We start from the raw sequence: 72,089 nt of genomic DNA, 5'->3' as shown, positions 1-72,089 counted from the left end.
TGTTGCATATTCATATATCTTATACATGATGCAAACATTCCTTTCAAACTAGGGATTTTTCTGTTTACTGTCAACTTCTCCCCTTCATTTTGTAAATCAGTCATCTTGGTTCCTCGGAGTCTGGGCCTTTGTGATAAGGAGGCAGTAATTATTTTCTTGGAATCCTGTTATATCTCCATCCAGAGAGGATAATGAGAAGAATTTCTTGGTTACCTTTTCCATTTCTTGTGTCAGTTACAAAAAAGTATCTTATATCACATAGTTTCTATTTTAATATTATGCTATAGCCTAAAAAACTATATTTACCACACTACTTAAAAGAGAGTATTACAACATAATTTTCCAACATATAGTATTCATTTTAATATTTGTGAAGAGCCAAACATATAATATGCATTTTTTACAATGTATATAGGTTAAAAAAAGTTTTATAGATTTATAGTTATGTTTTACGCCTTTGCATTGTCATCAAGGGACAGCTTGATGACAATGCAAAGGGGGAGGGTTGGCTTGTCACTATAGCAACAACTGACCTCCAATCAGGATTCGAGGAAGCAAACTCCATCACTGGACAGTGAAGAAGGAGTCGATGGACAGAACTTTGGGAGGGGCAAAGGGGTTAAAAGGTGAAACCTCCATTGTATGGGCTATACATGGTGGGAAAAGTCCTTTTGCTCCTTGTGCCATAATATTTTCTCTATTCAGTCCTCTGTTGTATTTTTGATAAGTTTTAACAAACCTTTTTAAATTTATGAAATGTGAGTAGCTATTTCTCACACCTAGAAAAGTTGACGAAGGATTGCTGCTGCAGCTTCTCTGAGGTCAAGAAGGTCAAGAAGGAAAGAAAAACTTCTTGTCTGTCATAAAAAAAATAAATTAAAAAGCTTTTTTAATTTATTTTTTATTTGTCACAACAAATAAAAAATAAATTAAAAAACTCAACCCAGACTGCACCAAACCCCCACCCAGACGTCTGGTGAGTGAGGCTTTGAAAAATCCCGCCAACAAGCCTCCTCTCTCCCCCAGGAACCATCTTAAATATATAGCAACTATTTTTGGGCATAAAGCAGAGGGCCAGGGAATACACTATCATAAATCATGCCAAGACAAGAAGTCAGAGGGTGCCAGAATCTTCTTAAGATTGGGAGTACTTAGGCAGAAGCTCTATTGCCTTTCTCTTTCAGTCTTGTGGGGAAGCTGGGATGGTGCAAGGCAGAAGTCTTTTTTGTCTCTCTCTGGGCTCCTGAAAAGGTTGCTTCAGGCAAATCTGCAAGTAGCAACCAGGCCACTGTTCTTTGATGCCTGACAGTTCTGCTTCTCTGCCCTCTTCCCCTTTGGAACAGCAACCCGTGACAGCAGCACCAACGCTGGCTGAGTGCAGCAGGGGCTGGAGGAGACAGTAAGAAACTGCACTGACCACACACATAGACACACAATGCCACAGTCACCCTAAGGAAGCTGGGGAGCTGACACTATGGGGTTGGAGGCCCCAGGCAATGCCAGAGCTGCTTCATAAGCTCCTACCTTCCCAGTTTTTTTCCAGGGAAAAGTTGACCTGAGCAGGGATTGTCCACCATCTTTGTCTCTCAGACTGCATGGTTGTCTGTACAGGGCACCATTCTGTGGGGTGCCATTTCTGCCCTTGTCTCTCAGACCACAAGGTTGTTATTGGAGGGCACCATCTTGAGGGAGAGGCTTCTCCACCATTTTGTTTCTCTTTGTTTCTGGGTAGTCCATGAGATTCAGCAACTTTGTATCTAGTGACTATCACTGTTATTTTTGCCTGCTGCTGTTTCATTTTTTAGTAAACTTATTTTTTTCACTTATATCTTCTTACATTAATCTCTTCTATTGTTGAAAAGGGAAGTAGTTAAAACTAAAAAGGGAGGCACCTTACTTTGGAGTGTATGCTCTTTAAATTGTCTTCAAATAAGACAGCCAGAGACATGGTAGGAGCTACATCTTTGAAGTTGTGACACCAGGCCAACAAGACAATGTTGCCCTACCACCCTCCCTGGTTCTCCCCCACCTCCTTTCCTTCCTTCAAAAGTCTAGGCAAGAAGATAATGCTTGAACTCTGCAAAAAGCTGTAGCTCTTCTGAAAGAAGTAGTTACTTTGTAACAGGGTATGTGAACGAAAGAACCTTTTAGGAATCAGCAAATTTACCAAAACAAGCTAACTGCAAAAGGTTAAGCACTAGCTATTTGAGCAGATAATCTTACAGAGCATGCACAGAAACAAAGGTGAAAAGCTCAAGCCCAAGGAAGACTTCTGAGCCTTCATCCAAAATAACCACCAGGAGGCTGATGACCTCCTCGTGCAGAAACAGCTCATGTAATAATGTAATTAGAAAATATGTTGCAATATGAAGGTTAGGAAAGCATAATGAACACATTAAGTAAAAAAGTGTAAGAGATTTTACTTTGTGAAGAATGGACAAGTGTTACCCCGTTCTCAGGGGTTCCAAGATGAGGGAAGAGACAAGAAAGTTGACTCCATGTATCAGAAGGCTTTATTTATTATTATATGATATATAATATATAAAAACTATACTAAAAGAATAGAGAGAAGAATTTCACTACAAAGCTATGCTAAGAATAGAAAAGAATCTGTAAACGAAAAGCCTTCTCAGACCGAGACGGCCGGACAGGTGTTCTGTGATAGGCTCTTAATTGCAAACAGTTTGACGGGGCCAATCACAGATTTCCTCTGTTGCATTCCACAGCGGCAGATAAGAATTGCTTACAGTTTGTTCCTGAGGCCTCGCAGCTCTCAGGAAGGGAAAAATCCTAAGTAAAGGATTTTTCATAAAACATGTCAGTGACATTTCACCCTTTTTATAATAAAAAGCAATTAAAAAGAAAAATGTTTGCAATTTCATCTGCTGGACCAAGCAGAGGAAAGAACAAACATCTGAGAGGCATTTTTTGTTATTTGTTGCCAATCAAAATATCAGTCAAATGCTGGTGTGGAACCATCAGGGAAATTCTTCACCTGCAGAACACCAAATTCCCATCACATCACCAAAACAATCTTAAAAAAGAAGAAAATGTAAAAACAGTCCAAGGAAAGTTCATTGCTTCAAGTCCAAACAGCTGAGTTTCAGGAAAAAGTCCAAACTGAAGATGTTCCTCTTTGACATTGCTGAAAGTCCCTTTTGGTCCTGAAACAGGCTTGCAAAAATTTTTGAGCTCGTAGCTCTTTCAACCCTTTTTATTTAATTTTTTTTTTTTTTTTTTTTTTTTTTTTTGAAAGAGCAGCAGCAGCAGAGAGGGGCACTGAGACCCCAAACAGGCTGGTCCACCAGCCACCGTTTGCGGGGGCGCTGGCCCCCGTGGAAGGAATAGGGACCCCAGACCTGGCTCACAGAACGGTGGTCCAGGTCCCGGGAACTGAGCCAAATGGCCCAGACCCGGCCCGCGGAGCGGGCTCTGTGTTCTCTCAACCCGGCACTCTGCTGCCGATATCTGGCCAGCATGAGTGACCGAACGCTTTCCCTGCTGAACCGGTGCAGACCAGCAGCTGGGGAAGAAAAGCTTTCCAAGGGATCAACACCCCAGATCTGGGGGTGCTTTGTCCCCACAGCAGATGAGCGATGCTCACATCCCACTGTGACTCCTGCCCCTGCAACGCAAATGCAAAAGATGTTCCCTCTTTCTGCCCCTCGGTACCACCCCCTGCGGGCTGGGGACCAGAGGCAGAAGGCTCAGGAGCCACCTCCCCCACGCCACTGGGGCGCACGGGGGGAGTCAGGCATTCCAACCCCCAGCGGAAAACCCCGAACCAGACCCGGGTCAGCCCGTGAAAAACACCGAGTTTGAAAGCAAGCAGACGGGCTGAGCCTGCAAGCAGCTGTCGAGCCGCAGCCCCCCCATGGAGGGGTAAGCTGGAATCCCCTTCCCCTATCCCAGCTCCCCCCACAGGGGCAGCCTCGGGACAGCCCGAAAAGGTTGGGGAGGAGTCCAGGCTGATCGCAGGCGACGCGCTGGCCGCCGCGGTCGGGTCCGATGATGGTTCCGCTTGGGGACTCTCAATTTCCGCTCCCTCCCCTGGCGCGCCAGCCGGAGGCCATGCCGCCGCAGGGGTCGGTGGGGGCTGCAAAGCCGAGGGGAGCGCGTTCCCCACAGGGCTGGGGACAACCGCCGCGTCTTCTCTGGGTACCGGAAGCTGCAGCGCAGGAGCAGACAGCGGCGCCGGCGAAGCCGACACGGAAGACGGCGGCCCAGCCGCGGGAGGCGGCAAGGGCGCGGTCGCGAGCTCTTGGTGATCGCTGTCCAGTGCGTTGCCTAGCAACTCGGGCGAAGCCGCGGGAGGCGGTGCTTTTGCCACGGAAACGCCGACAAACTGTGCTGGAGGCGATGGGTCCACCCCGGGCAGTGGCAGGCCCGCGGGAGGGGCTGCAAGGACCGGCCCCTCCTCCGGGGCAGGCAAGGGCGGGGCCCTTGGCCCCGGTTCAGGTGACAGAGCCAACCCACCTCCCCCCTGAGAGCAGCGAGGGGGGGAAGGCAGTTCTGTCGGAGCACGCTCCAAAGTCGCAGAAAAAAACATTTCTTCTGCCGCGGGCAAAGCTTCGCCCCCCCACCCCGATTCGGGGGGGCTGGAGACTTCCAGGCAGCAGATTCGGACAGGCCCGCCTTTTTCCAGCTCCAGTGAGAAGGGAGACATGCCCCACACATTCGCAATCCACTGATATGCTAATGCCTTCTGTCTCAAGACCAGGAAGAGAGTTCTGAAACACGGATAAATCTGAGGAAAACCAAGTCCCCGGTAAAAAAGATCTCAGATAATGAATTCCATGCATTCCCAAACATATGAATCAAAGGCATACAGCACATCAGAGAAAAAGCCATGGTGTTTTGCCCACCGGAAAAACTCATAGAAATGTGTCGTTAGCATAGGAATGCTGTCCTCCCGACCCCATTTCCTCCAGAGGCCGATAAGTTTCTCCTCTGAGGGAGAGAATGGAACCTCTGCCTCCGTAGGCACTCTTGTCCACAACCGAATCTGCCTCACACGAAGGGCAGCATTTTCAGGAAGGGAACTGTAAACAGTACCTTGTGACAGTGTCCTCTGGGCATCAGCAGACCGCATTGTGCTGCAGAGACTCCCGGACGTCTTGTCTCAGAGACTTTTCAAAGGTTCTCTCTGTGGCCAGCCTTGGCTGTGAACTCTGCCCAATATCAGGATCTCTGGTTCTTCAGCTTCTGGCTAGAAGCCACTTCCGTGGTCACTTGTGTAGGTGACCATCAATGCTAAACACTCGGGGTTTTACCCAAATGCAGCAATGCTCCTCTGGGCTTACCAAACGAAGAATTCTTCTTCACTCAAGGTCCAATTGTGGTGATTTCTTCACTCGAGGCACCATCTGGCAGTTCTGTCCTCGGTGTTCACCTTTCGTGGTGGTGCTCCTTTTGTCACTCGGAGGTCACCATTTGTTACCCCGTTCTCAGGGGTTCCAAGATGAGGGAAGAGACAAGAAAGTTGACTCCATGTATCAGAAGGCTTTATTTATTATTATATGATATATAATATATAAAAACTATACTAAAAGAATAGAGAGAAGAATTTCACTACAAAGCTATGCTAAGAATAGAAAAGAATCTGTAAACGAAAAGTCTTCTCAGACTGAGACGGCCGGACAGGTGTTCTGTGATAGGCTCTTAATTGCAAACAGTTTGACGGGGCCAATCACAGATTTCCTCTGTTGCATTCCACAGCGGCAGATAAGAATTGCTTACAGTTTGTTCCTGAGGCCTCGCAGCTCTCAGGAAGGGAAAAATCCTAAGTAAAGGATTTTTCATAAAACATGTCGGCGACAGAGAAGTGAGTTTGTGGTGGAGCTATCCCCTTCACTCCTGGCATCAAATAAACAAATACCTGCTCATAGGCCCTACACTATGGAATACTGTTTTCTTGCCTAGTTTTTGGGCATCAGATGTAAAAAAAACCCACCTGGACAGGACCTTGTGCAACATTATCTACATTGTAGTTAAATTCACTTTGATCAGGTTGGACTATGGACTTTCAGGGGTCCCTTGAAAGCTTTTTTTTCCCTATGGTGCAGTAATATTTAAAGTAGGAAAATTATAATATGCTTGTCTGCTAATGTCTAAATAAAACTGCTTCATGTCTGTCTTAAAAGAATTGCTTCTTTGCCATTATTTCATCCCAGAATTCTATGGATAGGAAGCAAGAAAAACTGACACTTGTAATTCCATCCTGATGTGCTCTCTTTTTAGCAAAAAGACTGGGATTCTACACTAGAGCTGTAAAGTATTTCAGAGATCATGTACATTAGACTGCCATTAGAGAACTGACAAGAATCTGAAACAGGCAAGAGCTGCTAAAACAAGAGATTCCACTGAAATACTGCAGAGAAGTTTTGCACAGGAAGTCACTCTGCATATGATTACAGCTGAGATAGGTGAATGCCTTCACTATACCTGAATTACATCTTCATGAAGTAATATCAAAATAATAGAATCGTAGAATCATTAGGTTAAAAAAGACTGTTAGGATTGTACAGAGAACCACTCTATGACACAGTGTCCATAAAGGAGACAGAGGAGTCCAGCAACTTTATTCAGATAAAGGGAGAGAGTCCACTAGGGCCCACACCTCTGGGGTTTTTTCTCGTGAGGTTCAGAGGGCACAGCCTCCTTCTATCCTAAACTTCTCTCTGCCTGTTGCCCTCTTTCTTTCCGCACTGGCTGAGGTACTAGGAAGGTACAGCCTTCCCAAAGTGCCTACCACATATTACCCCCTTGAACCTGTTCAGAAACTCAGGCTCGTGCAGATTCATCTGTCTCTTTCAGGAGACAAGCTGTCAGAGCTCTGTAACAAACCTGCTGCCCAGAGTCAGTAGAGACATTAAGACCCATTTCAAAGACATTCAAACCCATACCTTCACCTATCAAATTATTTATAAATACATTAGTACACATTTCCCTCTCAGGGTAGTCACGTTCAGCTTTTAGCTTAGCACCAAGTTCTACCACTAAACTGTATCTGTAAGTGGCAGATCTACAAGGCCTTTAAATACCTCCAGGCATAGTGACTCAAGCACTTCCCTGGGCATCTTGTTCCAATGCTTCACAACCCTTTTTCAGTGAACTAATACCTAATCTAACCATGCTAGATTTCTTCCATACTTGCTATAGTAAATAAAGTTTTCTGATATGAAGCTGAGAGTGCCAGAGACCATGATTTTGTCATGTTGACAAGCTGTGAAGATGGTTAAGCATCTTCATTTCCTCTTCAGTCTCTCTAATTTCACCTATTACCAATATTGCCTTCAGTTATTGGTGGGGAAATGATGACACTTTTGAATGCGATAAATGACCACCCAAGGCTTTTTTTGTGCAGAAATACTTTGGGAAAATCAACACCTTTCTGTTCACCGTTCATGAAAACTAGGACAGACATTTTATCTTGTCCCTATAAGGAACAGTAAAGAAATCATATTTATGTGCTGCTGGGTATTTCAGTTCTGATAAATAAATACAATAGTCCTGCAGGCATAATTTCATTCTTTTTAAATGGTCTCATTCAGTAATGAGGAGATTCACAGCTAAAGAAGAGGCTAATTTTCTGTTTTATCACCAACAAAAGAGACTAAAGTCTCTATGACTTGGACTTCATGGCACACATGTCTTAGCCCTGAATAAGCTGAGCTCACAAGAGTTTTTAAATTCCAGATTTATAACCCTCCTCTTTTAGATCATGTTTGCCCTTTCCCATGCATCCTCATGCATCTTCTCTGAACTCTGAGGTGCTCATCACTTGAGATATAAAGAAGCAGAATTTGGAATTCCATACCCTACAATCTCCTTCTTGGCCTAATCAAGTATAATTTTTGCAAAAACATATAATTTGCATTATTATTTCATACTCTGTTAAAATTTTTAAAAAATTAGATTTTTGAAGGAAATGGTTTTAGTAACTAGTTTTTGTGCAGTGTGTTAAAACAGTTTTAAAACATTTTGTTGTTGTCAAGGAATGGGAATGTGACATAAAGAAGAGGAAATACAAAATATTCATAAATTTACTTGCCTAATTCTGCCTTGTATTCGGAGTCTGAAGCATTAAAACTTAAGACCTTTTTAAGAATACGTGTAGATTAGGGAGTGTATCAACTGTAAAGAGCACAAAGATAATGATGACTAGGCTAAATGCATATGGGTAAGAGTCAGGGGGAAGGCAGACATCTGGATGGAAGTCTGTAACAGACTACCCAACCAGGATGAAGAAGCAGATGAAGTGCTCTATAAAAGGCGTACTGGTGATTCATGATCCCTAGACCTTGTTCATGGAAAATGTCGTGGTTGTAGCCTGTCTTGGACACAGTGAGAACAAAAATGAGATGAGTTTTAAATTCTTGGTGAAGTAATGAAGGGAGTAAGCAAAACCTGTACCTTGGAATTCCACTGGGCAGACTTTGGCCTGTTCAGGACACTGGTTCAGAGAGCCACCTAGAAAACAATCATTAACAACAAAAGAGCCTTGGGAGGCTGGACACATTTTAAGAAGGAAATCTTATAGGAGCAGGAGCATGCTGTCCCTATATGCCAAAAAAAGAGCTGGTGGGGGAACAAAGACCTGGCTGAACAGAATTGTCACAGGAACTGAGGGAAAAAAAGTTTATGACTTTTGGAAGAAAGGACAGGCAACTCAGAAAGAGTACAAGGATATCATTAGATGTAGAGAGGAAATTAGAAAGCAGAAAGCTCAGCTAGAATTCAGTATAGCCCCTGCTGTGAAAGATAATAAAAAGTGTTTTTTACAAATACATCAAAAACAAAAGGAGAGCCAAGGAAGATCTCCATCCTTTATTGAACATGGGGGCAAACATTGTAATCAAGAATGAGATAAAGGCTGAAGTATTTAAGGCCTTCTTTGCTTCAGTCTTTAACAGTAAGACCAGTTATCCTAAAGGCAACCAGCTCTCTGAGCTGGTAGACAGGAATGGGGAGCAGAACAGTATTGCATAAAGGTAAAACCTTATAAAAGAAAGGCCTTATAAAATCAGGCCTTGCTTAGCTGAATTAACATCTAGCCTGTTAATTTCCCATGAGAAAGAATTGTAAGAATGAAAATCACTTTGCATAAATTTATAGATGGATAATGAGATGACTGGCTCTTGCAATAAAGGGATGAATATTTTGTGAATATTAAGAGAAGCTTTAGTATAGTTATGTTATTGTAGTTTAGATGTCCTCTGTTCTCCCCATAGTTCCCTTCCCCCCAGCCTCTGTATTGTTGAGATCAGGCAGCCTGGGTTGTCTAGGACAGGTAAAAGAGAAGGCGCGCACATATGCCCCTTACATGGGGCAGTTGGGAATGGAAATGCATGTTGCTAAGGGGGCGTGGCATGACAACACCAGACCCTCCAACCAAATTACAAGAAAGCAGTTTCCACCGATAAACAGCAAAGAAGAGCTGACTGACAGACTTTGGGAAGGGCCAGGGTTGGATGATGCAACCCCTGGGGTATAAAAGACTGAGCATCCATCTTGAAGATGAACTGGCCAGTGGTAGGCAGCCACAAAGGCAGTTCCCAGCACTGTAATTTTTCCTTATTTAGTGCTTTTGCTGTATTTTTGTTAAGGTTTAACAAACCTTTTAAAATTTTTAAAGTGAGCATTTGTGTCACACATAACAATCTATTCTTGTTTTCTTGAGAAAAATATGTTATACCTATGAAAAATAAAGGGTCTATCCCATGAGAATCCTCAAAGAAAATTGTAAACACCTGTGTAAAGAGAGAATCAGCACATATATACACAAGCACCTTCTAACCAATGAATGCAGTGGCAAGAAAGTTACTAATCAATTAGAATGAAACACAATGACTTGTAAAGCTGGATAAAAATAGGCTGTAACATTAAAGGGGGCTTTTTACTGCTGAAACTTGGAAGTGTCATGCCCATCATTATTTGCCAGTATTGTTATAGAATAGCCCCAGTAAAATCCAGAAGGAAGCAATTAGTGACCAGCTGAACAATTTACACACTCATAAGTCTATGAGTTCAGATGGACTGCATGAGAGGGTATTGAGGGAGCTGGCAGAAAAGCTTGCCAAGCTGCACTCTATCATTTGTAATCACATCTGATTAACCAGGGATGTCCCAGATGACTGGAGGCTGGCCAATGGCCCATACACAAGAAGTGTTGGGAGGAAGATCCAAGGAACTACAGGCCTGACTTTGGTGTCCAGGAAGGTTATGAAACAAATCATCTTCAGTGCAATCATGCGGCATGTACAGGACTGTTGGGACATTAGAGGACACAAGACAGATGATGGACTTTGGACCTGGATAACATAAGAGATTTGATAACAGGATGCCTTGGTAAAAGCAAACAGAACTTTGAAAATTAGACCTAAGATTGCAAGAAGATTAAATCAGACAGGTTTACCAGAAAAAGAAAATCCCATTAAACTCTGCAATCAAGAGATGTTGTTATATACATAAGTTTGTGTATGTGATTGTAACCTAATCATTGTAGTACACATTACTAGTCTCCCTAAATAATATCTAAGCAAATAAAGTATCTCACAAATAAATCAGATTCTGATCACTGAATCAGTGTTCCCCCTCTCTCTCCATTGCCATCACAGGACAACCAAGGGCTCAGGCCCAGCCAGCATGGGTTTCGGAAAGGCAGGTCTTGCTTGACCAAATTAATCTTTTATGACCAGACAGTCCACTGAGCGGATGGGGGAAAGGCTGTGGATGTGCCTGCCTGGAATTCAGCAAAGCCTTTGATACCGTTTCCCAACAAATTCTCCTGGAGAAGCTGGCAGCCCACAACTGGGACATGTGCAGTCTTTGCTGGGTTAAGAACTGGCTGGATGGCTGGGCCAAGAGAGATGTGGTGAGTGGTGCTACATCCATTTGGTGGGTGGTCACTAGAGGGGTTCCCTGAGGCTCAGGATTTGGCCCAGCCCTGTTTAATATCTTTATTGATGATCTAGACGAGGGAATCCAGTGCACTCTCAATTGTCCACTCATGGACAACACTAAGTTGTTGGGCGGGAGTGTATGATCTGCAGGACAGTGGAAAGGCTTTGCAGAGGGATTTGGACAGGCTGGATTAATGGGCCAATGCCAACTGTATGACGTTCCAGAAGGCAAAGTATCAGGTCCAGCATTTGGGTCACAGCAACCCCATGGAACTCTACAGGCTGGGGGAAGAATGGCTGGAAAGCTGCCTAGGGGAAAAGGATGTGGGGGTGTAAGTCAACAGCTGGCTGTAAATGCATTTATCAATGTGACCAGATGGCCAAGAAGGCCAATGGTATCCTGACCTGTATTAGCAATAATGTGACCAGCAGGACTAGGGAAGTGATTGCCATCCTGTACTTGGAACTGTTGAGGCTGTACCTTGTGCACTGTGTCCAGTTCTGAGCACCTCAATTCAAGAAAGACATTGAGGTGCTGGAGTGTGTCAGAGAAGAGCAACAAAGATGGTAAAGAGTTTAGAGCATGAGTCCATGGAGGAGCAGCTGAGGGAGCTGGGTTGTTTAGTGTGAAGAAAAGGCTTAGGGGGACCTTTATGGTGCTCTACAACTGCCTGAAAGGAGGTTGTAGCAAGGTGGGGTCAGCCTTTTTTCTCCCAGGCAACTAGCAACAGGACAAGAGGACATAGTCTTGAGCTGTGCCAGGGGAGGATTAGATTTGACATAAGAGGAATTTGTTCATGGAAATGGTTGTTAAGGATTGGAATAGGCTGCACAACGAGGCAGTAGTATCGCCAATCCTTGGAGGTGTTCAAGAAAATATTGGATGTGGCACTTAATGCCATGGCCTAGTTGACAAGGAGATTGGTAAAACTGGACTTGATGATCTTGGAGGTCTTTTCTGACTTAAATGGTTCTGTGAAGCCTAAACAACTAGAAATTTTGGACATCTTTAATGTTAAACCAAAATTTTGGTAACATTTTCACTTTAAGCATGAATAGTTACAAGAAACATTGAATTCTTCTGAAAACATCTTATCTATTAATTTCTTTCAGATATAGCGTTGTTTCTTTCTGCAGAACCCTGTCCTTAAGAAACTCACCTAATAAAGTGCCTTGTTGCCTGACCTGACTAGAGCCCCAAATTCTCAAATCTAAAATGAGTAGTACTCGGCTCCATTCCCTTGGAAGGGCACTTCACACGGGAAACTTACTCAGACCAGAGGATAAATTAATTCCAGTGACACTGACATACAAACTCTATTGTTATTCTAAAGGGTATTTTATTATACTGTTGTAAGGCCCTCGAAGTAGAAAGAGAAAGCCTGAAACACTATGCATCATCAGAGCACTTATACAGGAGTCACACATTTCAATGTCTTCATAAAGGTCCAGGTAACTGTGCAACTGTATACATTATTGTTCATCAGAAGGAAGATTTAACATGGTCTTCAGAACTAGAACTGAATATTGATTCCACTAAGGAATATGTATAAACTACCAGGAAGACAATAGTAAAAAAGCAACTGGATAAATTGTAAGCTAGAGGAAGTCTCAGATAGACTAGAAGTGTAAGCAGCAGCATGCAGTGAATAAAGTGCAACACCATAAGCTGAATAGAGAAAAATCACAAACTAATGTCGTTACAGAGCCCCACTTGGCGCAAAGCACCAGGACTCCATCAGAAGGCTGTATAGATCTATTTATTAAAGCATCATATTGCCTTTATAGTTTTACAAGATATTTACATTTGCTTAACAAACATATACACTGCCCATTGGTTATAAAAAGGAAACAAAAGTCTCAATAGATGAAAAGGAGCCACATCACACTGTGATCCAACCAAAGTCCATATCTTTTTATTTCCTCTCTTTCTTCACATTGTCATGGTGATAGCCTTGGTATCTTCCTTAACAGAGATAGGAGGCTTTCCTTATCTTCAGGAAGCCTTCACTGGCTCACAAGAACAGAAATGTCTTTCCTTCAATTTAATTTGCATTTTGTGCAACCATCTGTCCTGTCTGCTAAATACTGAGTGATTTCTATGTACCTCAAACACTAACACAGGGTGGCACAATACAGTGTGAAAAGTACATATTACATGATTGGCTCTTTGCAGATATTAAAAGGAATACTATATGTGTTTATGTTGTATTAATTAGTAGTGCTGTATTTTTTTAAGTAGCGCAGTAAATATAGTTTTAGGTTATAACATGATGTTAAAATAGAAACTATGTGATGTAAGATACTTTTTTAACTAGCTCAATAAAGGCATGAGATAATCAAGAGATTCTTTGCACAGAGATAACAGCAACAAGACACCTAAATCCCCAAGAGAAAAATTATTCCCTCCTTATCAGAAAAGACCAAAAAAAGCAACTTTCTTCCACCTCTTTCCTGACTCTGAGGAGCCAACAGGATTAAGGGGGAGAAGTTGACAATAACTAGAGAACACCCTTTGTTTGAAAAGAATTTATGCATCATGTATGAGATATATGAATATGTAACAGGCTATTGCTTTTAAGGGTGAATCCTTTGTTAGCATGTGAGCTTTCAGGGCTTAATTGCCCAGGAGGCACCCAGACTGTCCATATGTCTTTGTTTTTATTGTACTTTATTGTCCTAACTCTGATTGTCCAAATTCTTATTACTCTAATTTTTATTACTATTTTATAACTATTTTATTACTATCAAAAGTTTAGATTTTAAAAGTGATTAGCGTTTTTCACAACAGTAAGCAGTTACTACTTTAACTTGAAAGCATGGCCTGAAACACATAAGCAACCTGGTCGAGCAGCATGCGTCCCTGCCCATGGCAGGGGCCTTTTCCAAGCTTACTCGCTATAGAAAGATGTAGTGTAAGTGGTAAATGCAGGCAGTCATGACAAGCAATACAAAATATTAAAAGTGTTTACAAATGCTTGGAAGAAATAAAAAGCTTGATCTCTTCCCATGAGTATTATGTTCCCACAAGATGCTGTCTGAGTGAGCTGAACTGGTATGCTCCCGTTTGAAAAACTAGGAGGGGTGTGTGTGTCAGGGAACGGCATCAGCTTAGCATGCCCTTGTCAAGGAGGCATCTCTAGCTTGGCAGCACGGGAGCAAAGAGAAGACCGCAAAGAGGGTGATTAGCTTCTGAGAGATAGCACAGAGAATATAAATTTTCAGTTCTCCTTAAGTTCCTAGATAGAGTTTAAAAACTAACTAGCAAAAAAACAAACCCAAAAAGAATGTAAAAGTTGCACAAGGTGATAAACGTGGCTGGAACCAGTGGATAAATAGATAATGAGGAATATATTGGGTTTTCGGGCAAAGTTATGTAACAAGAAGCAACAACGCAGGCGCAAAAAAAAAAATGTTCAAGGGAAGGGCATCTGTAGTATTGGGACACTCAGTGAATACAAGCATCAGAGACCCCTTTAGATGACCGTCTAGCACTATAAAAGGACTTCCAACAAGAGGCGGACGCATGCAAATTAGTTCTACGATAGTGATGTTTATGTATTAGCTAGGAAATAAGTTGTAATGAATATGTATGATCATGATAGAATTAATGCCCTGTTGTAGTTTCAAAACACACATCCGATTAGAGGAGCTATCCCCCCCAAAATGTCCAAAGCTATAATAAAGAATGCCGGCTTTCAAATATTTCAAACTGTGTTGGTTTATTTTCCGGCCGATTTGGGTATCACCTCAGGCTCATCGCGGATCACCGAGACCAATGTTCGGTGATTCCGGCTGCAGGGGAGCTCGGCTTTGCCCAAGCTGGCCTCGTGGCCGCACTGTCACTGAGCAGCTGCACCCGTGCGCGCAGCCCCACCTTTCCCCCTCACGCGCCGCTCCAGCGGCGGCTCCATCCCTCCTCTCGCGCCAGGTGAAAGAAGCTGCCCTATTCCGCACCTGCGCCAGGCCTACAGTAGTTCCCTTATCAGAAGTGCCCGCACCTAAAAGAAGATAAAATAATAGTAGTGGTAGAAGGGCGTGGCTGAGGCGGTGCCTTTCAGTGGGCTAAGTCGCTTTCCACCAGTTGCTTTCAACGCTCAGTCTCTGCAGAGACTACTTTTTGCTGTCTTTTCTGCTGCTAATAGTCAGGCAGCAGTAGACAGCATTCTCGAGGAGACGAAGGCGAGCTGGGTCCTTGCTAAACCGGTGGCGCAGTGTGTGACGCAATGGAGCGGCGCACACGCACCGCTCTCGGGTCCGGATGAAGGCGTGGGCACTATGATGCCCGGAGAGACGCCGCCACCGCCGGCCGGATCTGCGGCCGCCGGCAGGGCCTGCGCCAACTGCGGTGTTCTCCAGCAGGTAGGCATGCACCGCCGTCCCTGTGGCGCTGAACTGGGGTTTTTGCTCACGGACGAAGTAGTGGATCAGCGCCGAGCCGCTGGCGGGAAGTGTCGGGTACCACAGTCACCACTCCCTGCGCCGTCGGGAACGCGGATGGCGTGCGTGGTAAACTAGCTTTAAAAGTAGCAGCAGTATCGAGCTTTAGCTAGGCGAAGTGTGGAAAAGTAGCTCGTGTCTCTGCGACGTGCTCAGTGGGATCTGTCGGGGAATTTCTAGTTGTGTTCTTTTGACTTTGATTCGGTGCAATGTAAGGATTTAGAATTTACTTCCTTGAGGGCTCTTAAGCGAGTGTGTATTTTTATACCCGAGTGTATTTTTTACGCTTTGGGTGATTTTTGTTCTTCCTTTAATTGAAGAGAAGGTCCTGTAGAGAGGTCTCCTGAAGAGAGTTCATAGGACACACTTAGAATGAGTATGGATGAGAAACTGGAAAATCTGTAGACTCAAGTGAGCTGATGTTTATTGCTGATATTTTGCCAAAGGTCAATTGGATTTTGATGGAAAAAGTTATAGGAATTTAGTATAGAATCTACTACAAAGGCGAAGTTTGAAGAGCTTTTGTAGCAAGGCCTCACTTAAGATGCATACTTACTTGTGGAACCTGCATTCTCTGCGTGAATGAAGAGAGTTTATTGTATTTTCTGTAAAATTAACCATTTAATTAGGCTTTATTTACACTACTGATTTTTGGGGTGCAAGTTCTTTACTGACTTGAGACTCTTCCTTACAGAATATGAATGAATATGTAGCTGCATTAATTGCATTGAAGCAAAAAATAATTGATGGAGAGTAAGTACAATTGCATGCATTTTTGTTTGTTTGTTTGGGTTTTATTCTTAAGTACTTACAGCAATGCAGGAGATATTATTTTTGGAATGTGAATATTCGTTTATGCACTACACTAAATGCTTTTCAAAATGAAAGTTCTGCACAAACATGTCCTAAATCTAGACTGTAAGACTAATTTGTTCTGTAAAACATCTGTGTATAATGACAGTAAACATTGCTATTTTGTGTACCTGTAATATTAGAAGTACAGGCAGAAGTGACTCTTTGAAGAGATTTATTTATTTAAGGCAGAAGCAGATCATTGATGATATTTATTTATATTTACTTTGTTCGTTTAATTGTGCTCGCTTATTTCATTTTTCTGTGGTGAAGAATGTGGGAACTAAAAGTTGAGTACAGATAAGAACTTTTCCAGCAGAATTTAGTCTGATCATTAAGTTCTGAAATTCTGTTGGGATTAAATATCAGAATGTGAAAAGTTAAGCTGAACGTTGTTCGGAATGTATGATTATAAAATCCTTCTTACAGTTTGCTTTCTTTTCTGTGCTTGCTTCCAATTCTTCTCAAAACCCATCAACATATTGTATAGAATAATATCAAGATATGTTATGTATACCTCCATACTATGGCCTAATATCCATGCAATGTCTCCTAATTGCAGTGGTTTGTTTCTTATGTATCCTTTCCTAGATAAGTGTCAATCTGGCTTTAGTGAATCTAAATGACAGTCCTGCATTCTATTTCCAGAGTATTTCAGCTAGCACACACTGGGTCTCTTAACTAGGATCCTTTTTCAAAGCTTCTTTACTCTGTTGTGATTTCTTTTCTGACCTCTAAGCTTTGTGTCCCTCTTCTTTCTGCCAGTGCATATATTTCTTGTGGAAATTGCCTCTTCTTTAACTACTTGCAGCTCAGACTTTCTTTTTTGCTTTACTGGATTGCTCTTAACTATTGCAATAGAAAGTAATTCAGCCCTCTCTGTATTAGGGTAACTGCCATGGTATTACGCTTTATTGTCCTTTCTTTTCTCTGTTCTTAAAAAACATAACATTTGATGAAAGAAAGGAGTAGCTTTCCTTGGTGCTGTCCCATGGCCCTCTTCCATCACGGTGTTACCCTTTATGGCTGCTAGGGGAATAATATAAAGATTAAAGCCTTTTAGGATCTTTCAGACTATTTCGCAGAGATGTGTGTTCTTTTTTAGGAAAACATCCTTTCAAGTTTGGAAACATGTTTTATATTTATGTATAATGTGTATATATGAATATATATGTTCTAGTATGTGGGGGTATGTATATATATATAATTTCCTTTGTCTAAGCAATACTTTTTTTTTTAAAGCTGCAATTGGTTAATGGCTACAACTTCATGTAATTGCCAGGTTTTTTTCCTACTTAAAGCAATTTGATTTGAGGTTTGAATGGCTTAATGAAATCAAAGGGTTATATTGACTACTAGCAGAAAATGTAAACCAATCTTACACTTCCTCTATTTATCTATAAAGCAAAAGGAAAGATACCCTAACATACGATTGTCAAAATCAGGTGAGAAAATGAGTAATGTCTGTTTTTTTTCTTTTCTTACAGTCGTTTGCTGACAGAGTATCAACAGAAATGCACTGATATCCTTTAGTTTTCTCTTTGTGTTCTTAAAGGATTAGTATACCTAAAACATTTAGGAAAGGGCTTGAGGCTTTCTGTTTAGGTTATGAGATGATGTCTCTAATAAAGAACAAACTGGGTGGGTTTTGTAAAGAAAATAGGCCTTTGGAATTAAAACTATCCACTTAAGATCTGCCTGTTTCTAGTATATGGTTTAAGGTGGTCCGTTTGAAATCTGAGTTGCTGAGAATTACTCAATCTTCTTCATGTAACAGAAGAAGCTCTTCTTATTCACTTCAAGTGTATTGAAATGCATGTATCAAACACTTAGTTCTGCAAGTCTTGGGGAGTTTTTTTTCTATGAGGAAGTCTTTACTGGATGTTTCTTTTCAAGTGGCAGTTGGATTGAAATATACTTAAGGACATTTGATAAACTGTTTTTAATTTCTACCTTAACAAGAGATTACAGCTTCAATTTGCTGAACGGTAAGTTGGATTTATATTGTTTACTAAAGACGTATTACTATATTCCCTGTGTTGTGGTTAGTTTTAGGAGTCTGACGGTATCATAGCAACAGCCATAGGTCTAAGCTGCACTTTTAGTATGATACTTTTATCATGCTTCCTAGGCCATATTTAGCAAAGGTATGATGAGGAGAAATCTGTCCTTCTACAATACGTGTGTGGGATTCTTTCCTGGCCCTGGGCTAGTGAGAGTCAAAGTGGAGATGTGAAGCTCATCTTTTGGTGGTGGTTAAATGTATGGCTATTTGGACCATCCATATTTGTGTGAAGCATTTTTACTTAAGAGTTGTGTGTGTGTGCCCTTGCTTACTCTGTGAAGAGGCAGCATATAATTTTTATGGACTCCAGCCTGCCTGCTGACAAACATGGCATTTGGACTCTGCTCTTATTTTACAGCACTATGTATGCAGAGACACTTATCACTGGCACTTTAGTGTAGGCAGCATACTTCTGTGGCACATGCCATCTGCTTGCATCTAGCTTTGGCTTCAGTGTAGTGTTTTTAAGTCAGATCTTGGATTTTCTTTAAATAGGTGGAAAAATGAGAACACTGAAACTCTTAAAGTTTTTAGGTATCTCTCAGAACATTTTTTCCATAGAATAAAAGCAAAATACTCAGATGCTTGATTGAAGAATCGGAATACTGAATTTCAAAGCATCTGTGGTTTTGGCAACTTTTTTAATTGCACATCTAATTTCAGAGAGATCTCTGCTCTTCGTTGCCAAGTGGAGAAGATGTTACAGAAAATTTTGCCTCTGGAAAAATGCCAGGAAGAGTTGGGTTCCTTGAAGGCAGAGTTGGAAGAAAAAAAGGTGTGCTTGTTTAAGTAACTTGAACTTTTTCTGTTGAAGGAAATGCATATTCCTAATGCTCATCTTAATGAAGCTGACTGTTAACAAGCTCTGTTCTTATATCCAGCTCACTGGGACAAATAGCTCTGGTGAAATTAAGTGGTTGCTTCAGGTTTCAGAGAGGCAATAAGTTTAGGTTGTTCTTAAAATTTTTGATCAGATTATTTGGTTATTTCCTCAGTAAGGAAGGAAGGAGAAACTGTCAGACTCCTTTGGTTTTCTGCTCTGATCCTGTCAGATTGCTGAATATTACTTGTGCTAGTGAAAAGGTGCCAAGAAGGAGGGTCTGTGCAGAATAGTGTTGTGCTTCTGTTACCTTTTTGAACATATGTTTTACATCATCAGCTTCTGAAGTTTATTCCTAATTTCTCTCCCATTGCTTAGCTGAGGTTTAGTCTATAGGAAAGAAGGTTTAGATTGTTCAAATTACCTACATGTATGTATTTTCTAGACATTATTATAATTTCTGAAGAAAATACCCCACTTTCTTTCTTGTAGCTTTTTTATAATGGTATAAGAAAAATACTAACATTTGTCTTGTTGCTGTACCTAGTTAGTGTTCTGTGTTAGAATGGTTTTATAACTCCTCTTCCCTCAGTAGGCATTAGTAGCTGATGTCCTCATGGCACTTTTTCAGAAAAAGTAGAATTATATGTATGGTGTGTAGTAGTTAAGATCTTCATTTTAGCTTCAAGTTCCTATCCAGCTAGGTGCTAAAGCCATGTACTCAAAAGATAGACACAAAGAGATTGATGTGTTTGTTTGTTATAACTTTTGCCTTTAAAGAAGGAAGATAACCTGACTTTCCAACTTGCTTCTTTTCTTATTGAATATAAAAGTTTTTTGGCCAGGTACTGTTTTCATTAGAAGAGGTAAGGTGTCTGCGTTTGTTTTTTTTTTTTTTTTTGCCTTCAGTATGGACATATTTTAACTGTGCTTTCCTTTTTCAGAGTTCTCTCAAGATTTATCAAGAGAGTCAACTGGAATATGTTAAAATTAAAGAAGAAATAGTAAACAGTAATGCTGTGTGAGTGATGCTTCTTTTTTTCTCAACATTTCTTTGCCCCTCTTAGCTCCTCCAAACTTGATAATGTACCTTATCTAGTCATGCTTTCCATTTTGCTAAAATTTTTGTACTTATGGGTTCTTAGAACAAGGAGTTGATGGAAGAATGATCCTAAGTTTTGTTGCAAGCTCTTTTGAGTGCAGTGTTACTTTATTTATTGTCTTGTTGTGAAGTGGCTTTATGTGGTTGTTTAATGAAAGTCTTAAGGAACAGGATGAAATTGAAAAAAGCTGTAGTTTCTCCAGTTCTAAGTGGTTCTTCGTCTCAGCTTTTTGTTACTGCCATCCATTTCAGTTTTGCTGTTAAGTCTCTGAGGCCAGTATGAGAATAATATTGCCAAAGTGGTCTGTACTAAAATCAGTCCTTAAAATAATTGTTTTAATGTAACAGCACAGCAGTTCATAGTGAACTGTCTGCCATGTTTCAAAAAGAGCAGGAGGGATTTGCACCAAAAGTGCAAAAGTAATTTTGGCTGCCATAATACAGAATATTCTGAAGCTGCGTCTTGTTAATTCCCAAAGTTTGTTTTTCCAGTAAGCAGTCAGTCAGAGGTTTCCTGGCCTGGAGCATATGTGTGTGTTAACGCCTACAGCTCTTGATGCATACTTCAATGGACTTGTCTAATTGCTTCTTAAACCTCTAATATATATAACCTTTAAATCACCTGTATCAGGGAACTGTGACCTCTCAATATTGTGTGGAAAGGTACTCATGCTCTCAAAAGAGAACCAGCTAATATATAGCAAGATTTTTCTTCTATTTTTCTTCATGTGCATCACTTTGGATTTACAAAAACCAGTGATTGCAGTCTAGTGACTTGGAATTCTAAGACCCTTTTGATTTTGTAGTCAACTTTTATTTCTGATGTGTTCTAGAACACATCTCAGTGGGACTCCTGGTAGTGACTCCTTGCTTCCATGTTAGCTGGTTATCATTTTTGACTTTGGTGTTTCTAAGCTATTTTGGTGCTACCAGGCGGTCAAGGGAAGTGATTGGTTCTCTGCTCAGTATTGGTGAGGCCATGCCTTGAAGTACTGTGCCCAGTTCTGGGCTTTTTTGTACAAGAGGTACTGGTATACTGGAGAGAGTCTAATGAAGGTCCACAGAGATGATCAAGTGACTGAAGCATTTCTCAAAAGAAATACACTAGTCTCTTTACGTGACTTGTGAAACATACGGTATTCACAAGCAGAGCAGCGAGCCATTATTACCCAAAAGACTGTATGAGAAGACTAGGATTGTTGTCATTTCTTCAGCCATTCTGCACTTGGTTCACATATAGATGCACTCAATGTGAACTTAATGAAATATTCAGTACATTGTCTTATCTAAGAGCAGCAGAGAGCAGCTACCCCATTGCTAACTTCATCTTAAGTGGGAGCTGACAACTCTGATGTGCTGACATTTTATTGTGTCAGTATAGATATAATGTTTGTCCCTGTCTGTCACTCATATCTTCAAGAAGGAGGAGCCAGGGAACTACAGGCCAGTCAGCCTCACTTTGATCCCTGGGAAGGTGATGGAGCAGTGTCGCCTCGTTCACAGGGGTCCCAGGATGAGGGAAGAGACGAGAAAGTTGACTCCATGTATCAGAAGGCTTGATTTATTATTATATGATAGATAATATATTAAAACTATACTAAAAGAACAGAGGAAAGGATTTCACTAGCAGGCTAAGCTAAGAATAGAAAGGAATGAATAACAAAGGTCTTCTCCCAGACCGAGACCAGCGGGACAGGTGAACTGTGATTGGCTCTTAATTGGAAACAGTCTGACGAGGCCAATCACAGACCTCCCCTGCTGCATTCCACAGCAGCAGATAAGAATTGTTTACAGTTTGTTCCTGAGGCCTCTCAGCTTCCCAGGAGGGGAGAAATCCTAAGGAAAGGATTTTTCATAAAACATGTCGGTGACAGAGCAGGTCATCCTTGAACTCATTTTCAGGCACATGAAGGTCAAGAAGCTTTGGAGTAGACAGCATGGCTTCACCAAGGGGAAGTTGTGCTTCACTGACTTTATAAATTGATATATTTTCTAGATCAGGGGAGAGTAGTGGCTAGTGTCTGACAGGGAATGAGATCTCTGACACTGTTTCCCATAATAGCTTCATCATAGCCCATTAAGCTGGTGCTGTAGGGGCTGGATGGTCAGACAGTGGATCAAAAACTGGCTTAATGGCTGGGCCTTGAGTATGGTGATGAACACTGTGCAAAGTCTAGTTGGAGGCCAGTAGATAATACTACCCTTGGGGGAGACAGAGAGGACTGCGCTGTGGGTCTAGCCCAGTTTAACATCTTGTTAGCAGGCTCTGCCCCATCTGCATGATGGGGCAGACAGAGCCTGCTGTCAGCAAGCTTGCCAATGGCACAAGTGTGGCTGATGGGCCAGAGGGGCATGCTGCTATCTAGCACAAGCTTGACAGGCTGAGAAAATGAGGTAACTTCTCAGCAAGGAGAAGTGTGAAGCCCAGCACCTGATGAGGAACAATCACATACACCAGTACATGCTGGTGGAAGCAGCTCAGGATGATTTCATGGTGTGAGCCAGCGATACACACTGGTGGCAAAGAGGACTACCAGTGTCTTGGTTTTCAGTGAATTTTGCCAGCAGGCTGAGGGAGATGCTATTCTTTTGTGCTCAGCACTTCAGATGCCACCCCTGAAATACTGTGTTAGGTCTGGACTTCTCAATACAAGAAAGACATGGATGTATGGGAGTGAGTTCAGTGAAGGACCATGAAGATGATTAAGGAATAGGAGCATTTCTCCAATGACAGAAGGCTGAGAGAACTGGGACTGTTAAGTCTAGAGAAGAAAAGACTCAGGGGTGGTATTACCAATGTATAAATAACTGAAGGGAGCATGTAAAGAAAAGAGAACCAGGCTCACCTCCTTGGACCTTAATGATAGGACAAGAGGCAGTGGGAACAAACTGAGACAAAGAAGGTCATGTTTCCTGTGAACATCAGAAAACACTTTTTGCTGTGAGAATGACTAAGTACTTCCATAGATTGCCCTGGGAGCTTGTGGCCTTACCATCCTTAGAAATATTCAGAAGCCATGCCATTTGGAAATGGTCCTGGCCAGTGAGCTGTAAATGGCCCTGGTTGAGCAGTGTGGGTTGAACACAATAACTTCCAGAGGATTCTTGTCACCTCGGCCTCAATTCTGTGATGCTGTAGCTGTTTTGTATACCTCTGATACTGGGGCCATTTGAAACAGTAGGTCATATGAGTTCAGTAATTTGAAAGCTGGATTTTTTCAGAAGCAGAGTAATAGTGAATTGTGCATAAAATTACTGTTAATCTACAGGTACTATTAAAAAACTTAGGTGAGAAATTATCACTCATGTCCTTTGGTCTGGTCTGCTATTCAGAGCTGGTGTTAAAGTTAGCTTGCTCAGGACTGTCTAGTTGAGATCTGAATATTCTTCAGGGATGGCAATTCCCATGGAGTACAACTTCTGTTAGCATAGCATTCTGTCAGCTGCAGTTGTGCACGTATCTTAAGGATCAGATAGGAACTTAAGTTGGGTAACATAAGAGGAGTTCTGCCCAGATGCATAATCTGCAAACCGCTTTTTGTTAATTGCTAAATTTAACATCTACCTATTTTCTTCATGTAGTTGTGTGTTGATGAAATTAGTAGAGTACTGCATATGTAAAGGTAAATACTTAATTTATAAATATTATTGCAATGATAAAGTTGGCACTTTGTTTCTCTTTGTTCAGATTCTTGTTATTTGTATCCTAGTTTTTTTATCTTAAGTTGAAAAGTACCTATAAGGATCATTGAGTCCAACTCCGTTCTCCTCACAGGACTGCTTAAAACTAAGCTGTAGGACTAAGACTGTCATTCAGGCGCTTCTGGAACTCTGACAGGCTTGATGTCAATGATTGCTTCCCTGGGGAGCCTGAAGAACCTTTTCCTAATGTCCCATCTAAACTTCCACCAATGCAGCTTCATTGCATTTCCTACTGTCCTATCACTGGTCACCAGAGAGAGGAGATAAGCACCTTCCTCTCCACTGTCCCCTTCTGAGGAAGTGGTTACTATAATGAGATCACTCCTCAGCCTTCTCTTTCCTAATCTAAACAAGCCACTCATGGTCTTCCAGCACAGGTTTCTGTTAGTCCCAGGGTCTGTCATTAGTGACAGATGCAAAGAAGGCATTAAATAGCTCTGCTTTGCATCCCTGTTTGTGATGTGATTAACCTCATCAAGCAATGGACTGATGTTATTTCTGATCTTCCATTTGCTGTTAAGACATTTTGAAAAGCCTTTTTTGTGTCCTTCAGAGTACTGGTCAGCTTGAATTCTAATTGAGCTTTGGCTGCATGAGTCTTCTGCCTGCAATGGTAAACAGCATCCCTGTGGTCTTCCTGTGTCAATTTATCTTGCTTCCAGTGTCCATGCATTGCATATGTAGTACTTCTGTGCATTCACTTGAAGATAATCTACAGAGAAGCAGAAGTTTCTTACTTCCTGTTTTCTAAAGGAGACTCCCCACTCCCCTGCCTCCCCTTATTTTTTTCTATAAAGGTATTTTATGAGGAATTTTGCTGGAATTCTCACCTATGGCTTGACTGCCAAAGCCATCGTATAGGAAAGTAAGTATGAACCTCTTCAGGCTGAGAAGGCTCCAAATCCTTGGTCTATTACTTTATGCTATAAATACTTTGACTACTGAACATGCAAAAGGTGCTCAATCATACCATTTATGAGTGGGTTTTTGAATATATTCTGGTTAATGTCTGAAGTGGTAATTAAAGCTTGAACATCCAGAAAGGATTAGATGGTAAATCTCAATCTATTACACAGGTTTTAGTATGGGGAATAGATGAACTGATTATGAAATTGATCAGTGATCATTGATAGAATTGTCTACTTACCACAACAGTTTACAAACAATTCCTAGGATATTGGAATTTAGTAGAAGAAAAGAATAGAAACGTTTATTTTTCGATTTGTTTATTTTCCAGTTCTGTGTGTTTTACAAATAAGGTAGGGTTGGAAATGTTGACGTCAAAATTGTTTGGGATGCTTCATGTTTTTTCCTTTGGTTTGACTTTAGTCTGAACCATCTGGATGTTCTGAACAAAAAGGTGTGGGACTGAGGGTATTCCTGATTATCTCATTGCTTAGATATTATTCATAGTAAACAGAGCTTGATTGTTTTTAAGGACTAAAGATAACCTGTCTGCATTACATCATAGAAATGCAAAAAACAGAAGCCAGCTTTCTGAGGTTGTATTTCTAATACTGAGTTGTTGCTAAAGGTATATTTAGTGGATTGACTATCTTAAAAGCATACTTTGCCTCTGTAACAGATACAGCTGTTTGTGTGAGAATGCCAGCAATATGCCACCAATTTAATTTTTCAACTTCAGGGACTCATTGGTCTGACAGGTCCTGGGTATAGGAGGTGTGTTTTCTTTGAATGGCTAGATTATTTTTTTTCTGACTTTTCATGCAACATAGTTTTATTTTAAAAATTTCTCTGTCAATGTGTTCTTTTTAACAGGAGAAGGAAACTGGAAACTAAAGTGAAAAAACTTGAAGGTAACTTTCTACATTGAGTAGGACAACAGTACAGCAACATAATCTCATTTTTCCTCTTCTGTCCAGAGGAATTTTGAGTTTAACTTTGATGCCCAAGGAGCAAGGCAGGCCAGTACTGTGTGGGGTCCTTAGTCTGATTTATATCAGCCCTCTTGCAGAATATTTTCTGCCAAGTGTCTTAGGCACATGATTCAGATGAAGTTGGAAGGGAACTTCTAGTCATAAAAGCTTCAAAGGATGGAGTGTTACCAGCCTCTGTAGGCAACTTGGTTCAGTAACATGTTGGAAACTCCCATGTTTCAATTTACACCTGATGTCTACTATACAGCAGTGTCGTTCCATCTTCTTGATGGAACAGTCTCATTAACAGTCTCATTCCATCTTCTTGATACTTCCTTGTACAGGAAAGCTGTTCCTGTATTCTTTCTGTGATTTGTTATGTTTTCCCCTCCGGCTGATTAAGTCTAGTTCAATAAGACTGTTTTCATAGGGCATGTGCTCCAGTGTTCTAATAATCCTGGCAGGATTCTTCATGTTTATGTTCTTATTTAAGTATTTGGTGTTCCTGATGCATGTTTTCTGACTTTTAAATAGTCTGGCACTTGTATTTTAGTTGGTTAGTTAGTTTGTTTGCTTGCTTTTTTTTACATGGAGAAAAAGCATTGGCTTCATGGCACTGTATTTTTCTTGTTTGTGAGGATGGATGTACGTAAAATTTTGAGACTTCACTTGCTGTGTCATCAATTGGCAAGGCAGATATTTGCACTCATATCACGCATATTTGAGCTGTTCTTACCATAGTTCAAAATACAGTGAACTGAGTGACTGTCCCGGTTTAGAGCAAATTTGGGAGAGAATCCCCAACAAGGGCTTCTCCAAAAACAAACCCACACAGCCCCCTCCCCCAACCGGTTCGGGAAGAATTCCTCGGAGAGAGGTGGAAAGAACCTGTTTATTTGACAAGCACAGCACCCCCCAGCACACACAATGAACAATACCAGATGACACCACTCTTCCACTGCTCTGAGAAAGATGACAAATTCAGAAAAGTCTCTCCTGGGGGTTTGCTGTTATCAGTCCCTCCGGCGCTGAGGCAGCTGTTGCAGTCACAAGGTGTAACCTCTCTCTCTCGGTGTTCTGAATCTCAGTCCGGAGCAGTCAGCAGGTCCAACGGGGTGAGGGGGACAGTCCAGAAAGGAATTTGGACTGTTTAGCTAAAGTAACTAATGAGAAGGGGGGAAAGAAGCAAGAGCAAGCAGAGCAGAAGCAAAGCAGAAGCAAGAGTGAGAGCAAAAAGCAGGGCAAAAAGCAGAGAAGCCGCAACATGCTCTGGTGCTATCTGTATGTCCCGCCGAGTAGCTGATAGGAGGCCCAAAACAAAACCTTCACTCTGCCAGTCTTAAAGGCACAGAACATAATATCCAGCATAAATTACATACACACGAATGGGGATAACAGTCACCCTAGGACAGTGACATATCTTAGTGTTAGAAACCCCCTGAATCTTACTGTAAAGTACAGGTACAAGGTGTTTATTTTGATGAGAATTTTGGAGTTCCATTGCAGGACAGCCAGGCTTTTTACACACTTGCCTCCAAAATCTCAAATTCTCAAGTATGTGTAAGGTCCAATTTCAGTGACTATTTTATCCATTTTGTTTTTTTTCTATGTTCATTAAGTATCTCAAACATTGTATCTTTTGGCAGTATGAAATTTTGCCATGATTGGTTTTTTGTTAGCCTACCAGTCAAGGTTCCTTTTTAAAACCTTTTATTTTAATTGGCTCTTTTCTGATTTGATCAGGAGGAAGATTCCATTTCTTTTCTTTCCTATCCATATATAAGTCATCAAGCTGAACTCTCAGGAGTTCTCTCAGCTGATTCTGTCACCTGAGAATTTTCCTAGGAACCTTGCATTCAGTTTTCACCTACCCTATACCCTCTATTTCCACCCATCTGCACTCTTCCCAGGTTTCTGTTAGACATTAAGAGATAAGGTCCTCTTCTCTGTCAGTCTTGAGTGCTGTATGTATCTTTCTAATGCAGCTGGCTGTGGTGTTTTCATCTTTGAACCAGAGCTCTTATTTAAATAAGAAATAAAACATCTAAAAAACCCTTGCAACTCAATTTTATCTCCTTTTTTCACTTGATGTATATTCTTCTACAGTACAATATCATTACAATACAACCCGCTCTTCATTCTTGCATATAACTGAGAAAACTAATAAATGTATTCCTGTGGTTCAAAACAATAATTATGCAGTATACTTGTATGCATGAGATATTGTCTGAATGAACCAAAATATAACTTCAGTAGATTTGTATTTCACACTATCTGTTTTTTTATGGTAATTATTTTTTGCAAACTAGGAACCACTATACCAGCACCACTTAAATTCGTGGCCTCTTTACATGTAGTTTCTAAATTGAATTTTGGTTCTCTTTTTTTGAAGAGGCTGCAACAAAGCATACACAGGACTTCAGACAACTAAAAACTGAAAAGAAAAGGCTTGAAAAGGAGCTAAAAAAAACACAAGTAAGGCTTTCCTTGTCTTTGTGTGAAACTTCTTTTAGTATTTTTGGGGGAAAGAAAGAAGCTATTAGTGTAATAGATGCTGAAACAGTAAAATGACATTTTTGGGGAGATTTTGAATAACTAAACATTAGCAATTCACTGTAAGAGAGAAATTTTCCAGCTTCAGAAATGTTGATCTAGATTTCATGCTCTTTAGGAACTGATGCTCTAAGAAATATGTATGGCATAAAAAATCTGTGCTTCTTAATTTTAACAGGGAAAACTTGATGGTGTAATTAAAGAGAAGTGCAGAAAACGTAAGTGCTTACCTTTGAATGCCTTTGAATTTGTATGTGGTATTGTTCCATTTGAATATTTTCTTTCCACCTCTCCTCTTTTTAATAGTTAAACATGCAGAAACTCAGAGTTCAAGTGAAGATCTTGCAACAGATATAGACAAAGGTAAGACTTTTTGCAAGTCCATTCTCTGTGTGAAACCAATTGTTATGAATTTATTGCAGCTCTTCTTGAGTTGCAATTTTAGAAACAGAAGATCCTGCCAAAGTGCAATAAGAGCAGATGTGGTTGATACAAGTAGGTTACACTGATGAAGGACCAATCTAACAGATTACTATTTTCAGTTTTTCAGTAAGGAAAACTCTTCATTCATAAAAATGACTAGAAATTGAATTTTTTTGAAAAAGCCACACCTAGTCAGTTTGTGTGTGTCTTGGCATATTTTTTACTTTTGAATTGTACTGAATTGGTACCAAATTTAATCCTTTGATTTTTAATTAATGGCAAAATAGGAAAATTAATATCTGAGCATTAATTTGAGTTTCAAATAGCAGCAAGGATTTATTAATAATGAGTAAATGGTAGTGTTGTTATTAGCTGTTTAGCAAAATTTTGTAGGCTTGCCTTGTATATGCTGACTTTTTTTTAATATGTCTTCATAAAATAATAGCAGTTTGCTATGGCCTTTGACTTACAGAATTTGCACAAAAACAGTCTCAGTTACTGATTGTTGGATTTATGATACTTTTGGCATAAGTAGATAAGGTGCTTCTGCATTTTACTGAGATTTCAGTTTTTCTTCCCTCTCCACCTCTCTTCTGTCTTTGAAACTAGATTGTTTGACATCACCTAGCAATGGTGCTGTTAGAACTGTAGACAGTCTCCTAGTGTTGTGGCCTGATAATTAATTCAGATACATGTTGCTATTACGTGATGAGACTGAGATTAATTATTACTGAGTGAGCATAAATGTGATACACATCTGTGTAGAAGATTTTCTCCCAGGTTCATGTAACTTGATTTGTTTTACAGAGCTGTTTAATTTTGCTAATGCTACATTTGAATCTGTTTTACCTTTTACTTTGGGGAGTGTTATAACCTTTTGTAGTACTCCCTGTAAAAAGGAAAAGATAAAGCATTTTCCAGTTGTTCCTTTAGTCTGCTATGGGGATATGGCCAGTACAGGATCTATTCCCTAAATGTCATCTAGCATTTCTCTTTCACTGAAGCTTGTGCCTTGTTTTAATTTTTTGTGGGTATTTTGTATTTAGTTGTAGGCATGTCTGTGTTCTGAGTAAAATAAACACAAATTCTTAGTTCAATTTTATAAATTTATTTAAAATAAATAGATATTTTATTTATTTATTTTAACAGGAAGAGTGAAGCTCTTATTAGAAGAACTGTGGATGTGCATTGACAGTGCAACAGGAAAAAGAGAGAATGAGAAAAATGATCCTGTCTTAGGTACAATGGCATGCAAAGTCTTGAAATTTTCTTGATGCTCTCTCTTTTTCTGACCAAAAGGCAATGTTGGTATTTTCTTTCAGCTTCTATTTGGGATAAGGAATGGTCTAACAAAAGAAGACTAACTGTTACAGAAGGTAGGTTCCAGTTGGGTAATAACTGCATAACACTCTTTTGAGAGACTTAAATACTTTCCTTGGGCTTTATCTGGTCAGTTACATGTGTGATTAGAATCTGAATTATCTGAAAATAATTCAAATATTAATTTGAATGGGTAAGTAAACTTGAACTGTCTTCTGATAAAAAGCTATTGTAATTTGCTGTTGCAATCAAGAAATCAAATTCTTTTACTGTTTGTGAGTATTAAAACTCATCTCATGTTTAAAACATTATTATTCTGTCATTATCAACTCTGTAGTATATAATGTGAATGATGGTACATATGGGTTCTTTTTAGTCTGAACCAAATATGTGGTAACATAGTTGAATTATGAAGTTTAAGAAGCTGTTACCTCCATTGTCTTCTTTGTAATGTGATACTCAGATAATGATAAAAAATAATCTGAGTAGTTATCCACATGCATATTCACAGAAAACTTCGACTGCTTTAACTTTACATAGCAGATATTTTCTTTCTGCACTCAAGAGTAATAGATGTGTTGAAACTGCATTAATTTCTGTGTTGCATCTGTGGAATGTTTTTATTAAGCTTTATTCGTTTTTTCAGTTTCTCTACTACTTTGACTTTTCTGTAACTAAAAGTGTAGAGATATTGCCTGGGATAGGTACCCAGCAGCATTAAGAGCTTTGAAGATAAACTTTTCAAAGACCCTGTTAAGTCTGAAAATTTACTACTAGTGTAGATCCCAATGAATCTGCCTTCAGATGTATTCCAATGGAATCCACTTAAGAGGTGCCAAAATATAAGGACCAGCTCATAAACCTGTTAGTCAGCCTTACTTTCATGAGTTTAATGCAGCAAATATGCGGCTTCAGCTCCAAAACTGAGCTAGACTCTTGTGCCCTGTAATTCTGAATTTAATGTCTTGATCAAGGGTTAATCAAGTGACAAGAACAAGCACAAGAAACTGAAGAGTTTAAAATATATGTGATTTTAGGGGTATCAGGTTCCAGTGTAATCCCTTTGCCATCCACCAAAAGAGGAACTTTAGATTCCAGAAACTGTGTTCCATCTTTCCTATTCATATCTTCTCAAGGAAATGACAGTACTTTCATAGAAGGAAACAATTATCTGTAACAGTCTCTTCTAGCCAGTCCTCTTTTCTTCCCACTTCAGCATGGAGAAAGTTCTAAGCTTAGCCCATGCTTTTGTTGGAGTGGTTAGATTTCATAGAAATACATCTTTTGTCCTGTTACTAGTTTGGTTGTTTCCCTCTTCAAGCCTAGAAGAGCCATCTTGTTATTCAGCCTCTTATGAAACTGGCCTTTACCTTGAATTCATAATAACAAAGTGCTTATGTTTACTGGTGCAATCTACTAGGAAAAAAAGGATCTTAATGAGTTTGCCCTGATTTCTGATCCCATATTATAATACATATTATAACATACTATAATATTTCAACCTAGAGAGCAGATCAGCTTGATGGTAGTATCTTTTCCAGAGAATGTCAGTTCATCTACTGCCTGAATCTAGCCTTTCAGAAGTGTACGTGTTATAACAGATTTCTTAGTATATTCAAATGTGCTGTAAAATACCCAAAGCTATGCATTATAGATCAGTGTCTTCTCTGTTCTGCTAAGGTTGATACTACTTTGAATGGTTTTCTTGAAGAATGTGTTCATATATGAAAATTGGAAGACTCAAGAGGCTTTCCAAATGTGCTGTTCTGAAAGCCTCATAGGATAATGGAGGTTTGCCAGACTTAATTTAAAAGCATTTGGTAGTACTGTTACAAATCTACCAGTAATAAAGTTGACAATACCTGCATCTGACCATCAGATCAGTAACCTTGGGCCATAATCTAAGGTTAATAAGACATTGATAGTATTTTAGTCTTTGGAAAACTTTGTCTCGTATAGTTGGGACATAAAATTACCTACATTGTGAATAAACATTTAATGAAGCGTTTGAAGAATCTTGCAGCTGGGTGCTGAATATTTTGGTAAGTTGGGTTCTCTAACATGCTCTGTTGATATGCTGTGGTGAGAAGAACTGAAGGAACATAGTAAAGACCCTGTCTGACAGGAGCCAAGCTTCTTCAAGAGGTATTCTGTAACTGGGTTCTGAGCTAAATTTGGCTTACTATGGAGCTATACCCATTTTATCTCATCTTTGTTTGGGGATACAGGATAGGGGAGAAGCTGCATGTAGATCTTTCCATCTCTAAATGCAGAGATGGAAAGGAGTGCACTTGAGTTGTCTGCTTTAATATCAGATAATAGGAGATAAACACAGTGGTATTATATGTAAAACCCAAAGATGAGACTGAATCCCCAGGGATATGTGTGTTTTATGGTCTTGAGATTAATGTCCATAGCACATGAGGGTTTTGATAAGCAGACCACTTTTCTGTTTTGAAAAAACGTATGAAAATCTCTCAAGGTAACACCTACATAACAATGTAGCGTTGCATATTTAGTTTTGGGTATGCAGTTCACCATAGTTCTTTGTTACATATAATGCAATATGTGGATTTGCTGTCTCAGAAAACAGAATATTGTCTGTAGCTTCAAATAATATTTAGTGTATGAAGCATCCTGAAATTCACATAATTGGAAACAGGTTGAAAAATTCTGCCTCATTGTTAGGGCATTAAAAAATTTCTGTGGAGGAATTTTTTTCTCAGAGAAACACCACTGTTCTTGAGAAGTGTGCAGTTGCTACTACCAGGCATCTGTAATCACTGTGGTGATGAGGTTTTGCTGTAAATCAGATGAGGTTCTCTGGCTAGATTATTTATTTTTATAAAATACCACATCTTAATCTGGTCCTTCTTGAGATGAAAAAAACCACAAGACTTGTTTCAAAAAGTTACTTTGTTGCTTGGAGTGAGGAGAGGACAACTTGCAGCCGTGAATTGCCTTGCAATGTGCCCAATCAAGAGTAAAGTTTTGAGTTGTAAAATTCAGTTTGTTTAGTACCAAGGCAATCAGTTTTAGCATTGGATCACTTATTTAATCTCTACTTCTTTCTCCACTTGGCATGAAGAAGGTATTTCAAGTAGTACATGATAGATTTTGATGGTATTTTCAAATCAGAGTAATCCTAATCTCTCAGAAGTGAGAGAAGGCAGCAGTGTAAGAGTTTGAAGCTACATGAACTAGATTTCAGGTTGTAGATTTCAGGAGAAAACTTTATCATTTCACCAAGTCACATAATGATCAAGAGTGCGATTCCCTGGATAGAGTAAAATTTGTCTGTGAAATATGATCTTTGAGAGGATCCTTCCAATGAGATGGGCTCAGTATTAATAAGGCTTTTCATGGACCTGAGGATCAGGCCAAGGTGCCAAAGAGTTAACACTTTGAATGAAGAAACTTACTTATGTAGAATCTTTAAAAATTGCTATGACAACTCTTCCTACAGCTAAATGGGTAACTATAAGAAAGATATCTCATTCCCAAAGAAATGCAGTTATCAGTGACTGGGTTGGAAAGGGATGAGTAGAGAAGTTTGGAGAATCTCTGAGTTATTCAGATATTATGTCTTTGATCTGTTGTTCAGGGGAAATGTTTAAATGGATGATATGTATCAATATTCTTGGACTTGATGTAGGTGCATGACTGATTTTGAAAGTATAGATAGGATGTAAAGTTCCTAATAAGTCAGTTCTATTGTGTAGTTCATTGTGAAAAGTAAACTTCCTAATTTTCTAAATGGGGTCCTTATAGGGGAAAAATCTGTAACTGTGTTGCTGCCCGCTTCAGTGCAGAGTAAATACTGAGCTTTGAAATGGTTGGCACAAAACAACGTGAAAAAATTTAAGCGATAACCAACTTCTGAATTTTCCTTATTTTCTTTGGTTCTACTTGTCAAAGAGCTCCTTTTGCCTTGGATTGGAACTCAAATTGTAAAAAGAATGTAGGTTTGTCCTGAGAAAATTTAGAACATCCTGGAAGCTCTTTGTGACTGTGGCTTGTAAATGGTTTTATAAAACAATGTATTGTCATAATACTTATAAGATGTAAAGGAAATGGCAGAGCTTTCTTATCTTTGGTGAAAATGATGTGCTAGGGCCCTTCAGGTTGATCAGTTTCTCCCTCCTCCTGGTGTCCAGTGCAGTAATTGAGATTTTTCCATGGAGTTGCTACATGAAGTGACTGAGATGGTTCTTTGAAATAGGGTTATTGATCAATTTTTCTAATTTACTCCTTTAGTGGTGCTGACGTATCAGAATGTGCTTAAAAGCTTTTGATCTCTGAGGAGGCTATTTTGACCTATCAAGTTAAATTAATATTTTTGAGTATTCCCAAAGTATTGATGTTGCTTTGGCAATATCTGTGTCAGTTCTAGTAGTGGATTACCACAGAGAGCAATAATAAAGCACACAATTTTTTTTTCTCCCCAACAGAATGCAAGTTGTGCCAGTTAAATTAGTACATCCTATCCTCAAAACCATTTTATACATGTGCCGTTCTTTCTATTGTGGGATGGTATTGTGACTTGCCTTTGAGGCAGGGCAACCAGAATTGTTGCTAAAGGATCCCTTGGGGTGGATTAAAGTAGAAAACCACTAAATAATTGTTATAACAACAAATTTTATTAGAACTGTGTTGAAACTATAAATTGAAAGCACTATAATGGATTGGAAAGGAGTATATAGCTATTCTGAAGTGCGTGATCACCCTAAAGAGGAAAACTGGAAAGAAAAAAGATAAAGAAAAGACAAAGGTAACCACCACCTGTGGCTCCAGTGATGTGTGGGTGATTGTGATCTTTGTTTGTGATACGCTGTAGGAGTCCATCAGAGGTGGAGGCCTGCATAAGCATAAAAATTTGGGGGTTTTATGACCCCCATCTTTCCAGTAAACAGCCCAATACCTTATCCAGGAGGAGTTCTGGATGTGTACAGTCTTCTTTCTCGAAGATGTTGGAAGTCTGGCAGTGTCAAGCAGGGTTGTGAGAGTGTGTGTTCAGGGGCTAGACAAAGTTTCTGAACAAAGGTTTTGAGTAAACTGTCAAGAGTTTTGCAGCTTATGGTGCATGAGAGGAACTGTCATTAAAAAACCCTTACCCTGCCTCTGCAGTTAAATTGTTTGACAGCAGTTCCTCTTTTAAATCTAAACTAGCTTTTTTAAGGCAAAATTAAGTCGCAAAATTTAAGTGGTTCACTGCAGATGGCATACTCATGTGTACACAGAATAGGCTTGATCTCTTGCTTTCTTGTCGTTAGAATAAGTGTAAAACTGTATAGTTGACATCTTGGAAGGGTTGTCAGCTGCTCAGTATCTTTATCTTAATTGTTCCAACAACTTTGTGCATAGGATACATTGTGGTGCTTTTTTTAAGGGTCCAGAACTGACTAAATAATACCATTAAAGCAATTAATGTGTGATTAGACTCAATATGTAAATTTAAAGAACAATGTAAAAGCATATGCATATTAAATCATAAACTAGAAATGTAGCTAAGAGCTTCCTTGTTGTATTTGTGGCAGGGAATAATTGTAACTTGCTTGGAAGTACAGCTGCTGGCTCAAACCTGCAGGTTGCTTTAAGCTGAGAATTACAGCCTGAGTGGGGAATGTCTGTGCATGATTGTCCTGCTTTTAATGACTGTGAGTTACTGGGCAAAGACTGAGATAAAACATATGGACCTTCAATCCTACCAAGAATGACCCTTCCTGATGAGAAAAATTGGGAATGTTTTAATGATCCATGTTAGACAGTTTGGGGAAAAGCTCTTTGCACACACATATGCCATTTTTATTAAAAAAAAAAAATTGTGAATAACAACATCACATCTCTATAAGGAAAGCATTTCTGAAAGTGACTAAGATTTTCTATGGAAACATCACTTGAAAATAGAGTATTACATTTTTATTACTATTGTATATTACCTCTGTAAACAAAAATGGGAGGGCAAAAGTTCTTAACAGTATTTTTCTGTCTTAGACGCTGTACAAATCCACCAAAAGATCAGGAAGTGTGATGGCAAAACACTACCTTGGTGTTCTTCAGGGGAAAGTGCTGTAAAGCAAAATTCTGTAACAGCGATGATAATTCAAACAAGTACTGAGCCTTTTGGAGATGATTGTGCTGTGAACAGGACTACTGAAGAACAGCTTCACAGTGGTGAGGATAAAAATGTAGATGTGATAATACAGACAGGCAGGGAGTGCAGCACTTCAGGCTTTTCCAGTCAGGAGCAGAGAGACCCAGGTGGAAATGTGATGGATATATTGAACTGGGCCAGACCTCTTCCTGCTCTACTTTCTCCAGTACAGCTTTCACCACTGACTACACAGGTGAGTTTCAGGATGCATCTGACTTGGCACTTAATTTGGTCTTAAAATTACTAAAGATACTAAAGAAATAATAATTTTATATTCCTGGGCTTTTTTTTTTTTTTTTTTTTTGGTATCAGTATTGCTTACTCATGCGCTGAAAAGGTCTCTGTGTGCTTAGATCCATATGGATACTTCTTTAACCTTGTAGCATACTGCCTGTGGAAGGGAACAAAAACATAATCTTCAGAAGTGTATGTGTCATGAAACCCAGTGGAAAACTAAGTCCCATGCAGCTGCTTGCTGACTTCCCCACCAGCAGGATGCTGGGGAGAATGGGAAGAGTAGAAGTGAGGAAACATGTGGGTTGAGATAAAAACAGTTTAATAGGAAATGCTGTGCATGCAAGCAAAGCAGAACAAGGAATTCATTCACTCTCACATGAGCAGGCAGGTTAACAGGGCTCCATCATGCATAATGGTGGCTTGGAAAGATAAATATCATCAGTCCAAATGTCCCACCCTTCCTTCTTTCCCTCTCTTTATATGCTCAGCATGATGCCATAATGGTATGGGATGTCTCTTTGGTCTGTTGGGGGCAGTTGTCCAAACTGTGTTTCCTCCCAACTTCCTGTGCACCCCCCAGTGCTCTCACCAGTGTGGCAGTAGAAGCAGAAAAGCCCTTCATGCTGTGCAAGCACCACTCAGCAATAATGGAAACGTTTCTATATTATTAACACCATTTTCAGCACAAATCCAAAACATACCCCTCTTTCTGTGAAGAAAATTAACTATCCTAGCCAAAACCAGTATATAGTCACCTATGTCTCAACTTGCTGTCATAATTTCCCAGTGGCGCAGACCTAAAGTCCCAATTTGTGTTCAATATAAGCTTGGCTTTCATAGCAAAATTCCAGAGTTGAAAGTTAAATCCTGCTCAAATGCTCTTTTCCAGTAATTTTAGAATGCAAGTAGGTAGATAAAGATGTCTCCTAGTTTTCACAGAGGTACTTTCATTCACTGTGAAGAGCAATGATGGAGAGGATTGTAATTTTGTTGACCAGCCTTAATCTCGCAAAACCTGCATGTCAGGGCCTTAAGTGTACTTGTTTAGAAAAGTAGGTCCTAAAACTGATACTAGGCTTTAGATTATTAACTTTGGTTTTTTTTGATTGAAGGATATGTTCTTGGGAGAAGTCACAAGTTCCAGTGATGAAGAAGATGGTTGCAGTACTTCTGCTGTGGAGGATATTTTACAAGAAGACCAAGTTTGGCCTCCGAGTTGTAATGTAATCAGCCCTGGTAATGAGTGTAGCAGACAGTGCAAATCATGTGAGCATGGTTTTGATGCAGAAATCTCACTTAATCTGAGTTGGAATGAAAAGAATATTCATATCAGTCCTAAGATGTCAAGCAAGGAGAGAGATGCTGAAAGAAAGCAAGCTGAAGGTGCTGCTCTAATGACAAACATAGTAACTAACAAAAATTGTTTGGAGGAGAATTCTGGGGATGTGGATACTGAGAACACAAAACTAACTGGAGCAACAGCACACAAATCAGAAGACATGGAAGAACAGAAAGGAGATGGTGAGGACATGGACAGTGAAGAGGGAGATTCTTCAGTAGATTTTATGATACAAAGTTTCAAGCCTCAGAATCAGATAGAAAGATATAGTGTGGTAGAGCAAACAGAGGAGAATGTAACCTTAATTAGAGCTGTTGATAATGAGGGTACACATGAAAAATGTGGTGAATTAGTGAATGCAAAGAGAGATAAATTAGTAGCACAGAGAGAAACTTCTAGAGAAGCATCTGTTCTGCAGAGTGTTTCTCATTTCCTATCTAAGCAATGCACTGTGCTTCAAAGAGAAGATGCGGAGGAAAAATCTGATGTGTTGATAGAAAATGAAGTGGTTGAAAATAAATCAAAAAATGTAGTCAAATTAACTAATATGGCTGGAGCTATTGAGATCTCTGCACACTCTCAGTGCTCTGAAATAAAATATGACAGTGAAGAGATTCGGGAGAAACAACATATGCAAACAAAAGATAAAGTGAACAGAAAATGTGAACCAGAGACTGTTAAAGTCTCTAGGCATTACTTACCTGTATCTGCTACTGAAGGAATCAGAACTTTGTCAGTCTTTCCAAATTATGAACACATCAAAAGTGAAGACATGAATATAACCAGAGCTCCAACTCCTGAACTAACTATGAAATTTAACAGAGGAAGTGTTCTAGAAATAGCTGAATTGTCAGAACTACTCCATAGTGCAGAAAATGTAAAACTAGTAGATGTAAAGGAGGTGGTAGGTTTACAAAGTAAACCACATCACGAGGAAGATGGTAGTAATTTATCTCAAAGGAAGTCAAACTTTGAAAATATACTTGCACTACCAAAGAGAGTATGCATTATTGGTGCAGAAAGCAGTTTAGCTAAGTGTGAATCCTCTGTGTTAGATTTTACAGAAGTGAAAGGTGAAATACAACAATCTGAAAACTTACGTAAGACGTTAGAATGTGGGCAGTCCAAATCTCAAAACTTTAGACTGTTTGAATGTCTAGAGACCGAAGTCAGAGTTAATCCAGAAGATTGTGGAGGGGAAAGCAGTGAGTTGTTAGCAAGAGGGGATACAACTGAATCTATCTTAATAGAAAGTAATCCTATTTCTCAGGAACAGTGTGCAAAACCTCTGACTCAGCTCTTGATAACTGAAAATATTAAATGTGATGAAATAGAAGGGAAATTAAATAAACAATGCAAGGAATTGGTGACTGAGACTTGCTCCAGTTCACTGAAGGAGGAAAAGAATGTTGTGAAGAAGAATGATATTTTGGAGATCATTTGCCAGCCTACTTCAGAAATGGAATATAGAAGTAGCTTGGCTTTTTCTGTTCAAAAGAACTGGGAGAAATGCTGTATAAGTAATGAGGAAACCAGTTCTCCTGTGCAAGTGGGAATTGGCTTGGAATCCACAAGATCTCCTGATCGAAATTTCAGTCTTCAGAAAGTTGTTGGTTTCCTTGAAACTAACTTAGTAGGAAAGGCTGCTTTTTCCTGTACTTGGGAAGACAAGGGACGTACAAATTCCATTATGAGTAGTACATTTAACTGTTCTTCAGATAACTTAGAAGAGGGTGCTGAGATTCTGTCTGCTGAACAAGTCAACATGGACGGAGAACTGGGCTGCCCTGAGAGAGAATATGTACACAAAAATGAAGAGAAAACTTCAGATAAGGAGCAGCCCGTAGATAAAGAACCTCAGGCATCTGTTGAATCACAGATCATATATGCAAACCCATATAAGAAGAATGCTTTTCTCCGAGGGTTTGATTATCAAGAATCAGGATGTAGGACTTCTGCGTGGAAGGTTAGAACAGATCCTTCTAGAACTACTTCTCTAACAGGTGGGGGAGAAAGTAAAGAACTGAATGGTTTTGTGGGTTCTGGGGAAAACGCCATAATAAAGTGTAGAAGTGATTTTGATATGCCAGAGCAGAGCAATGACTCTGAAGAGAAAGACTGTTCTATACAAAAAGTTAAGTATGTGAAGTGTTTTGAATGCGTTCCAGTGTTTAGAAACAAAGTGAGAGCTTCCAGCAGAATTGCATTGGATGCTCTGGAAACTGGTGCAATTGTTGATGCTGATTACCAAGTATGTGAGCTTCAGTCAACGATACACCCAGGAAATACTTTCACAGCTAGTCACCTAAAAGCAGACACTGTTGTGGGTGTGAATACACACTGTGAATCAAACAACTCTGGAGAAACTGCAAATGAGTGGTCAAGTGTGACTGGGGAGAGTTATCCTGAAGACTCAGCCTCTTGGAAAACAAAATGTATATTAGTAACCTCTGAAAATACTGAGAGTGCTAATGAACTCATGGAGTCTAACATAGCTGGATGCATCGGTCACAGTGAGGAAAGTCTCTTAAAATCTGGAACATCAAAAGAAACCCCTGTGATGCCAAATGCTTCAAAAAATAGGTTGCCACTATGCAAGATGTTAAGCAAATTCTCAGAAAATTGCAGGCTGACTGTAAAAACCAGTAAATTAAATGCAAGAATGTTAGCGCTTGGCAATTTCTTAGAAGAAAATGATTCTGCAAAACTTCAGTCAAATGGGAAACAAGGTTTATTACACAGTGTTGATATGGGGATCTCAGTGTTTGAAGAATATAATAATAATAATCAAACTTACTCTGCTTGCAATACAGGAGAAAGCAGCACTGATGTTATCATAGATAGTGGTACAAAAAAAATTTTACTCAATTATCTTCCAAATCCAACTCTCTCTGATGTAAGGTGCAGTTGTCAAACAGTTGGTCAGCTTTCTGAACCACAAAAGACAGTATTTGAGAAGTTACATTTGGTGGAATCAGAATCTTATGCTCTCAAGAAGAGCAATAAGTGGAAGTGTAAAGGGCAAGAACCATCTGAAATCTTGACTGTTTCTACCAAAACAGCTGCCCAAGTAATGCATACCAAGCTGTCAAAGAAACTGTTTCAAGGTAAAAGAAAAACAAAGACTCTTAAAGTTACTCAGCCAGTTCTTGAAAATGCTGGTGCTTCTGTGGCAAAGAAATGCTCATCTGAGATGATAAATAAAATCAGGGAAGAGATAGGTCCTCCTCTACCCCCCTTGCTACTGCCTCTGATTGCTACTCCTCCAAAAACTGCCTGTCCTGTGTCCCCGGCAATGTCTTCTACAGATCAATTCTCTCTGCTTTCCCCTCTTGATGACCTTATATCCCCACTATGCAAAACTCCTGTTCTTCCTCTCATGTCCCCATTAACAGATACTACAGCAGTAAAATCTGCTATTTTATTTTCTCCTCCCTCACCCTCAGAAATGGCAGTAGGTAGAAGGATTTGCTCCTCACCTTTGAAATTTTGTACTTCCATTCCAAAGCATGCACTTCCTGTTCCAGGAAGATTTCCTCTCTTTGCAGCAGTTAGTGCTGGTCCAGGCGCTCCTCAGAAGAACTCTGTGAAAATATTGGACACTATGTATCCAGAGCTGTCTGCAAGGGCAAGGACACTAAACATTCTGAAAGGCAATATTCAGCTTAACCGATGTACTTTTTCAGACAGCCAAAGTTTGCCAGGACCTGTGTCTCAAGCAGGTGGATTCAAAGCAATTGCATCTACCTCAACTGCTTTTGTTAAAGCTGGGAGCAATTTGAAATCTGATAGTAGCAAAGATGAAGACAAAGATGTGCAAAATCAGAAATTCTTTTCAAATCATCTTGGAAAAAGGACACTACTGCAGGTATCTATGCCAAGAAGTGCCAAAAGACTGAGGCTGGACAGTGAACCACCAAGGATGGAGCCCAGTGATAATACTGCTGTCAGAAATACTAAAAATACCATTTCCGAAATGCTGGAGGCTTTCCATAGTAAAAGCTATGAAATCAGTGATTCATCACAGTGTTCCAATTTAGAAGAACCACGACCAGTAAAGAAGGATTTTGACTGCCAGAAAGTTTCTTTGGCATTAAAGAAAGTTGCTGAATCCTGTTTTGACTTGTTACCAGTTATCAAAGGTCATGTGTATGTTGGTAATATCTCAAAGATTCCAGTAATGAGAGATGAAGAGAGAGAAGTTGTCTACGAATTTGGTATTAAAAAGAAGGTAAGTAGCATAATTTTTAATTTTATTGTTTAATAATCACTTCTGTGCAGATAGAGTCTAAGTCTGTAGTATTTGAATTCTCAATTGTTGTGGCAATGTCCTGTGCCAAAGTGTAGTCTTGAAAGGTTATTAGAAATCTAAATTTTTATAACATAAGAAAATACAGAACTGCACAAGAAATTACTGTTCAGTGGTGTCCAAGATGCAAAACTGCAGTTATAAATACATATGCTTTTCTGATGTATACATAAACCACTTTTTTTTTGAAGCACTTTTTGAAGTGGACAGTTGTAGGAGTTTCTCCAAAATTACTCTATTTTTTTTTTAATTACAAAAGATAAACTTCAATGTATGTGCTGGTATATAGTTTAGTTCTATATTTACTTTTACTATTCTACATCAGGTAATTAAATTTAATTTTACTGGAAAATTCTTCCCTTATTTTATTTCTCAGAACTTCCTTAGCATCAGTGCTGAAAAATTTTGCTTCAGTTGCCATCTTTCTCATAGATAATTTGTAGTTTACAGCAGAGCAATTCACCAACTGGTATATGGCAGCATTTTGTCCTGTTGCAGTCCTGGTACGTAATTCAGTTCTCCTCAGAAGTTGCTACCAAGATCTCAGGTCTCCTTGTTAGGAGTTGTCAAGTCTGGTAACTTCATAGAAGCAAGGCTTGTAGCTTTATGTTTTCAGGTCCAGCCAGTAGCAAGCCCAAGTACATACTCCTAGTAGAGAGACATGCACACAGTACACACCTGTTCATATTCCCTTGTCTGGTTAATCAGGTTGAAATCCTGGTAGAGGAAAATACATTCATATATATACAGATAATATGGATTCCCCCAGCAGCAAACATTAGGAACTCAGTATATTCAGAAGGTGACTGATATTCTTCTCACTTGTCTCATGCACTGACAAACATAGAAACACAGAAGTGTACACACATTCCTCCAGCAGCTGGTCTGGACTTGTGTCTGGGCCTCAGACTTGTGGTCTTTCAGGTAGCTGGCTTAGACCTTCTGGTTCCTCCCAAAGCTAACACTCAGAATCTCTGTTGTCCACAGATACCCAGTCTGAACTGTGTACTCTCCAGCACCTGGCTTCTAAACCTCTTATTCTACTCACCCACTTTGAGGTCTCCCTCTGAGCATCCCCTAATAAGTCATGCACACTCTGCACAATCCCAGTATTTTTTTTTTCCTTGCATCTCATATTAAGTCCCATGTTATTATAGGCAGAAACATCTCCTCCCTATCTCCTGCAGTATGTACAGTGATCTGGAGAAAGACTGCTGTTAACTTACCTAGTAAATCTCACACCTGAACAATGGGCTGTTTGATCTTCTGTGGCATCTTTGGAAGTAGCTAAGTCAGGGTGCTTACATTGCTCTGATTAGGTTATTTGGGTTACTCTACCTGTCATTATTCCTCTCCTCGTTCCTTCTACTTGTCATTATTCTCCTTGTTCTTTGAGGAAGATTGTTGTTAATAACATAACTAAACAATTTATATTAAAACAATAGTAGTCCTGTTCTTCATTTGTTTATTGCATGTTTATTCTGGGAAGTTGCCTGCTCCTCCCTCTTTTTTCTTTCACTCATTGCCTCTGATTTACTTTCCTGCATTTTTATATGTATATGCAAACAGTATTCTTGCAAATAAGATAGTAGTTCTTTTTACTTGTTATACGTCTACAATGTTGTCAAGTATTCTTCAGTATGTAACAGTCTAACAATATATTTTGTGTCTTATAGCATTTAGCAGAGTCCTTGCTTTGTGTTATTCTCAATAAGCTGAAAGCTCAGAAGAATGCTCCAAATTATAATTTCAGTCAGGCTCTGTGTCGAGTCTATGTAGGAATTTGTCGACAGTTGGGAGATTTGGAAAGAGCTCGCCTTTTCTGCTATAGTCTACTTAAAGAAGGTATAGTTTGGTTTAGTGGCCTTATATCGTACATGTGCTGTGTTGTCTTTGCTGTAGTGTGTCAGAATTACTATGTTTGTAAAAACAAACAGAAATCCTTTTCAAGGGTTGTTTTCCTCTTCAAGGCTTGTTTTCTAGAACTTTTTTCTGTAATGCAGAAATGTAGACTGTTCTAGAAGAAATTCCCCTTCTCATAGTTCCATCACATCGGTGCTGTAGTTTTGTGGTGTCCTGGGCTCTTAGTAGTCTACTTATTTTTCCAAGGAAATATTTCATTTAGGACACTGTACTTTCATTTCCCCACCATCTCCAAAATGATAATGTGATTTCTCTGAATTTTGTCCTTTTAGCCTATTAGTGTTTTCTTATTTTAATTGAGTAGGTATTGATTCATAAAGTGTGATTTAAAACCAGGTATTTAACATAGTGTCAGGCGCTGGACAATACCTTGATCAAAACCAGGGTATTTTTATTATATGTTCTCCTTAAAATCTTTTTACTTTCTATTATCCAAATTCTTGCTTTGTTTTTTCCATTTTCGTTCCCTTACTTTACTCTGCCTTTTGGTCACAGGAACAAAGGTACATACTATTGCTAAGTTAAGAATCTTAGTTTTGGGAGATTAAAACTCACTAAGTTTGAAAATAGTTTACTGGTATCTGTGTTTAACATTAAAGTAAAATTCAAGAGCACTGACAAAGTGCTAAAGCTTGAGATTGTTACAATTACTTGCTATCTTTCATATAACATTCCTGTCTTTTTTCTTTGTTTTATCTTAAAAAGGTTTGTGATTTCATTTTGTTCTTAATGACCATTTTTTGAGGGGGTTTAATATTTTTGTTTGAATTCTTTTTCAAATTCCTATTTTCCCCTCTGTTTTTCTATCCTTCAGTCTGTTATAATTATACTTTTACTTTTTTCATGTTAATAGTTTTAATACTGCACCATGTTAGAAACTATTACTTGTCAGATATATATTTTCTGCGTCTAAAATAATAATTAAGCATTTTGTTTTGCAGTATCTTACTGCTTTTTCTTTTCGTGGGCTCTTGCAAATATTAAACATTTCCCCTTTTTCCTTTCTTTTTTCTTTCTAAGATCCAAACTTTAATAGCTAAATTCAGACTTTTATTGGATGATTTTCTCTTCTATACATTGAATTGCATAAGTTTCTATTGTCATTGCTCTGTGGTTTTATAGTTATTTTTTGAGTGGGAACAGCTGTAAACACATCCTAAGTGCTGTTTAGGCATTTTAAAATTTGTTTGGTTTTATTTCATTACTATGCATTTATTTTGGGGTTTTCTCTTTCACGTAGTTTCACATATTCCCATCAGAATTATGGCAACACAAGCTACACAATTACCAAATTCACTATAAACAGTCAGTATTGCTTCTTTAGACCAACATCATTTGTTGTCTTGATGTCTTGTCCATCATTTTTGTTCTGTTCTCCTTTCAAGTATTCTGTTTAAGTGACTATAAATAAAATGTTACCTTTCTGGTTAATTTTCCTTTCACCTCTCCTCTGTTGCCTCCCTTTTTTCTTTTTTTTACTTTTTTTTTTTAAATGCCCCTTGAACTCTTACTCATTGTTGAGTGAATTTTATAAGTGTTTCAAATTCCTGGGCAGGCAATTCTAGTTGTCAGTAATTCTAGTTCACCAGGAGTCCTGATAGGAAAACGTTCTGAGAGAAAAAAATGAATTCTTCACATGATATAAAGCTTCAGACTAGAAGGTCCCTCCAAAACATTGAAGTATATATCCTTTGTGTTCATTATAGCTTCTTGATTTGATATATTTTGATATGTTTTCTAGTACTTAAGATCTTTCAAAAAATCTAGAAGTTATGCTGAAGTGAAGAGGGAAGGTCCATTCAGCTTTTAGATTTCATTGTTTTTTGTATAGTGTTTCAGGCATATGCATTCCAGTACAGCATTTAATGCATGAAAGTATCTGCTTTTTTACTTATTCCAATGAATTTGTTATTGCTTACAGTCTACACACTCATGTTTTATCTTAGTATTTTGCCTTGGAGCTCTCAGCTTTGATATTCAGAAGGGTCTTTTGGCTTCCCATTGATGGCCTGGAACTGTCCTGTCAACTGATGGTTGTCAGATACTTGCTCTGAATTACTTTATTGAATGAGGATTCTTCAATTATATGGAGTAGCACAAATTTTTACATCTATGGAAGTATAAATAGTAGCATGCAACATTCATATATGCTCACATACAACTTGCATAATATGTAATTTCTCTGACAAAGTCTGGGAAAATTGCTGAGGAATATCAGATTTGAATTGTGTGAAAGTTCTTTGCAACCTTTATATATATATCCATATATATAATTACATATAATTTCGCAGGTGTATGGGTGCAAGGTATTAGCAAGCACTGTAGAAATTTTTTTGACTAATTCTAGTTTGGCCCAGTGATCAGAATGCTTATTTGTGACTGAAATGTATTAAGTAGGTTGTTGGAGAGTACCTTCCAGTCTAAGTAAATCCTAAAAGAATCCCGTTTCAATCGTCTAAGACCATTCTCCTTAGTGAACTTAAGTGAAGTAAGAAAGATGAAAGGAGAGGGAGTGAAATTACAATAGGGGAGGTGGCTTAAGGGATGTCAGGGTTCTGCTGGTGTTTCTTGTTTGGTTTTTTGGATCTTTTCTTCTTATTTAGTCTCAGGACTGAGATGTGCTAGTGCATCTACCTTAGGCTTCAGTTGTGATGTGACTTCTGTGCCTTTTTTCCTAGTTACCTTGCTAAATGTACTAGCTTTTAATGCCTGAATATATTCATTTTTGTGTTTTAAAATGTTAAAAATTTACTTAATTATTTCTTTTCTTTTTCCTTAGACTATCCAGACTCAGAAAAATTGATTTTATTTATCACAAATGTATGGTCTGACATATTTGTCTTCCAAGGTGCAATTAACAAAGCTATGCAATTAGTTGTCAGGAAGAGTGCAAGCAATGAGATGCTGGCCTGTTTAAGTGCTTATCTCAACTGGGAACAGGTAATGTCTGATTTCATTGTCAGTGTTTGCTTTTGTCTACATTGGTTGCTTTGCTGGCTGAATCAAATCAAGCAACTTTCTTTTCTAATGAAGGGTGTGAATATCCCATGGAGTCTGTCCAGTTGCACAACTAATGCCTCTTCAGGCACTTTTCCCCTAGTTGTCTAGACCCCACTAGAATACAATACTTTTCTTGTTTTCCCATCTACTGAACATTAAAAGTAAAGGTTGTTTTTAAACTTTTAACTAGAGCATTGTTGGACTAGGGAATTCTTTCCATCTGTGGAAAGAAACATCTTTGAGATGTTTCTTTCTTTTGCTTTATATTGTTGCTTTTTAAAATATGTATTTTATATATATTTTAAAATATAAAAATAAAAATATATATATATATTTTTTATATATGTCTTTTGTAGTTCTCTGTGTGACAGGTAATATTTTACTGCAGTTATTTTCAAGATGAGCCTGTCTCTTTTTGCTCATGATCTTTTTGCAAGGTAGACTGTAAATACTTGTTTATCACAAAAATCCTCAATTACATAAGCAGTTGGTGTGGTTTATACAAAACCAGTGATACCAGGAGAAGGATGATCAGTGAGAGCTGACTTCAAGCCTTTGAGCTGTTTGGCAAATCATTTAATTTCTATCAGTTTTCAGCAGGCTCATATTACCATCCTGAAAAGAATGTTGCAAGGAGGGAAAATTGAAATCATTGGGAGCAATTTTATATCATGCAAATGGAAAGCCAGAGGTGCTTTGCTTCTAAAGAAGTTTGTGTAACAGGCGTGTATGTCTGTTTAAAGGCTAGGGTCCCATATATTTGAAAACTCCATATTAATGCCGGGCTTGCTTCCTGAAAATAAAATAATTTTGTATATATCAAGTGAACAAAGTCATATTGATTCATAGCTGTCCTAGTTCTGGCCAGAACAGGGTTAATTTTTGCAGTTGCTAAAAGGGGTCATGGCTGGGACCTGGTGGTTAATTCTGTACCACCTCACATCATTACTAGGGATATGGGGAATGGAGTCTCTTCCAGGGAGAATGAGTCCCTTCCAGGCCAGCATAGTGTGATGGAGGGAGAGGTTGTGTATTGTTGTTTCCATGTGAATTGTTGGTCTCTCTTTTGTACCCTCCATCATTAGTATTTATTTTTATTACTCTTTGTATTCTTATGTCATTGCTGTTTCCAGTAAATTGTTCTTCTCTCAACCTGTCATCTTTATATTTTGTGCCTCCAGTTCTCCTCTCCATCTCACAGAGAAGAGGAAGGGAGAGGAGGGAGGAAGCTAGCTGTGCTTGGTTTCAGTGGCAGCACTAATTTGGAGAATATCATTCCTAAACCATGACAATAGCTCATCTATTCCCTAGCCTAACATGCTGCTCTACAACTGCCTAAAGGAATGCAGTAGTCTTACTGCTGTCATCATAGCCTTTAGGTGTTGTATGATTTTTTTTCTTTAATCTCTGAAGCCAACCCTGAATTTAATTTGATATCACTGAAATTACAGCCCCTTAAACCTCCTGCTTTAGTGCAGGAGTGAGTTAATTTGGCATGGATGTGTGTCTGTTTTTTTAACTATTATATCACAGTTGTGATGTAGCATTAAGCTCTGGTATTCAGTTACGCTATACTGCAGTCCCTGTTTAGCAAAGAGTTTGTATTCTCCATTCTATTAGGTTACAGCTTTTAGTATCATGCCAGTAGAGATGCACGTAAGAATGTCCTAGTAAATGTTCCTGGAAATATTAATTCTTTGCACTCACACTACCTACTTTATTAATGGATCTCTGAAATATGAGAGCTGCTGCAGCTGGGGAGAAATACCTCAGAATTTTCTATATTGAAGATAGGAGATGACATCATCCTGTCTGTACGCTCTGTTTTACTTGGGTAGAAATACAGATAAAAGTTTCAAGTAGATTGTGATTAACAGTCTGTTATACATATAATTTTAGGAGAAGATTGTTCTACTTCTGAAACTAAAGCTCACTTGGGATGGGTATTTATTTCTTGGTAAAAGTATGTCATTGCACCATGGCAGAACTTGCCAATTATATGAGGTTTTGTACTGAGGAGATCTGCCAAGCACACATTCTGTTTATATGATAAACCTAGACTTTTTTTATACGTCAGATATTAAAAAAAAGTTTGCTTTTAAATTTCCTTTCTTCCCTTAGCTGTTTAATTAGCAGAATGGTTTCACATGTCGTATTTATTTACCTGAACTATTGAAAGTATTTGCTTGCAAATTCACCCCTAATGAAGAATAAAGAGTAATAAATTTTAAAATATTTATATTAGACTAATTATTAGCTATATTAGATTAATCTTCTTGCACTGGAAAAACATGCTTCTTACCTTAATGCTGCATTGAGAGAAATAAAAATCCCCAAATTGTAGGAGGAGATGAGAGAGTGGGAATGAGATCTGTGTTTTCTTTTGTTTGGGTATTTTTTTCCCAAACTCTCCTTTTAGTTAAAGTGTCAGGAAAAATTCCTAGTACTTGAAGGTTTTGGTTTATGTATTCTATTTGTTTGTGTTAATTCAACCCAAAAGTTGGATATATGGTGTAAGAAGCTGTACACAGTCAGTATCAAATATTTGTAAAGAGTTTGGTTCTGGGCTGGTAACTTTTTATGCATTAAGATAATTATCTTCTACAATTCCAGAGTTCATCTATAGATGCTGGTATTATGGTCTCAAACCTGCTTTTAGAAATGCAGTCATGTACAAAAGTAGAATTTCACCTGAGTGAGCAGTATGGAGAAAATCTCAGTGAAGATGCTTGGCAGTATATATTAGCTGTTGATCTACTCTGCTCTCACATGAAGTGGGATTGGACACATGCTAATGTTATAAGGTATTGTGGTGAACACATCTTTCAAATGTTTTCCTTTGTGTTTTTTCTGTGGTTTTTTTTGGTGGTGTTTTTTTTTCCCAAATTCATCATGACTTAGCTTTTAACATAATGAAATGTTGCATAGGTATTTAGAAAATGAGGATGCTTCTGCCTGATGAGACCTAGATTACTGTGTATGTGTGCATTATTTTAAGATAGGAGGAATGATCAATGAGGAAATGCAGTATTTTATGGTGTTGTCCCAAGAAATGAACCCTGTTAGAGCTATTCTAGTAAAGAATTGCTTTCAAAATAGCTGTATAAGATTTCGAGATTGTCTGTCAGTGAAGCAAAGTGATTGTCTTCTTCTGAACTTACTTGTTGAATTCCCCTTCCCCCACAGTAGAAAACGAGAGTGGAATTTCTGATATGAAAATAACCCTGCTTCCGTGCTGGAAGTGAAATGTATCCATACTCATTAATGTAGTATCTTGATTTCAGTCTGATTTTAATTCTAAAATAATTGTAATACTTAGAGACAATGTCTTGAATTTTCTTTGAACCTAAAATCCAGGATATGGACTGCTACCATACTTAATCTTGTCTGAAAGACTCCATTTTGACAGCTACACTGATCTGACAGCCTTGATTTTCTATATAGAGGTTACAATACTTAGGAGACATTTGTTTATCTGTGACATAACATAATAAGTGATGCTTATAATCATTGTCTTCTATATAAATTCCATACCTTCAGATAGTAAAGAAGGTTTTTTTGTTGAAATACTTTTAAAATTAATACAAATCAGCTTCAGTGAAACATAAGTACTCTTAATTAAAGCTATATCAAGGTGATTGTCTCTTGAGTTGTGCTGGTAATAGGTAACTAGGTCTATTAGCATAATTTTAAGGATTAAAAAAAGTTTTACTTTGGGTCATTTTAGGTTTAAAAACAAGCATCACATCCTACTTGTAACATACAAACTGAATTTTCAGTCATGTAAGAAACTTACAGAACATATCAGCATGACATTTGAAAGCAACATGATTTCATATACATTTGTCAAATCAGTCTGTGTAAAATTAGTAATAAACAAAAGAGTCATTTGTGTTTGAATACTATAACCACCCCTTCATGCAGTATGAGATTTTCCAATTAATTTTTCTTTCACAGCAAAGTGCTTTGGCCTTCTATGGATAACTGGATAAAGAAGAGAAAGGGGCATGAAACTGCTCAATCAGTTCGTGATAGTGTTATAGCATTGACACTCAGGCTAATTGGTAAGTAATCTGAATTCTTGGTTGAACTTCTATTTTGTATAAGTATGTCTTAATGAAAGTGTCACCCCTGTCTGGAAAAGGGGTTGAAGTATTATTGAATTTATTGGATCTTTATGCAGGTATTTTCTGTTTATCAGCCTGTGGGAAGAAGGTACTTAAGTTTTGAGAGATGTCATATAGATTCATGATAACAAATACCAGCATGTTTTATGTATTTAAAATGAAATCATCTTCAGCCACATAGAGAATCATATAAATCCAGAATTGGAAGGGACCCACTAGGATCATTGAAATCCAACTCCTACCCTGTACAGGCTATCCGCAGGAATCACACCATGTGCCTAATGGGTCATGAATTCAGACAGGATTGGTGCTGTGAACAGTTCCCTGAGGAGCCTGTTCCAGTGCCTAACCAACCTCTGGGTGAAGAACATTTTTCTAATAGCTAACCTAAACCTCCCATGACACAGCTTCATGCCATATAGTTTCCAGCAAAATGTATAAAATGTGGTTTTTTATGCAACTTAGTACTATAATAAGTTTAAGTTAGATTAATTTATTTGGGATCTAGGTGGCATTTGATGTAAATATATATAATTTGAGTTTCAATAAATATTTTCAGTATGTATGCTATATGACATGGTTTATTTAAAAAATTGCATTCTTTCTGAGTTTTACACTTAAAAATTGTAAACCTATAGGAAGTTGAATCAATCTGGTGAAAAATGCCTTGGGGTCTTTAGTTACACAAGGAATAAGACAACTGTTGTTCCCAAGACAACATGGTAACAAGAATTTTTTGTAGTTAAAATTTGCATTTTCTGTTGATACTTCAACAGATCATTGGGAAGTATAAAAGCTGGGAAGTTGACTGTCTAAATAGTCAGATATGTAGTAACACTTTTTTTCTTTCAGGTCGATTAGGACAAATAGGTTTGAAGGAAGGCTATCTTGCTGCAGTGAAGAATATTAGTTCAGTAATTGGATTGTTTGTACAGCATGCAAAAGAGGAAGGTAATGTTCTTTTAGAGGAACTTGAGTGTAACATCCACAATGTGAAGTTTTTCAATGCCAGAATATAAATTAAGGCACACATGGCAAAACAGCCTGCTCTTGCAGTTTTCATTAGTGTATAACAGGTTTTCAGTTTGAGTTCCTTTCTGTTACAAAGTTAATGAGCTATTAACAATATTACCTTCTGTTTGAGACGGAGAAAAAATCTGAGATGGTTTCAGACACCTTGGAATTAGACTGTTTCATGTAAGAGCCTGTCCGCTGCATTAGAGATCACTTAAAGGGTGATCAAGTTAAGATCACTTGAAGGGTGATTGTAACTTGAGCAGTAATAGCTAATTTTTTTACCAGAGCAATTTATGCTGAAGCTTACTAATAAAATTGTTGTATTGGGAGAAAGACAGTTCAAGGTACTGATGAGATGAAACAAGGCAGTTAGAGCAGCAGAAATCCACATTGTTAAGTTACTCTGGATGTTAAGTACATTTTGCAATGAAGCATTTGTTAATGTTTGGGAGCTGTTTTGAACCAGCTGTATAACTTCTCTTCCTTGCAATCTCAAATGCTAACTTGGTAGTGTTTGGTGTACAGTGTATGTCTGTGTTTCAGACTCAGTGTAAACCTGACTGCTTTCGTAAGTCTGATTACTCTTAACTAGTCATTGGATTCTCATCTCCTGTACGCCCTTTGAGTACTAAAAAGTTGCTGAATTGGGAAAACTGGAAAGCATTAGTATAAAATGAGATGTTATGGAATTTGTGTCCAGATTGTCATCTGTCTACTTAATAGTTTTAGGCATCACAACTGTTGTTGTGTTTTATTTTCAGTTCTTGAATAATAGTTTCTATAGATTCAAGATTCCCTAAAACATTCTTGCTTATCAAAAAGTTTCTATAAGCTGATTTTTGTTAACTTTTTGCAGCTATTCCTTGGGGTGTGCAGCTGGCAGCCATATATTCACTATGTGACTTGGGTTCAAGCAATCCAGAAGGTATTGTTGAGGCCATCCGTGCCTGGAGAGCAAAAGTTCATAACAACGTCCCTTCTGCTATCACAAATGGCATAGCTGAAATCACCTCTCTGTGTGAAATGGAGCTAAACTAAAATGTAGGGAAGAGGACTGATCTAAAGGAAGAAGTGCCTTACCAATTAAGCAGTAGTTGGTTTCAGTTAAAAACCCTACAAAGTGGTGTGTCTTCTTGTATTTCATGCTATGAATCAGAATGTCTGATCATGCAAAGCAAGGTCAAGTATTTTATTTGGCTTTTCTGTTTGAAGGAAGAGTTTTTAAAAAATAAACAAAAATACTTGCTTTTCCTAGTAGCTGATTAGTGATCTGAAAATGAGTGCATCTTGAACTCCTGATATATTTGTGGTTTGATGACAAAAAAAAATCAGTAACTGTTTTTGTTTTTATACCTACATCAGTTTGGAGTATGGACTATTTGACAGAATATTCAGTGTGACTTGAAAACCTGGCTCTATTAATTTGTACTATTTTTATAAAGTAACCATTCAGAGAGCAGAACATTCCCCACATTCTGCTTTATTTTGCTCGGGTTGTCTTATAAACTTAATTTAAAATACTTGTGGAAACAGGTAGGAATTGACTTTTTTTGTAGCCATCATGTATGGAGTAACAGATACTAAATCTCTAAACTTGTATATACGGTGTATTCTGATATGTCTCACATTTGGTTTTGTTCCACTTGGAGAATTTTGTGTATGTAAATAGAGAGTTGATTCAAAAAAGGTTCATGTTAATAATGATAGCTTCACTACACTCTGTTTTTGTATCTTTCATAATAAAAGAGATGAATATCATTGTGTTCTTGTTGACCTTTTAAATAAACCAGAGTTAACTGTGTTTCTAGCTTATATAAATACTGTTTTAGGGTACAGTAGGAAATTACCTGTTGAGGTAATTTCAGTGCATGAATTGTCCATAACGTTGCATTTCTGGACATCTCTCCATAAGTTTCTGGTATGCTTTAGAGGCTTGGGAAGTAGCTTCTAAAAACTATTGAAACTTTATATTTTCACTCTGTGGTTGTGCCCATGTGAAGGGCTGAGCTTTGCTAATGCAAGATTCTTACTGTAATGAGACCTAGCTTCTGACAGAATTTTGTGGTGCTGATATGCATTGTGATTTTTGTACTTCTGCTAGGTATGACTACTAGTGCTGTCTCCTAGCCCTCTGTGAGTTTCTTTCCTCTGAGGTGAAACTGTGTAGAGCAAAGTGGCCATTGATTTCAGTTGCAGCTATAGCTGCTTGCACTCTGGACATCAAATTAACCTCAGTGAGCTTACCACAGACAATTCACTCAGTGAAAAATAATCTAGTAGTATTGGTGATACCTGTGCACAATAGGCATTGCCACAGATGTATGTCATTAAGTCTTCGAGTAGGAATTAATATAAATTAATTTGCCCCAGGTTGAAGCTGTATGATGTCTGGGACTCTGGACATTTTGGTGATTGTGAAGCCTTTGAGGATTTTATGTGTAGCCTTCATTTACCCTTCTTGCATGTCCTAGGGTGACTGGTATCCCCATCCATGTGTGTAATTTATGCTGGATATTATGTTCTGTGCCTTTAAGACTGGCCCTGCAGAGTGAAAGTCTTGTTTTGGGCCTCTTATCAGCCACTCGGCAGGACATACAGATAGTACAGTGCTGCTTTTTTGCTTTTTGCCCTGCTTTTGGCTTTTGCTCTTGCTTCTGCTTTGCTTCTGCTTTGCTTTTGCTTGCTCTTGCTTTTTTCCCTCTTCTCATTAGTTAATTTAACTAAACAGTCCAAATTCCTTCCTGGACTGCTTCCCCTTTTTGTTTGGACCTACCGACCTCCGGACTGGGACCGGGAAAATACTGAGATAGAGTTTGCATCTTGTGGCTACAGCAGCTGCCCCAGCGCCGGAGGGACCGATAACAGCGACCACCCCCAGGAGAGACTTTCTGAATTTGTCATCTTTTTTCAGAGCAGTGAAAGAGTGGTGTCATCCGGTATTGTTCATTTTGTGTGTTGGGGGGTGCTGTGCTTATCAAATAAACAGGTTCTTTCCACCTCTCTCCGAGGAATTCTTCCCGAACTGGTTGGGGGGAGAGGCCATGTGGGTTTGCTTTCTGAAGAAGCTCCTTTTTGAGGATTCTCTCCCAAATTTGCCCTAAACCAGGACATTGCACTAAAATGAGCACAAAATTCCTAAAGTGGAAGAAGTCAAAAGAAAGCACAGGTTGACAATAAAAGAAAGTATGGATCATAAATCTGAAAACTAAAGGAAATGGGAAACAGAACAAATGAAAAAACAAAGTAAGAAACAAAGTGAGTAGAGGATCACAGATGCTTCAGTGCAAAAATATTGCAACCTAAAAATCTTCACAGCAAATAGAAAAACTTAATTCCTTTATAATTTGAATAAAACACTGGCATTTGAAGTATGTGAGATTCATAGGAGAAATACCAGAATTTTCCTAGACAAAAAAAATTTAAAACTGTACTAATTTGGAAACAAATAAAAAAAAAATCAACCTACTCCAAACCATTTTCATGAAAAATATTCTGCTTATGTAACTGTAAGAAAAATTTTTGTGGGTAGTGGAAACATAAAACTGATTTTAAGTCTGTGTCCCTCTCTACTGCCACCCAATCAAACTGCATTGGAATAGGTAAAATTAGAATAATTAATACCCTGAAAGTGTTTGTTTCTGTTACGTACTAATCACTCATCATTCGTCAAAAATACTTGTAACTCCCACACAGTGTCAAAGTTATCATATTAAAAAAGCTATAAATTGTTGATATCCATAAAAGATAGTGATTTTCAGTATATGGAATGCTTTATCCATCTCAATATCTGTTCAAAATACTAAGTCCCATTTTGTTCAAAATAGCCATTAACACAGGGATTTACAGATTTCTATCATCATTTGCAAATTTTTGCTTTTTCTTTGTTCTCACACAAATATTGAACATGTGGCTTGTCAAAAACTATGTGTATCAGGAAATGTTCAAGTTTTCACTTCCTCCATGCCTTCTCATAATCCTAAACTAAAACATGAAAAATTGTCTTAGCTGCTAAGAATTTATTGTCAACAATCCAAGGCTAGACAAAATGCTAACAGTCAAAAATCATGTCAAATTAAAATACTCAGCTCTAGCAGTTCTTCTGACTCAAATACAGGAGACAGTAAACATGTATAATAGTTTATTTATAAGGGTAATTCTGACTATAGGCTTTTGAGTTCGTAAAGGTATTATTTGATATTTGAAAAATCCCTGATATGTCTTAACTCCAGGAAAAGAAACTTGTCATAAATATTGGAGAGCAGTGTAACTTTGTCAAGGTGTAGATGAACAGGATGCTGGAATAAGTTATTCAAGGAAAAGTTTTATTCATCTATTTTTCTTGTTTAGTTGCTTTCATACTAGAAGTTATTTTTAGAGTGTCTGAATCCTAACATGTTATACTGGCAAAATTATTTGATTGTTTATTCAGTCATCTGTTGCTGGAATACAAATTTTGGACATTCATACTTTTTATTGAACTTTGTTTCTACAAAAAGTAGCAACTTTGGGCTAGGCTATGTGTTAATGCCACTAGGGTATTTTCCAGAATGATTTTGACTCTATAGGGATAGCAGGAAATATTTTTCAGTGTATGTCACCGACATGTTTTATGAAAAATCCTTTCCTTGGGATTTTTCTCCTCCTGAGAAGCTGAGAGGCCTCAGGAACAAACGGTAAACAATTCTTACCTGCTGCTGTGGAATGCAACAGGGGGAATCTGTGATTGGTCTCATCTGGCTGTTTCCAATTAAGGGCCAATCACAGATGACCTGTCCAGACTGTTTCGGTCAGAGATGAGCCTTTGTTATTCATTCCTTTTCTATTCTTAGCTAAGCCTTCTAGTGAAATCCTTTCTTCTATTCTTTTAGTATAGTTTTAATATATTATCTATCATAAAATAATAAATCAAGCCTTTTGATACATGGAGTCAACTTTCTCATCTCTTCCCTCATCCTGGGACCCTTGTGGACAATACCACAAGTGTAAATTATTTCTTCATAAAATAAAAAAAAGTTGGACTCTAGACTGCTTAAAATTAATCTCTAGTTATTTTATCAAACCCTCTGAAATTGATATATGGTATGTCCTAGCTTCTGCTTTCACCTGCCTGTTTTGAACAAAAAGGGTTTCTGATCTGGACACTAGAATAAGACCAAAGCCATTGCGAGTTTTCCAGTTTGAAATGACTAATGAAATTACATGCTGTAATCTGTTTTAATAGATAAAACTGCATGTATGAGTGGAAAACAATCAAGAAAACACTAATATTTGTTATAAAGAAGTTGAAATTATGTGGTTAAAACACTTTGGAGTATAACCATTTAGCTTACCTTGTTGCCACTATACCTAATTTTTCACTTCAACAAAAGCCGTCTGGCTCCTGAAATTGCACAGGATGTCTCCCAGACCCAGTCTGGCACCAGTACCAAGTCAGGCTACTTTGGTACCAAGTGGCTCCTGCAATCTGCCATCAGGAACCTGGATTGGTGAGGTTTTTTTTTGCCAGGGAAAAGCGCCAGCGTAAGTGTTTAAGGGCCTGTGGCCTCAGAGTAGTAGGCTGCCTGCTGACATTCCACATTGCACAGGATGCCTCTCAGACCCAAGCTGGCACCAGTGCCAACTCGGGCTAGTTTGGCAGTGCCAAGTGGCTCCTGCATTCTGCCATCAGGAACCTGGGCAGGTGAGTTTTGTTTCCAAGGGAAAAGAGCTGGCATTGGTGTTCAGGGGCCTGTGACCTGGAGCGGCCAGCTGTCTCCTGAAATACCACATTGCGCAGGATGTCTCCCGAACCCAATCTGGCACCAGTGCCAACTTGGGCTATTTTGGCAGTGCCAAGTGGCTCCTGCAATCTTCCATCAGGAACCTGGGCAGGTGAGTTTCATTTCCCATTGAAAAAGTCCGGGGTTGGTGTTCAGGGGCCTGTGGCCCGGAGTGGCCGGCTGGCTGCTGAAATTCTGCATTGCGCAGGATGCCTCCTGGACCCAATTTGGCACCAGTGCCAACTTGGGCTGGTTTGACAGTGCCAAGTTGGTCCTGCAATCTGCCATCAGAAACGTGAGCGGGTGAGTTTTGTTTGCACTGGCATTGGTGTTCAGGGGCCTATGGCCCAAAATGGCAGACTGCCTGCTGAAATCTGGCATTGCGCAGGATGCCCCCCAGACCCAGTCTGGCACCAGTGCCAACTCAGGCTAGTTTCACAATGCCAAGGGACTCCTTAAATCTGCCATATAAAACTTAGACTGGTGAGGTTTTCTTCTCAGAGAAAAGGTCCAGCATTGAGGTTTTTTTCTCAGAGAAAAGGTCCAGTTCTGGGGCCTGTGGTCTGGAGTGGCTGGCTGGCTGCTGACATTCCGCATAGTGCAGGATCCCTCCCAGACCCAAGCTGGCACCACTTGAAGCTTGGGCTGGTTTGACAGTGCCAAGTGGCGCCTGCAATCTGCCATCAGGACCTGGGCTGGTGAGTTTTGTTTCCCAGGGCAAAGGGCCAGTGTTGGTGCTTAAGGGCCTGTGGTCCAGAGTGGGCAGCTGGCTCCTGAACTTCTGCATTGCGCAGGATGCCCCCCACACCAAACCTGGCACCACTGCAAACTTGGCCTGGTTTGACAGTGCCCAGTTGGTCCTGCAAACTGCAATCAGGAACCTGGGCAGGTGGGTTTTGTTTGGCAGTGAAAAGGGCCAGTGATGGTGTTCAGAGGCCTGTGGTACGGAGTGGCCAGATGGCTGCTGAAATTCTGCATTGCTCAGGATGTCTCCCGAACTCAATCTGGCACCAGTGCCAACTTGGGCTATTTTGGCAGTACCAGGTGGCTCCTACAATCTTCCATCAGGAACCTGGGCAGGTGAGTTTGTTTCCCAGTGAAAAGGTCTGGGGTTGGTGTTCAGGGGCCTGTGGCCCGTAGTGGCCGGCTGGCTGCTGAAATTCTGCATTGCGCAGGATCCCTCCCAGATCCAATCTGGCACCAATGTTCACTCAGGCTATTTTGGCAGTGCCATGTGGCTCCTGCAAACTGCAGTTAGAAACTTGGGCTGGTGAGTTTTCTTTGCAAAAGCAAAGGGTCAGTGTTGCTATTCAGAGGCCTGTGGCCCCACATGGCTGGCGGGCTACTGACATTCCGCATTGTGCAGGATGCCTCCCAGACCCAATCTGGCACCACTGCCAGCTTGGGACAGTATGAGAGAGCGAAGTGGCTCCTGCAATCTGCCATCAGGAACCTGGGCAGGTGAGTTTTGTTTGCTAGGGAAAAGAGCTGGCGTTGGTGTTCAGGGGCCTGTGACCCGGAGTGGTCAGCTGTCTCCTGAAATGCCACATTGCGCAGGATGCCTCCCTGACCCAATTTGGCCCCAGTGCCAACTTGGGCTGGTTTGGCAGTGCCAAGCGCCTCCTGTAATCTGCCATCTGGAACCTGGGCTGGTGAGTTTTGTTTGCCAGGGCAAAAGGCCAGTGTTGTTGTTCAGGTGCCTGTGGCCTGGATTGGCCGGCTGTCTCCTGAAATTCTGCATTGTGCAGAATTCAGGAGGCCTCCAAGACCCATCTGGCACCAGAGCCAATTTTGTCTGCTTTCACAGTGCCAAGCGTCTCTTGCAGTCTGCAACTAGTAACCTGGGCTGGTGAGTTCTTTTTAGGAGGGAAAAGGGCCAGCACTGGTGTTTAGGGGCCTGTTGCCCAGATTGGCCGGCTGGCTCCTGAAATTTTGCATTGCGCAGGATGCCTCCCAGATGCAAGCTGCCACCCATTGAAATAAATTCCAATATATGTCTGGATGGGGCTTGTCCGGGCTTGTCTAGCCTTTGCTGCTTGACTGAAAGGCGGCATTGCGGTGGTTTCACCTCAGAGACACCTCTGGCTAAACTGCGTGCTGCAGCTGGCACTGGAGACAAGGTCAGACATGCGCAAGCCCCTGAGCTTTACCTCTGGGCAGATGCTTTGAGGTGAGGTGAAGGAAGGGGTGGATTCTGCCAGGGTTTCGATCCAGAGTCTATTCAGATGGCAGGCTTCTGAATCCAATAACAACTACTAACAAAATACCTAACCACATGGTTGCTGGCTCTTTTAACCCCAGGGAGAGGGGGAGGGGAGGGGTAAGGAACCAGGTACAGGGTGGACAGGTCTCATGTGCAAGGGACATCTGGGTGGGCCAATGGACCCCCAGGGTTGCAGGGCATCTTTTGAACTCTGCTAATCAACTCCATGCCCTTCTGGGATGCCAGGATTGACAGACAGCACCCAGCAGGGGTCTGGGTGGGGAGAGGGGGAAGTGATTGACACCTGGGAAAGGACAGGGTACCTGAGACAAACTATGACATCACACTTGTTTTAAAATGAAGAGGACTGTGTTTGGGGCGCAGAATGCTTGCCAAACCATGGTTGGTAAATTGGTTCCTCCTCTTCAGGATGGTCAGTGTTTTCCACGGAGGTTTCTCTGTCATCCTTTGGAACACTGAGGTCTTCCAAATGGTAGACTTCAGGAGGGGAAGATGAGCTTAAATTAACTTGTAAACTATGTGCTTGATCAGCCCAAGAACTATACTAACAACTACAACAACAATAACTAAAATAAACACTACTAAAAACACAGTTTTCAGAATAGATCCCAACCAGCCTGAGAGTCCCCAGCCTTTGAACAGTCCACTCTGCCAGTCGTCTGTTTCTCTTTTGATGTCATTCACCATGGTTTTTATTTTGTCGATTGTGGCATGGACGTTCTCTGCTTTGGATGACAAGTTGAGGCAGCAGAGACCTTCAAATTCTTCACAGCAATGGTTGTGCAGAAGGAGCAGGTAGTCTATGGCCGCCCTCTTTTAAATGGTGGCTTGCCTGGTAATTTCTTTTTCTGATAAGAGGTCACTCAGGGCAGTAGAAGTGAGGTTTGCCTATTTTGCAACCCAACATTCTAACCAGCCTAATTCTCCCATGCTTTTTGCTGCCGAGATCCATGGCAGAAGGACTGTAATTGCAGTCGCCTTAGGTCTGGACCAGTGAACAATTTCCAAATTACAGTCTGGGTCCAATTGCCTTCGGTCTCTTTTTTGGATAGCCAATGTATGTGTGTTGTTTTTTATTTGCCAATGCATTAGATTTGTTTGACTTGGGGTGAACAGGCTCAGCTTGCCAAAGATGCATGGACCTCCGAGCACACGAAGAGAGAGACCTGCCCATGCTTTGTCTCCACATATTAAAAACACAATTTTTGGGAGTTCACAGGGCTTATAATCACCACCTGACGAGTGCATGACCAGGACTGAATTTTTGCACCACTTTTTGTCTGGGTACTGTGGGTTGCTAGGGTCAGGATAGGTATTTCGTTTGGCTTCCTGATATGGTAACTGGGAATTGAATTTAAAGTAAATGCAAAAAGTTGCATTCATGGAGCCTAAGAGATGGAATTCTTGTGGCTCCCTTTTTGGCACTGGTAACTGTCTCGCCCACTGTGCCAAAACAGTAAAGGATTGTCAACAGGGTAGCGACCAGGAGGAGGTGCGAGTGAGTTAACTACATTTAAAGTGTGCCACATTTAGTTTGGGAACTCTGCAAATTTAAAGGAAACTCCCACCAGGCAAGTTGACAGCGGGTCAGAGGCTGGAGAGACAGATGTGATCCTGTCCAAGAGCTTTTGCTAGGGTGGTCCATACGTTTGCCTTGGGCTGAAGGACTATCCAGGAGATTGCTTGTGGAATGATCACAAGCAGAACGAGGAGCAGACTTGGTCTCATGGTGTCTTGAGACTGCACATGAACAGTGTGATCTAAACCGGTAAAAGGAAATTTAAATAGAAATATATAACAAACTATTCCAGATAGGAGGCTTAAATGGAATTTCTTCCAGGGAATGCGCACAGTGTTTCCTTCTCTAGGCAGCATTAGCAACCTGGGGTGTTTCTGTAGACTTCCCTGAAACCCTGGGGACGTAGGGCCTTACCCATTTGTATGGAACCCACTTTACACCCAAGGGGGTGGACACGCAGGTATATGCATGCCCCCATGTAACCAATTTGTAAGGTCCCACCATCTTCCAAGTCTCAGGGTCCTTTACTGAGACAGGAGGCTTTTCTTTCATTGACATCTGACTGCTCCCCCCACAGTGGTGTAGGATGGGTAGATTCAGGCTGTCAAAAGAACAGTTTAGAAAATTGATTGTGAACAGTTTCCTGGACAACTGGATGTGGGGAGGTTTTACTTTAAGGACCTGATCTTGCTGGTCCAGGACTCTTTTGATATCATGGTGAGTCCTTTCTACTATGGCTTGACCTGTAGGGGAGTAGGGGATGCCAATCTTGTGACCTACTCCCCATGGCTGCAGTAAGCTCTCGAATTCATTGGATTTGTAAAGTGGGCATGTTATCAGTTTTCAACTTCTTAGGGATGCCCATGAAAGAAAATGCCTGTAGGAGGTGCTTTATGGCATCAGAAGATGTTTCTCCTGTGTGTGCAGAGGCATAGACTGCTCCAGAAAAGGTATCTACACTAACGTGAACATATTTCTGTCGTCCGAATGACTGTATGTGTGTTACATCAGTTTGCCACAGTTCACAACTGTTCAACCCCCTTGGGTTTTCTCCCACGCTCATTGTAGGGAGTGCACGTTGTTGGCAATTGGGGCATGTGGCCACAATTGCATTGGCCTGTTCTTGAGTGATGTCAAACTGACGAACCAGGCCAGGTGCATTTTGGTGGAAAAACTGGTGGCTGATTTTTGCCTGTTCAAAAATATTTGGGAGAGTGGCCATCTCTGCAGGCACAGCAAGAGCATCTGCCCTTCTGTTGCCTTCAGCAATAAACCCTGGCAAATCAGTGTGTGACCTGACATGCATCACATAAAATGGTTGCTCTCGGTGGGTGACTAACTTTACAAGTTTTGAGAACAATTAGAAAAGTGCGATAGACACCTCTTGCAGTATTGATTGGTCTGCTCTGGATACAATTCCTGCCACGTAAGCGGAGTCTGTAATCAGTTTGAATGGTTCTGAAAACCATTCAAAACCATTCAATTCAAAGGCTATAACAACTGCAGCCAACTCAGCAATCTTTGAAGCATCTGCTTCACTTAGAGAAATAGGGATGTTACTGTGCGCTTGGTTTTTTTCACTTCCCTCATTCCCTTGGCCTGCTCTTTTTGTGTCTGTGCGCCTGGCAGGCCGACACTCCCCATTCAGTTTTTTTGTTGTTGTTGACCCCCTGGGAGGGCTTGTAGTTCTCCCCTGCTATTTCTAAATTCATCAAATTGCTTTTTCAGGGTGCACTGGTTACTCCAGTGCCCAAGGTTGTTGCAAAGCAGGCATGGCTTTTTGGGGACAAGCATTGCTGGTCTTTGCTGCTTCCCTGTGTGCCGCTGTGCTGAAGGAATGGCTGCAGGGCTGGCAATGGCGATTTGCTGTGGTGGTCTTGGCAGCAGCTTTGGTCTGGTGTCTTCAGCTACACTCATTAGAGGCACTTTCCTGTTACAAACTAGAAGCATATCTTTGGTGTAGGGGGGGATTCTAGAGGTAAACTTCAAATTGCTGCTCGACACTGTTCATTTGCATTTGTAATACCATTTCCTCTAAAACTTCTTCTTTTGCATTCTCTTTTTTAACTTGAATTTCAATAGCTCTAGTTAACCTTTCTACAAATTTCAAAAAAGGCTCTGATGGTAGCTGCTTGATCTTACTATATGGCTCAAAAGGGCCTTCAGGTTGGAGGGTAAAGAAGGCTTTTTCAGAAGCATCTTTGACTCTGTCAAGTACTTTTACAGGAATTACAGCAGCTTGGATTTGGGCTAAAGATCGTTGGCCCTCACCAGAGAGATGCTCAGTGGTAATTGACAAGCCATTGGCATCTTTCGCTGTGTTTGGATTAGCATGCAAGTCTGGGAGAGCCTCTTTTAGCAGTTATTTCCATGCTACTTCCCACAGTTTGAATTCTGTAGAGGTCATGAGGCATAAAAAAAGCTTTTTTAAATCATGTGGGACCACTACAGTCCTACCCAGTTCAGCATTTAAAAGGCCAAGGAAGTATGGGCTGTGTAAACCATAATCTCGGTGGGCTTTTATTATTTCCCTCATCGTTTCTCATCTAAAAGCTTTCCAATCGGCAGCTGGAGGACTCCCCCTTGCCCTGCATGCTGATATGTAACAGGGGTGAATGAGAAGGTAGGACCCTGTATTGGGTCTGTGGTTCCCTGCTCTGTAACCTTTGAATTGGAAGCATTGGGATCACAGGTGCAGCTAGGGGGACAAGCAGTGGGTGTGCCCCCACCGTGGGAACCTGGGGAGGGGGCAGGGATACCGTAGGAACAGGGGGCGGGAACAGGGTGCAGAGCTGAGAGTATGGCAGGTAGGGTATGCCAAGTGGGGGGAGGAATGGAGTTACAAGGATAAGGAGGGCTGGAGGATGGGGAAAGATTTTTGGGATGCTTAGGGGAATGATGGGAAGAAGGAGACCAGGCATGGCATGGTGCCATGTGGCATTGTCCATTTTCTTGGACCCTGGGGTCTAAGAGCCATTTTGGGGGTCACTGCTCTCCGAAAAGTTAACACATGCTCTGGGTTTCAGAGCAGGGGACACAGGGGTTTGTGAACAATTCCACGCGGTCTGGCCAGGACTCTGTGGACAAGGGAACTCAGGCATTTTAAAGGGCTCAGGGAGCTGGCATCCCTGGGCATGAGCGGAGTCTGCTCTCTTTAAAATACTAAGTTTTGGGGTAGAGGGTTCAGAGTTGGAGGGGGGCAGAAACAGGGAGAGCAGAGGTAGAATTCTTACTGTTATGAGTAAAAAAAGAATTACCCATTTTTTTTAAGAAAAGGCTTGCAGAGTTTAAAGTTAAGCTGGGAACTGATAGCTGGCCAAGAGATTTTTGTTGGTTAAATGTTGTGATCACCTGTTGAGTATTGTTGTTAACCCTCTATTGTGGAGAATTCTTTTTTTTCAGTTCTACCTTTGCCTGCTGCTAAGAGGATGACAACCCTCCCCCCCCCCGATGGTGGGAAGGGAGGGGGAATTTGCATCTCAGGCAACATGCAAATTTATCTCAAAACCCAGACTGCAACAGGACAGGACCCCCACCAAATCCTGGAAAATACCCCAAAAGAGATGAGCCAAAGCAGAATTGAGAGGTCAGGGTGGTGTTTGGACAGCAGGAGCGAGGTCTGAAGCCGGCAGAGACACTGAAAACCTCAGTCACTCCTCACCCCGGCTAAAAATGAAGTCAGTCAGACCTAGGACCCCTGAACCGGCAAGCCAAACTGAACCGTGGGTATACTTGCATTGCCCCTGTTAGGATGGGACTCCCATCTCTGCCCCCTAGGGGACAGAGCTGTATTTTCCTTCTCCTCTAAGTCACTCTCTGGGATTGGCTGCAGGGAACCATGGACCTGTCAACCCCCCCATCCTGAGCTGATCGCTTTTAATAAAGGCATTAAAAAGGAGAAAGATCTCCTGCCCTGTTTATTTCACTTATTATGTGGCTTTTCCTCCACTTCCCTTTGTTTGAGTAAGGCTAATCAGACTTGTAAACTCCAAACCACAAATTTAGCTGAGGACATGTCCCTGGACTTTCTTAAGGTTATCAATTCATGCCCTACTTTGTCCCAGAACTGGATATTTTGGACTTGTCCAGGTGAAATTTGTGGGAAGTGTAGAAAAAGCCAGTGTATAAACCGTTTCAATTTTCCTTTTGAAAACATTACATTTCCATTAACTAAAATTCCAAAACTTTGATAGTACACTCCTTTTTGTGCTATGCTTAACTTAGAGCCCATTTTAGATGTAAAAGGCAAAACACAACTCCCACCGATTGAAAACAAACCAAATAGCTAGTGATTTAAAAAAAAACCAAAACCAAAACAAAAAAAACCTGTGGTTAAGAAGTGAACACATGCAGACCTTTGCCCCAAACAACGCAGCAGTCTTAGCTGATTTTAAAAGTGCCGCCGGCAGCGGCAGGGAATAGGAACCAGCCATGCAGCGCTAGAGGATAGACAGAGCACCCCCCCTCCCACGCCACATGGCAGACTGAGACTGGAGGCACTCTGAGCTAAAAAAACCTGAAAGCTGAGGAGAGAGCCCCCCCACTGGCGTCGGAAAACCCGAACGCCAAGCCTGCACTGCGCCACCACGAATGGGAGGGGAAGGGAAAGCCTGCCTGTGGTGCAACTCGCTGCCGCAATCTGGTTCGGCAGGGCTAAGTGGCTCCTGCCCACTGAGACCTGGAACCTGGGCTGATGAGTTTTGTTTGGCAGGGCAAAGGGCGAGCATTGGTGTTCAGGGGCCTTTAGACTTGGAGTGGCCAGCTGCCTGCTGAAATTCTGCATTTTGAAGGATGCCTCCCAGCTGGCACCAGTGCCAACTTGGGCTGGATTGACAGCACCAAGCGCCTCCTGCAATCTGCCATCATGAAGCTGTGCTTGTGAGTTTTGTTTCCCAGGGAAAAGGGCCCATGTCGGTTTTTAGGGGCCTGTAGCCAGGAGCAGCCTGCAGGCTGCTGACAATTCGCATTGCACAGGATGCCTCCCAGACCCAAGCTGGCACAGTGCCAACAAGGGCATTTTTGGCAGTGCCAAATGGCTCCTGCAATCTGCCATCAGGAGCCAAAAAAAACCTGGTGAGTTTTGTTTGCCAGGGAAAAGGGCCGGCATTGGTGTTTGGGGGCCTGTGGCCCAGAGTGGCCGGCTGGCTGCTGAAATTCAGCATTGCGCAGGATCCCTCCCAGACCCAAGCTGGCATCACTGCCAACTCGGGCTGGTTTGACAGTGTCAAGTGGCTCCAGGACACTGACACCAGGTACCAAGACTGGTGAGGTTTTTTGGGAAAAGGGCTGGTGTTAGTGTTCAGAGGCCTTTGGCTCGGAATAGCCGGCTGGCTCCTGAAATTCTGCATTGTGCAGGATGTGTCCCATACCTATACGGGCATCATTGCCAACTTGAGCTTGTTTGGCAGTGCCACGTGGCTCCTGCAATCTGCCATCAGGGACCTGGACTGGTGTGTTTTGTTTCCCAGGGCATAGGGCTGGCGCTGGTTTTCAGGGGCCTGTGGCCTGGAGTGGCTGGGTGGCTCCTGAAATTCCGCATATTGAAGGATACCTCTCAGCTGGCACCAGTGCCAACTGGAACTGGTTTGAGAGAACCAAGCGCCTCCTGAAATCTGCCATTATGAATCTGGTCAGGTAACTTTTGTTTGCCAGGGAAAACGGGCAGTGTTGGTTTTCAGGGGCCTGTGGCCCGGAGTGGCTGGATGGCTGCTGAAATTCCGCATTGCGCAGGATGCCTTCCAGACCCAAGCTGGCACCTGTGCCAACTGGGTCTGGTTTGGCAGTGCAATGTGGTCCTGCACACTGACACCATGTAGCTGGGCTGGTGAGTTTGCTTTCCCAGGGAAAAGGGCCAGTGTTGGTGTTCAGGGGCCTGTGGCCCGGAGTGCCCAGCTGGCTCATGAAATTCCACATTGCGCAGGATGCTTCCCAGACCCAAGTTGCCACCAGTGCTGACTCAGGCTGCTTTGAGAGAGCCAAGCCCCTCCTGCAATCTACCATCAGGAACCCGGGCTGGTGAGTTGTGTTTGCCAGGGAAAAGGGCTGGTGTTGGTATGCAGAAGCCTCTGGTCTGGAATGGGCGGCCTGCCTGCTAAAATTCCACATTGCGCGTGTTGCCCCTGAGACCCAAGCTGCAACAAGTGCACACACAGGCTAGTTCGACAGAGTCAAGCGCCCCCTGTAATCTGCCATCAGGAACCTTGGCTGGTGAGTTTGGTTTCCCAGGGAAAAAGGCCAGAGTTGGTGTTCCGGGGCCTTTGGCCCAGAATGGCCGGCTGGCTGCTGAAATTCTGTATTGCGCAGGAGGCCTCCCAGACCCAAGCAGGCACCATTGCCAAATCGGCCTCTTTTGGCAGTGCAAGGTGGGTCCTGCAAACTGACATCAGGGACTTGGGCTGGTGAGTTTTGGTTACCAGGGAAAAGGGCTGGCGTTTGTTTTCCGGGACCTTTGGGCCAGAGTTGCCGGCTGGCTGCTTAAATTCCGCATTGTGCAGGATTCCTCCCAGACCCAAGCTGGCACCAGTTCCAACTCAGGCTGGTTTGGCAGTGACAAGGCACTCCTGCACACTGACACCATGTAGCTGGGCTGGTGGGTTTGGTTTTCCAGGGAAATGGGCCCATGTCAGTTTTTAAGGGCCTGTGGCCCAGAGTGGCCGGCTGGCTCCTGAAATTCCGCATTGCCCAGGATGCCTTCTGGACCCAAGCTCCCACCAGTGGAAACACAGGCTAGTTTGGCAGTGCTAAGTGTCTCTTGCACACTGACACCTGGAACCTGGTCTGGCCAGTTTTGTTTGCCCAGGCAAAGGGCCGGCACTGTTGTTCAGGGGCCTGTGGCCCAAAGTAGCTGGCTGGCTCCTGAAATTCGTCATTGCGTGGGAGGCATCCTGGACCCAAGCTGGCGCCACTGCCAGCTCAGGCTTGTTTGGCACTGCCAAGTGGCTCCTGAATTTTGCCATCAGGAACCTGCTGGGCTGGTGAGTTTTGTTTGTAAGGGAAAAGGGCCCGCGTTGGTGTCCAGGGGCCTGTGGCCTGGAGTGCCCAGCTGGCTCATGAAATTCCGCATTGCGCAGGATGCCTCCTAGAACCAAGCTGCCACCAGTACCGACTTGGGCTGGTTTGGCAGTGACAAGGGGCTTCTGCACACTGACATCAGGAACCTGGGTTGGTGACTTGGGTTTCCCAGGGAAAAGGGCTGGTGTTGGTGTTCAGGGGCCTGTGGTCTGGAATGGGCGGCTGGCTACTGAAATTTTGCATTGCGCAGGATGCCTCTCAGACCCAAGCTGGCACCAGTGCCAACTCGGTCTGGTTTGGCAATGCCAAGTGGCTCCTGCAATCTGCCATCAGGAACCTGGAATATTGAGCTTTTTTGCCAGGGAAAATGTTCAAATGATTTTTGTTTGCCAGGGAAAGGTCTGTGTTAAAAACCTTTAATGTCTTTTGGTTCTTCCTGAAGACATTAACTGTATCACATGTAATGTCTTCTTGATAAACCAGAAGACATTATAGGCTTTTATTTTTTTATAGGTGTGAGACCGTTATGCTGAGGGTCTTCTTAAAATTGTAAAGAAGTAAAAGACTGCAAAAATTTAAGCAAAAATGTATCAGACTTTGTTATCTATGTTCTGTAGGTATTTGTTTAGCATCTTTTCTGTCATTCATTGCAAAAGGTTGATGTTTATCCTTTCAAGCTGAAATTATCACTTTTGGTAACTTTAAAGTATCATTTGAATTCATCCCTCTGAGATTAACAATATCAGAATAATGAATTAATAAATATATTTTGAATGTAAATAAATAATTAATGAAGGTATGTTCTGAGTATGATTTTGCAATATATGTACCAAGCTAGTTGAAAATTTGCCAATTTTTCTCACTAGGTCTTAAAAGATGAAATCAGATGTAACTGTAGAGGGCTGGCTACATGACAAAGGTCATGTAGACATGCTCTGGTTAGCTGAGAATTGGAAAAGTACCGGACCCAGCTAATCTGAGTCCCTGCATCTGCAAGGCTGCCGTGGCCTTGAGTATAGCTGTAGTCTGATAGCAGGATGATGTAGCTGAGAGCGAGGCATGAGAAAAGGGAGATGTAAGTCGTAAGGAATGAAGAAGTAAGGGGGGGAACTGATACCTATAGTATAACCAATAAACTTCTTAGCTTACAGAATATGCATGAGCTTATTACTTGTTGTGCTTAAATGTCTGATGCTTTAATCAATAAACGAAGCTTGCTGATTCTCATATTGAGCTGTCCCGAGTCTTCCCTCACTGCGACATGTAACTGTATTAAAAATTTTCTTGGTGTACTCAGCTACATTTAGGCTTGTGCCATGAACGATCTTTAAATTATGTATTTAATAGAGATTGCTTTCATATGTTCATTTATAAAACAGTCCGGAGCTGAAAATAGTAGTCTGGTATTTTTCCTGTACATATGAATTTAATTTGATCACAAAAATAGGGTATGAATGGGGATCAGCCTATGCCTGATTACTGGAGTACTCCAAGGCATTAATTTGTTCCTTGTTGTCAAATATGTTTTAACGTGTAGACACTGCAATTAAATAATTCACCCTGATGCATCTTTTGTGAGTAATTTGCTAATTTTCTTGATTCATGTGATACAGAGAAGGAAGAAGAAATTAAAAACTACAGGTAATAAGAAATAGTGTCAGAATTAACATGTAAGTGACAACTTCTCTTTCATCATTATAGTCTATCATGCCTTATGTAGTTAATCAAAGCACTGGCGCATAACTTAGCATCTTTTGTGCCCCTTTTGCACAGCAACAGAGATATTTGTCTTTAGTGATAGAAGAATTTGACCGTGGTTTGCCAAGCAATGGTTTGTTTCTTTTTTGTGTAGCAGGTTATTTGCTAGACTTTTATCAATTAGGATTTTCTATCTTAAAATTTCTGTGGAGGAACATAGCATGCCAGTGTTCTGTGTAAGACCTTAATTGCTGTATAATGATTTCATGTAATGTTAGAAAAAATCTGAAATGCAATTGTCCATTGATATAAAACTTCCTTAGTTTTTAAATTTAATAAATTAAACTTTTAGTTAAAATACCTGTGAGAATATTATATTTATATAATATGAATTTATATTTCAATATAAATGCAATTACCTTTGTATTGTAATGCTACCCTTTGTAACAGCAGGATGAAAAAACTAGAAAAGGATCCAAACTACTTGTGTCATCTTACCTGAAAAGTAAAAGCTGGTGAGCACACAGTGTACTGCAGAGCAGTATCAAGGGATGTGTAGCTGGGTGCATTTTGGCCTTGGAATGGCAAAATCTCTGTTCTTGCAAAATGAATCATGGCATTTTCATTATCTGCAGGAAGATTGCAAGACAGTGGGTGCACTGAAGAATATAAAGAATGGGCAGAATGGAATCTTTCTCTTTACATAAGAACAACTCTCCAAAACAGGCAGAGCAGTGATACTAATCCTAGTAACACAAGTGCAGTGCCAGACTGCCCCTGTTTACATAAAGCAACCCACTTCTCACTGCATGGGAATGTGAAGGGGAAGAGAAAAACACATATATGTGATTTGTTTGCCTCTGGTTGGGCTTGTTTTTGTTTCTGTAATGCAAGTCTTTCTGTAAATAGGACAGACTCAGCAGTAATTAACTACTCATGGAACTCCGGCATAGCAGTGTTGATTCAAGGACGGTTTTCTCAGGCAAAAATTTGCAAGGTTCTTCCTCAAATGGGGACAAAATTTTCTGAACATACAAGTGGTTTAACGCATACAGATGCATTTCCATACATATAGATGAAAATTACTTATTTTCCATAAAGAATCGTACGCATTTACAGGTTGGGATTAGGCTGACAGAATTTTTTTTTTTTTGGCTGTTGCCGTTTTCTGGCGTGTTTTTCCGCTGGAGTTAGCTGAATTTGTCTGGCTGCTTGAGAGCTCTCTCTCGTGGTGAACTCTTCTCTAAGGAGATTCCTGACCAAGTATTCCCGAATGAAGGCATACCTACCATATCTATCACTGATAACGCTGTGCAGCAAAAGAAAGAAGACAAGCTTGCAGTTGTTACAGATATTTTATCTTTTTTTTTTTTTCTCGGCTTTCCGCCCTTCTCACATAGAAACCTACTGGTTTGTATGGATGAAAATATCAACTAGTATTTTAGGGGGGGAATTTCTGTAAATGAGTAAACATATGAAAGAAATGTAAGTATTCATCTGTGTTCTAGGGGGAAAAAGATTGATGAATGATTTTAAATTTTGCCCTGAAAAGAGTAAATTACTGTCCTTCTCTAGAATACTTTAGGGTCTCTTGTATCTGGTGCTGCTGAACCTGCTGTTTAAAGCAGATTGTACTTAGCATGGCCATCAACAGCTTTGACCAAATACCCACTATTATCGATCTGTGTTGTATGAGGGTGTGTTTTTATCAAAT

The 72,089-nt window shown here is 40.4% G+C and overlaps 1 protein-coding gene across 1 annotated transcript; it reads left to right on the top strand.

The window, feature by feature from the left end:
- Nucleotides 1–14,226: 14,226 nt before the first annotated feature.
- On the top strand, nucleotides 14,227–55,164 carry ICE1 (interactor of little elongation complex ELL subunit 1). Its single transcript, XM_050971281.1, has 20 exons — nucleotides 14,227–15,266; nucleotides 16,039–16,097; nucleotides 17,684–17,719; nucleotides 18,167–18,184; nucleotides 18,925–19,036; nucleotides 20,026–20,102; nucleotides 25,665–25,702; nucleotides 28,155–28,237; nucleotides 28,494–28,533; nucleotides 28,622–28,678; nucleotides 29,888–29,977; nucleotides 30,061–30,114; nucleotides 36,053–36,405; nucleotides 37,562–42,019; nucleotides 43,774–43,942; nucleotides 46,800–46,960; nucleotides 49,634–49,824; nucleotides 50,978–51,084; nucleotides 52,000–52,098; nucleotides 53,021–55,164. The coding sequence occupies exons 1-20, from the start codon at nucleotides 15,183–15,185 to the stop codon at nucleotides 53,200–53,202; spliced, it is 6,468 nt and encodes a 2,155-aa protein (XP_050827238.1). The 5' UTR covers nucleotides 14,227–15,182; the 3' UTR covers nucleotides 53,203–55,164.
- The last annotated feature ends 16,925 nt before the right edge of the window (nucleotides 55,165–72,089 follow it).

This window comes from Serinus canaria, chromosome 2 (assembly GCF_022539315.1).
Source record: "Serinus canaria isolate serCan28SL12 chromosome 2, serCan2020, whole genome shotgun sequence".
Classification (NCBI taxonomy): domain Eukaryota; kingdom Metazoa; phylum Chordata; class Aves; order Passeriformes; family Fringillidae; genus Serinus; species Serinus canaria.
This window is presented reverse-complemented; position numbering and strand designations above follow the sequence as displayed.

Coding starts and splice junctions, on each gene's coding strand:
- ICE1 (XM_050971281.1), top strand. CDS start 15,183: ATGATGCCCGGAGAGACGCCGCCACCGCCGGCCGGATCTGCGGCCGCC. Junction 15,267..16,038: donor ACTGCGGTGTTCTCCAGCAG/GTAGGCATGCAC, acceptor TCTTCCTTACAG/AATATGAATGAATATGTAGC. Junction 46,961..49,633: donor CTTATCTCAACTGGGAACAG/GTAATGTCTGAT, acceptor CTACAATTCCAG/AGTTCATCTATAGATGCTGG.